General features: G+C 47.4%; 2 protein-coding genes across 11 annotated transcripts; both read right to left on the bottom strand.

Annotated features, from left to right (window-relative positions):
• Positions 1 to 2,194: 2,194 nt before the first annotated feature.
• On the bottom strand, positions 2,195 to 47,932 carry DNMT1 (DNA methyltransferase 1). Of its 6 annotated transcripts, none has more exons than XM_081288546.1 (40): positions 47,659 to 47,932; positions 39,267 to 39,303; positions 38,383 to 38,490; positions 37,972 to 38,188; positions 37,315 to 37,390; positions 35,692 to 35,764; positions 34,055 to 34,110; positions 33,637 to 33,718; positions 32,813 to 32,847; positions 31,784 to 31,871; positions 28,791 to 28,825; positions 28,356 to 28,434; positions 25,605 to 25,639; positions 25,251 to 25,296; positions 25,079 to 25,159; positions 24,892 to 25,001; positions 21,854 to 21,972; positions 21,485 to 21,577; positions 20,306 to 20,457; positions 19,892 to 20,079; positions 19,609 to 19,807; positions 16,900 to 16,997; positions 16,561 to 16,708; positions 15,512 to 15,627; positions 15,147 to 15,351; positions 14,935 to 15,074; positions 12,907 to 13,080; positions 10,452 to 10,673; positions 9,621 to 9,813; positions 8,752 to 8,836; positions 8,378 to 8,506; positions 7,949 to 8,231; positions 7,573 to 7,714; positions 6,501 to 6,667; positions 5,906 to 6,083; positions 5,237 to 5,432; positions 4,620 to 4,783; positions 4,305 to 4,421; positions 3,048 to 3,138; positions 2,195 to 2,545 (listed from the first exon to the last, which is right to left on the bottom strand). In XM_081288546.1, exons 1-40 carry the CDS (start codon positions 47,871 to 47,873, stop codon positions 2,511 to 2,513), a joined length of 5,007 nt encoding a protein of 1,668 aa, XP_081144672.1. In that variant the 5' UTR covers positions 47,874 to 47,932; the 3' UTR covers positions 2,195 to 2,510. The 6 variants fall into 6 exon arrangements, with proteins under 6 accessions (XP_081144672.1, XP_081144675.1, XP_081144674.1 ...); XM_081288549.1 differs by having other exon boundaries at positions 19,609 to 19,792; positions 47,659 to 47,931; XM_081288548.1 differs by having other exon boundaries at positions 4,620 to 4,786; positions 19,609 to 19,792; positions 47,659 to 47,927.
• Positions 47,933 to 62,760: 14,828 nt separating this feature from the next.
• On the bottom strand, positions 62,761 to 69,896 carry S1PR2 (sphingosine-1-phosphate receptor 2). Of its 5 annotated transcripts, none has more exons than XM_081287673.1 (3): positions 69,723 to 69,896; positions 68,864 to 68,987; positions 62,761 to 65,162 (listed from the first exon to the last, which is right to left on the bottom strand). In XM_081287673.1, exon 3 carries the CDS (start codon positions 65,118 to 65,120, stop codon positions 64,062 to 64,064), a length of 1,059 nt encoding a protein of 352 aa, XP_081143799.1. In that variant the 5' UTR covers positions 65,121 to 65,162; positions 68,864 to 68,987; positions 69,723 to 69,896; the 3' UTR covers positions 62,761 to 64,061. The 5 variants fall into 5 exon arrangements, with proteins under 5 accessions (XP_081143799.1, XP_081143797.1, XP_081143798.1 ...); XM_081287671.1 differs by having other exon boundaries at positions 68,831 to 68,987; XM_081287672.1 differs by having other exon boundaries at positions 68,864 to 69,554.
• Between the last annotated feature and the right edge of the window lie 693 nt (positions 69,897 to 70,589).

A 70,589-nucleotide genomic window follows, 5' to 3' on the forward strand; every position in this document is an offset into this window, starting at 1 on the left:
GTTCAGTAGCAGAGAGCTTGACTTGCACGTGTGAGGCACTGAGTATAAAATAAAATAAAGGTATTGTACCCATCCACCACTAAAAAATATTTTTAAAATAAAATAAAAAGAAAGAAAAGAAAGAATCACCATATGGTCCAACAATTCCATTCTGGTTTTTACACAAAAGGATCAAAACTGGGATCTTGGACACATTTATGTTCATGCCGCCACGATTCACATAGCAAAAAGGTGGAAGCAACTCAGGTGGCCATCAGTGATGAATGGATAACAAAAATGTGGTCCATTCATACAATGGGACATGGCTGCACTCAAAAGGGAATGATCCTAACCATACGAAGTGAAAGAAGACAGGCACAGAGGGACAGTGCTTACGACTCCATCTCCATGAGGTACCCTGAACAGTCAGATTCTTAGAGGAAGAAGGGTGGTTGTCAGGGCCGGGGGGAAGGGGAAAAGGGAGTTAATGTTTAGCCTCAACAACTTAGCAAAATCCAGTCTCAAAACTAAAAATTAAGGGCTGGGGATGTGGCTCAAGTGGTAGCGCGCTCGCCTGGCATGTGCGCAGCCCAGGTTCGATCCTCAGCACCACATACAAACAAAGAGGTTGTGTCCACCAAAAACTAAAAAATAAATATTAAAAAAAATAAAATTAAAAACTGGGTGAAGCTCAGTGGAAGAGCATCCCTGGGTTCAACCTCCAGTATCACAAAAATAAAAAGTAAAATAAAAAGGACTGGGGTACAGGTGAGCGGTAAATACCCAGGGGTTTAATCCCCAGTACTAGCAATAGAAGCAATTTAGTGAGTCCCTGTCTCAAAACAAGGACAGGGAATGTGGCTCAATGGTTAAGTACCTCTAGGTTCAATCCCTGGTACCTAAAAAAAAAAAAAAAAGGGAGGGAGGTGGTGCAGGAGTTGGGAATAGAGCTCAGTGGCAGAGAACTTGCTTAGCGCACACAAGGCCCTGGGTTTAATGCCCACCTCTGGGGAAATTTAAGTCAACTACAGTGGTGTGCACTTGTGGGACCACCTAAGGAGGATCACTGGAGCTCAGAGCTCCAGAGCAACATAGCAAGACCAAATTAAAAAAAAAAAGCCACTCTGACTATCCAGTTGGCAATATTAGAACAAAAGAAAAGGTGGGTTGAGGAGTCTGCACTGTTGGGGGAGGTGTTAAAGCCTTCCCAGAGGTAGTTAAGTCACCTGTGCTGAAGTAAAAATATTGAAACACTTATATCCAGTGACCCAGGAATCCTTTCTAGATATTTCCCTGGAGACGAGGGAAGAGAATGTACTAGAATGTCAAGTATGGTGAAGTTTTTAGGAGCAGAGAGGGGGAAAGCACGCAATTACTGAAGGAATTTAGTAAGCTTTGCATTCCATCATATTTAGTCCTTTAGTCTTATGATCAGGACATCTGACTCATTGAGAGAAAAGCTAGTTGAAGTGCCCCCATGTGGGCCACTTAGAGAAGTAGAGAGATGGTGGGGCCCTTGTTACAACACCCTAGTGGCTCTCAGTTACACGTAGGCAGTGGACACTTCTTGTCTATATTTAGAATCATTACACAGTGATTACTAAAGTTTTGTTCATCTTCGAATTCAGTAGGATTAAGTTAGCTGGGCTTCCTGAATTTTCAGCCAAACAGTTTTAAGCAAACAAGGTTTTTCTGGTTTTGTTTTTTGATACTGGGGATTTAACCCAGGGGCATTTTACCACTAAGCTACATCCTGCACCACCACCTTTGAGACAGCCTCAGCAATTTAGCGAGACCGAGTTCAAGCCTTCAATCCTCCTGCCTCGGCCTCCCAAGAACCAAGGGGCTTTTGTCTGGGGTAGGCAGATTAGGGTTTTGAGAGTGGCTCCAGGGTGACTTGTTGCTGCACTGTTCACTGCATGGGGTTTTGTGTCTTCATGGTCGCAAAGTGGCTGGGGATCAACAGGCATCAGTCTGCTCCAGACCGAAGAAGGGCAGAAGGGCCAAGGAGAAAGTCAGATCTCTTAGAAGCCTTTTATGAAAGTCACACTAGCAAGTTCCTTTTGCATCTCATTGGCCAGAAGTGAGCCACAGTCAACTCCACTCCCAGAACACTTGGAGACATGGTGTCACCTTCAGTGCTGAGGAGCCTTTTCCTGTCCAACCTGGGCCAAAAGGCAGCCAGAGCCCCGCATCAATCAGTCACTACCCCAGGTGATTTATAGGAGAGATTTATTTGAAGAAATATTACAACATATAAAAACTACATAGTCTTAATTTCCACTTGTACAGTGGTAATTTGATATAATGCATAATAAAAAACTTTTAAAATCCAGAATGCACAAAGAACTGCACAGTTTGATCACCAAGTCATTAGTTCAGCAAACCTCACAGAACAGCTTCATGTCAGCCAAGGCCACAAACACTGTGTACAACACATCTGAACTGACAGATTTAAACATGTTAAAAATACAACATCAGTGCATGTTGGGGATTCCTGGTGCCAGAAACAAGAGTGATGGAGGGTGAAGCTAGTCCTTAGCAGCCACCTCTTCCTTTGCTTTAGCTGAAGGGAAACAAAAGGAAGAATTACCTTGGGAACAGTGCCACACTAAGCCGTAGGCAAGCATAAGAATATACTTAGGGCTGAGGGTGCAGCTTCATGGTAGCGCACTTGCCCAGCATGCTTGAGGCCTGGGTTCCACCCCAGCCCCATATACACAAAAAACACATCAAGTTGGGAAGAATTAACACCACGGATGCTAATGGTGGATCCAATGAAGACCTGTCAGTTACAAAGGAAAATTTGGAGGTCATGCTCCCTAGAGTCTGCTCCACTGCTTGGGTTAGCCTAGGAGGGAGGGGCCTGGCAGTATGCCTACCATGTCAGCTCCTGTTCTAAGCCCTGCATGTGAGATCACCAGTCCTCAGAGCACCCTCTGCTGGGTGGACAGGGCTGGTGAATCTCATGAATCCTGGAGCAGAGCTGTATCCAGCTGCCCTCAGGAACAGCCAGAGGGAAGGCAGGCTCAGGAGGAAAGCCATCCACCAGCCCCAACCCCGCATACCTGAGGCACTCTCTCGAGCTTTGGCCAACATACAGAGCTTGATCTCCAAGCCAATGGCTTTAGCCAGGGGAGGTGGCACAGCGTTACCCACCTGCAGGAAGGAAGAAGGGTGCTGCTTGCTTGGCAGAGCTGGACCAATGCCCTGGAACAGCCTCTACTCGGAACAAGGCATGATGTGGGGAATGGGACCCTGAGGGCTGGGGCTGGCCTCCTGCCCATGTCCCACATGGGCCCCCAAGGCCTTTCTATCACAATGGCCCTTGGCCTTCCAGTTGGCCCATCCCCCCAACATGTTGTTTAAAAAAAAAAAAAAAACCTTTAAAGAATTCTGTTTTTTTTTTTTTTTTTTTTTTTTTTTTTTTTTTTTTTAGTACCAGGGATTGAACTCGGGGCACTCAACCATATCCCCAGCCCTACTTTGTATTTTATTTAGAGACAGGGTCTCACTGAGTTGCTTAGCACCTTGCTTTTGCTGAGGCTGGCTTTGAACTTGGGATCCTCCTGCTTCAGGCTCCCCAGCCCCAGGGATTACAGGCCTGTATCACTGAGCCCAGCCCTTTAAAGGGCTTTAGAAGACTCGAAGCTAGAGAAAGGGAAGCTGCCAAGACATGCTGTGCTCCAGAGCCTTTGCTTCTGGGAAGCAGATCTGGGGTAAAAGGTGGCTTTTGCTAGGATCCTAGGCCTTAATGGGAGACTTTGGTACTAGGGATTAAACCTAGGGGCGCTTTACTACTGAGCTACAGCCCTGCCCCACCCCCCCTTTTTTTCATTTTGAGACAGGGTCTCACTATATTGCTTAGATCCTTGAACTTGTGATCATCTCCCAAGTCACTGAGATTGCAGGTATGTCACCTCAGCTCTGCTGGATGAGTCACTACACTGATGGCAATATATCTAAAAGTCACACTACCACCCCAAGAATCCGGTCCATTTGAATCCTTAGTAACGGTAAGTTTGCCACTGTGTGTTTAACCTGTTCCGTTGGGGTCTCTGAACTTTCCTTTGGGCTGAATCTCGGCCTCAGAGCTACAGATCACATGCACTTAGCGACACAGCCCAATTCATAAGCTCTCAGTGCCAGCAACAGGGTGACTTGGTTCCATGGTCCCCCTGGGCACTGAGCGCTGAGAACATGTGGCTGACAAGCTCTGGTGCTCAGCCTGTCCTTCGAGGCTGTACAGGGCTCACTCTGGACAGAGGTTCCTTTCCATCTAGGTGGGGCTGCAGCAGTGATGTGCGACCAGCCTGTTCACTGACCTGTCGGTGCCTGTCCAGGATGTTGCCAAACAGCCGGTAGGTGTCGGGGAAGCCCTGGGAGCGGGCGCACTCCCGCACACTCACCACGCGGTGCTGCTCGGGGTGAAGCACACGTCCCTGGGGGCAGACAGGCAGGGTACACGGTGGGAAAGGGGGCAAGTCCAGGGCTGGCTCACCAATGGGGGAGGGGGTGTCCAGTCAGGGCCAGCACACCCACCTCCACCAGTACAGGGTGTGGGAGGCAGGCTAGATCCCGACATGCGCCCCACCCCTCCCAGTGCAAGGCCTGGCTGGATGTCCCTGCCCAGGACCCACCTGCTTGCCCATAGGCTCGGGGTTTGTGACGGTTGTGCTGAAGAAGCCATCCCACTCAAGCCGTCCGTACAGGCCAGCCCAGTGGTTGTGCCTGTTTCCCGTGTGGGGCAGGCACCAGGGGATGAGGGTGTTAAACTGTCTGGCGGAGGGGTCACAGGCTTTGCCTGCTGGAAGAGAAGACTGCAATAAGGACGCAGCGGCAGGAGGGGCAGGAGGGAGGCCCGAGGGGGCGCAGAGAAGCTTTGGGTACACGGCCAGCCCCCACTGTGCATAGCACTCACCCACTGAGCAGCTGGCAGTCCCACTTGGTGGGCAGAGCCACTTTAAAAAAAATTTTTAGTTGTAGATGGATACAATACCTTTATTTATTTATTTTTATGTGGTGGCCAGATCGAACCCAGTGCCTCACGCATGCTAGGCCAGCGCTCTGCCACCAAGCCCCAGCCCCAGAGCCACTTTGACTTAACACTCCTGGAAACTAATTTTTTGGGGATTCTGACTTGGCGAGGGCCTCCAGCTTAAGGAGGCAATGCCCAAGTATGGGCTTCTGGGGAAGACCAGCAGCAGTCCCTTCCCCAGCCCCTACTGCAGGGGAGCCATGATCTTTGGGTCCTAACCTTCCACACAGGAGCAGACTCCACGGAGGGCGCCGGAGCTGCTGCGGCCGTTCTTCTTGTCGTGGTAGGTGTAGCGCAGTTTCTTGGCCAGGGTGCCGTCACTGAGTTGCACCTCAATGTTGGGCAGATCGCGCCAGTCTGAGCCCGGGGCCAGAGGGATGTGACGCATACGGGCGGCCACCAATGCGCTCATGTCCTGAAAGTGCATAAGGAACCCTGGCTGTCACCTGGCATAAGGGGAACCTGAGTATACACTGGCTGGGCATCACTCTGGGCACTGGGAACACCAATGTGACTGGGAATCTTAGGGGCTCATGTCATGGGGAGGGGTCAAAAAGTTAACCTAACCCCAGCTCAGGGATGACCACATGACACTAGGGCCTTAAGAGATGTGGAATAGTGTTTGGGGAGGGCTAGGGAAAGAGTAAGTGAAGGGACAGGGGCAAGCATGACATTGAGTGGATGATACAAGCTTGGATTAGGGGCCAAGAGTGGAGAGGCAGTGGCTATGCATTGGCTGCGAGGACCCCAAGAGGAGGAGAGGGCCTAGGAATAGTCTGCGCTGCCTGGCGGGAGCTCAGCCCACAAGCTGGCTCCTGGAAAGCGACCGTCCGGGATGCGGGGGAGCCAGGCTGTGGCCGATGAGGCACCATCCTGAAAAGCCACTACCTTACAGATGTGGTCCCTAAGGATGGGCTGGTAGTGCGAGCCCCGAAGCTGCCTCTGGAACCAGGACTGAGGCTCCCCGTTATAGGAGATCTCCTGCGCCGAGGCCCCGTTCCGGATCTCAGGGAGGTCCGACATCGTGTCCCGCACTGTGATGGTTCGGAACGGACCCGAGCTCAACCTGCAGCAGAGCAGTCGATACTGTTGGGATCACACACCGCTGTTCCCTCATCATAGCTGCCACCCCTGGCTATTAGCACTGCCCTCTCCAGAGCAGACTGCCCAGCTCAAGTCATTGCTGTCTGGCGCAAGTGCAGCCTTCTTTAGCTGGTTGAAGCAGAGAACAGCTGTGGTGTGGCCTCTGCAAGGGGCTTTGCTTGTGACCGAAGCTAGGCATGTGGCTATCTGCTACACAAGGGGACAAACCTAAGACTGGAGGTGGCACAGAGCAGCCTCATGGCAGGCCGTCCATATACTACCATCTGCTCCTTGGCTCAGGCCTCTAGACAGACCCAGCAGCCAACCTCTCCAGGTGAAGCCCATAAGCTCATGACGGCTGCCAGCTCTGTGTGGCACAGGGGTGAGAGAGGCCCCCTACCTGGTGATGTTGCTGACAAACTTCTTATCATCCACCGCGACACTCAGCTGGCAGGCACGGGGTGCAAACACATGCAGGGGCTCTGGAAACAGGGGGAGTATCTCTCCAGGGGCCGCAGCCAGGATGATGGCTCGCCTCCGGGTCTGGGCCACACCATACTGACCAGCCTGTGAGTAGGGTCAGACATGCGTGTGGTCAGTGGGGCATCTGACCATGTGGACTCAGGACTGGGGCCCACAGCACCTAACTTTCAGAGGACATAGGACAAAACTCGCCTATAGGATTCCTAATTGACCCTGTGGGTTCCTTTCTAGTAAGAGGAACGTCCCACACAGTGGCCACTGGAGAGGATGAGAAGGAGCTGGTGACTTCAGCCAACTCTTTGGAAAACTGCACGGAACCTCAAGAATAGGTGAGCGCTTTGCCACTTACCTGATGGTGATGGTCACAGGGACAGACTGCTGACCAGGCTTCACTGTTCCCCCGGTGCTCACTTACTCACGGGGACTGGGGCCCAGTGTCCTTCCACTATGACAGCTGCTTCATGTTAAGTTACACTCTGAGCAGAGGTCCATGGAGCAGAGGATTTTCAGCTAAGCCCTGGCCCCTGACTATTCCTATCCCTGCTGACAGACCATTGGGAGCTTCCTGGAGTGTGACCCTCTGTCCCCTGAAGGTTCTGCACACACACGTATAGAAGGAAAAGCACATGCTAAGGGGAACTCAGCTGGTTCAGGGCTCTACTGTTCTCACATCTCCTTGAAGAAAGGGTGAAGCAGCATATTCCGGCACTCTATGCTGGCTCGCACCCTCCCTAGGCACTGAGAGGATGCAGCTCTCAAGAGGATACCAAAAGGTGGCCTTGCTAGGGGCTGGCCATTTTTATATCCAAGTCCTGAGAATGCCATCCAGGGGAGTGCAGGCACAGGTGTCCACCTCCCTAACCCTAGCCATCACTGCAGGGGACTATGCTGCCATCTGTGGCTTGGACAGTGAGCCTATGTACCCTCTTTTCAGACAGGAACAGTAACCGAGGGACCACTGCCCACCCGGCTTGTGTCCAGGAGCCCACCTGCAGCACGCCAAAGGTGCACTGGTAGCCCATGCAGACGAGGCAGCGGAGGGTGAGCTTCAGCACCATAGAGCGCTTGAAGGAGACGAAGTTCCTGACGTTCTCCAAAAGGAAGAACCGGGGCCGGTAGTAGTCACAGTAGCTGTGGGGAGCAGGAGAGACCACGGGAGTCACCCATACAGGGACTGGGGAGAGAGCCATCCTACCCGAAGCTGCTCGGGAGTCTTACTGAAGCTGTGCCTCTTAATGTGCTGGCTCCAGCACTGCCTAGGGATTTCCTGGGTGCACAGCCTAGCGTGGGGCACATCTGGCACTCCCATCCCGGTAATGTCTTTGTCCTCAGGGAGTAGGTGACAAAGACTTCCATCTCACTTACCTGAGGAAGGAGACCACTAAGGAGTTTTTGAACTTTGAGTAGGTACGAGAGTTGAAGCGGTTCATGCCACTAAAGCCTTGGCAGGGGGGCCCGCCACACAGCATCTCCACGTCGCCCTTCTGGGGCAGCCTCTGGCCACGGCTGTTGGTCTTCTCCCCGGCCATAACCAGCTTGAGCAAGACATTGCAGTCCTCCGTGAACACCGTGGAGCGGGGGTTGTTCAGCCGGAACGCCTGCGCCGCGGGATCCCACATTTCAATGGCCCACAGAGTCTCGGAGACGCCTGGTGCACACAAGGACAAAAGGCATGCTCTGAAGCCTCCCATAAGAGGCCAGAGCCGGTGGCGACCAGGGCCAGCAGGGCTTCAGGCTAAAGCTGCTGGATCCAGTCTTACTAGTTCAGAGAAAAAAAACAGCCAGAATCCTTACCTGCTTGGTGGAACCCTTCCGACAACCCCCCACAGCCAGAAAACACGTCCAGGGTCCGCAGCTTGGGCAGTTTTATTGCTGTCTCTGGTTCACTCGGCTCAGAGGCCTGAGACTTCGTCTTGCCTTTCCCTAGGGGGAACATGCCACAAATTAAAGCCAACTGACAGAGTCCTACCAGGCTCAACACTTCATCAAAGAGCCTCATTTTGAGTCGTTAACAGCACAGTGTGAGGGAAAGGCAGTGGTTCCGAGTCCGTAAGCGAAACCTACAGTTGGTGCAGCTTAGGGGCAGAGTGCGTGGCCAGCATGCACGAGGCACTGGGTTTCATTTTTAGTACTGAAGAGAGAAATAAACCCTGCAGATAATGACATACCTTTCCCCTTCCCTTTTCCTTTATTCCCCGGGCTACGGGCATGATTTGGAGGATCTTCAAAGCTTTTGGTCTTTGCATTATAGGCCTGAAAAGGAGAGAACCACAACAGTCAGAAGGAAATGACTTAATCCCTTCCCTGATAGGATACGTAAGTCAGTTTGGCACAGAGTCACTTAACGTCTCCCCTAAACAGACCCACAGCTAATTAGCCACCAGTATGAGCAGTCTGATTTTTATTTTAGAAACTTTAAAATATATACTTTATCTGGCCAGTGTTAAAACTTTGGCTATGAACATTTGGACTATTCACTCTGAACAGGGAACTGTTACACAAAGGGTCCACCTTCCAATTAGGCCAACAATGCAGGAACCTGGGGAAATGCTGACGTGTGCTGTTTTAAGATAACCCAACATGGAAAAGCCAAGCTTCAATGATGTAAAAGCAAGCAGCTTTATCAGGCTCCTGGATCCTGTCCATGACCACAACTGTCTGTAATGTAATGTGGGTCTGGCCTGGACACAGGCACCTGGCTGAAGGGACCAGGTGAGGGACAGCACTGTCTCTCCTGGGAAAGAGGCACCTTTTTCCAACCCACAAAGGCACTGGTTGGGCTACTGAAGGCCACCTATCAGGCTTGGCTCATAGACCAGTGTTACAGATAGTGCCGTGGAGAATAAAACTTTGTAAGTAACAACCAAAAGCTCCTGATGAATAGGACTCATGGCACCCAACTACCTGGTTTCTTTCAAAAGTCAAAACCCTACTGCCAGTACTTTTTACGTATAACCTCACAATCAACTGCCTTCCTGAACACACTGCTTTCTCCTAAGTCTGACTCTGATGCCCCTCCAGTGAGCCTGGCCACCACCTCCAAGAAGTAGAAGCGGTCAGGGCCGCCTTCTGAGTACTCCTGCAGGCACTCCGGCAGGTCCTCCCCGTACTCCACGGTGCAGCGGCCCTGCACGGCCTGGAAGTCCACTACGGCCTCCTCGTCACTCCAGTAGAGCAGGTTGATGTCCGCATGGTAGCTCGCCGAGGTGGACTTATGGGTGTTCTCGGGCCTGTGAGCAGAAGGTGCTTTGTGAGGGATTCTTTTGCTGCAAACTTACAATGAATCAGATGAAAATTCCTCATCTTAAACACCCGAGACCAGAAATGTTTTGGATTTTTTTTTTTTTAAGGTTTTGAAATAGTTTCCATATATAATGGAATCTTGGGACTGGTACCTAAGACTAAACAAATTCATTTGTCTCACTGGGCATGGAGCTGCATGCCTGTAATTTTAGCTTTCAGGAGGCTGAGGCAGGAGGATCTCAAGTTACAGCTAGCCTAAGCAATTTGGCCATGTTGTCTCAAAGGGAAGAGGATGCAGCTCAGTGCAACCCAGATGCCCTTAGGTTCAATCCCCAGGACAAGGGAAGAAACTTCGTCTCACCGCACCTTATACACAAAACCTGAGGATTTTTTTTTTGAGGGGTGTGTCGGGGGAGTCTTACTATGTTGCCCAAGCTGGCCTTGAACTTACAATCCTCCTGCCTCAGCCTCTCAAGTAGATGGGATTAAGGTGTGTGCCGGCATGCCCAGCTTCTACCTAATTCTAACATGGTTTGACTGTACTATGTTCAAGCACGACCTGGCTCCAGGTAGCATCTTCTAGAAGAGCCTGCAGCCTCTTGTAGAGGCAAAGACCTCCACTGACCTGTAGAACTTGTTCAGCCTGATCTTGATGTCTGACCCATTGGGCTTGCCATTGGTTTTCTTGGCACAGAAGATCTCTTTTATCCGGCCGATCCGGTAGGGCTCGGGGGCATCCAGGTTGCTGCCTTTGATGTAGTCAGAGTACTTTCGGTAGTGCTCTGGGTATAGATCCTCATCCACAGGCTCCTTCTTTGGGCGTTTCACAGGGCTGGACAGCTTGATGCTGCAGAGAATCAACAATCAGGGACAAATGAGTGTTTAAGCCAAGCAGTGATCAGTTTGGCAGGACTAAGCAGGAACCACCACCATTTCAGGTCCACAGCTTCTCGGCTACTGCAGTAAGGTGCCCTCGGGTCTGCATCAAGACAGACTCTCGTTCAGTTTTAACCACTACACAAAAATTGCTAACTCCCCTCCTGCCTCCCAGGCATGGGGTATTTTGTACTTCTTGGTAAGTGATAAGCTCCAATTAATGAGCACGAGCAGAAGTGACACAGGAGCACTCAGCTACTGTGGGCATGTCCAGCGTGCTTCTCAGGAAGAGACTAGCAACTTCAAGGAGATGGCTCTGACAGCCCAGGGACCGAGTGATCCAACAGCCAAGCCCCTTGGGACAAACATCCCCACCTCCTAAGAGCTCAGAGAAAGTGTTGTGGTGTGCCGATTTGTGGGTGGTCACTATGGCATGACCTATGCCATCCCAACTGAAACACGTGACCTAGGAGCAGTGTTGGAGGCCCAGGGAAGGCACAGGACCTGGTCAACTCCAGTTTGGTCCAACACCCATGGTAAAGCCAGCTACTATTGCTCTGGACAGCAGCTGCCTCGCCTTCCCCACTAGGTCCCTCTGTCTGCTGGGCTCCCAGGGAGCCTCAGTGCTGTGCTTGGCCTATCTGATGCGTCAGGAGCACCGTGCAGAAAGCACAACAGGGAGGCCACCCCTCCACCCCAGGACAACCAGTGCCTGAGGGGTGACACAGCCGAAAGACACCAAAGCTGGAGGCACCCTACTTCCTGTATCCCTTAGCTCAGTGACTGAACTAAGGCTGGGGAGCAGGTTCCCAGTAAAACTCTAGGGAAATGAAACTAGAAATCCAGGAATTGAACCAAGTTCAGAAAGTGTTGGTTTTAATTCCAATCATGCGACTCTTGAGACAAGGAAAGGATCACATGTGGGAATTACCTATGGCTTTGACTTCTTCCCTGGAGAGTCTCAACCCTCTCCTATAGAGGAGAGTTCTTCTGAAGCAAGGAACTCATGCACACCACACCAGTACCATAAACCAGGCCCTGGGCAAAGCCCCAACCTCAATCCCCAGAGACCTTGCAGGAGAGGTACACTCTGCCATCATGCAGTGGCAAACAAGAAGAGGCCTTAGGGCTGGTCAGAGCTGGAGAGGGACCCCAGGTGAGTGTAGCACTCTCAGCCTCTTACAAAGTCACAGCTTCACTCTGGTAATTCAGATGTTAAGGTCCCCCAGAGGCTTCTATGTCAAAGGCTTGGTCCCTGGGGGCACTCTTTAGAGATCCTTAGGTCACTGGGCTTGTGCCCTTGAAGGGAATTGTGAGACCCAGCTTCTTTCTCTTTTCCTTTTCTGCTTCCTGCCCGTGGAGAGAAGTTGGTTTCACCATGTGCTCCCTACCACTGATGGCCATCCAGCACCCTCAGAGGTCCAAAGCAATGGGCTCTCTGGGTCTTATACTAGAACCTCCACAGCTGAGGCAAAACACACCTTCTCTGTGTGAGTTACCGTACTTCATCACAGTTGTTGCCACCATATTAAAGTATATTCACAGACACGCTGCATCCTAATCTTGCTCTAAGGACAGTTTAGTAATGAACGACTTAAGTCATAGTGACAATGTTAAAATCTTCACATAACAGCTGCACCCCACTTTCTTGTAAGAATATTTGGCATAAAATCTGCAATGGGTGCTGGGATTGTAGCTCAGGGTAGAGCACTTGGCTAGCATGTGTGAGGCGCTTGGTATGATTCTCAGATCACGTATAAACAAATAGTATAAATAGTAAAGTGGCAACCAAGAAGAGGCCTCAGGGATAGTCAGAGCTGGAGAGGGACCCCAAGTGAGTGCATTTGTGATCTTCCTGCCTCAGCCTCCCGAGTAGATGGGATTATGGACATGCACCATCACACCTAGTCCAACATTATTCTTAAATAAGTCCTTAAAGAGCTGGAGACAGCCTTAAAAATAAACATTGACAACTAGAAGATATTAAAAATATCTGATGACTGTAGAGTGAAACACAGAGGTCACCTTGGGCATTTTATTACAGTAATGGAAACTCAACTAACTGCTCAGGGGAACTGAAACCCTTCTAATGGACAGCAGTGACCACAGATGCTAATAGGAGTAGTGGGGCAGTGTCTAATACTGAGGGATGGGGGGGGCAGCTATGAGGGATCCATGCCTGGCAAAGATGGGTACTCACTCACTTGAATGTGAAGGCCTCAGGAAGCAGGTACACGCCATCGCCCACCCTATACAGGATGCCATTCTTGGTAGCAGAGCTGTAGAGAATTTTGCTGTCCAGGTCGACAAGCTGCTCCAGAGCCCTGGGAATTTCTTTCTGCCTCATTTCGGCCAGTCGGGCACAGCTTGCACAGAACCTGCAGTGAAGGCAGAAATGTGGCCGTGGACTGACTGGCAGAGACTGTGCAGCCATCACCCCCAGTCTAATCCAGAGACTGGTAACCACGGGGGGAATCAAAGATGGGGACGTCTAAAGGAACTGCTTTCTCATACTTATGGTCACACTTTGAAGGTATTTATTTGGGATCAGATGCAGAGAGGCACCTTGAGAAAATGACAAGCCAATCCCACTTTTGGGCCATCAATACAGAAACTGGAATATAGTTAACACCACCTGAGTAAGCATGTAAAAGTGGCTCAGTGAGGTGCTCAAACCAGAGGTGCCTCATCCTGCTCTCCCCATAAAGGCTGAAAGGGTGAGAAAAATCCAACAATTTTTTTGATACTGGGCCTCACATGTTAGGCAAGTGCTCTATTACTAAGCTATGTTCTCAGCCCTTTCATTTTATTTGTTTCTTGAATTTGTGATCTTCCTGCCTCAGCATCCCGAGTAGATGGGATTATGGACATGCACCATCACACCTAGTCCAACATTAAGGACTTATTTAAGAATAAGGAGCTGGAGACAGCCTTAAAAATAAACATCAAGGGGCCAGGTGGGTGGTGTGTGTAATCCCTATGACTTGGGAGGCTGATGAAGGAGGATCTCAAGTTTGAGGCCAGTCTCAGCAACTTAGGGTCTCATTAAATTGCTTAGAGCCTCCTTATCAATAAGAAATAAAAGGGCTGGGGAATGGAGCTCAATGGTAGAACACCCCTGGGTTCAATGCCTAGTACAAAAAAAAAAAAAAAAAAAAACACCCACCCACCCCCAAAGGACTGGAGGTATAGCTGGGTGGCAGGGCACATGCTTCCCAAATGCAAAGCCCTGTGTTCCATCTCCAGCACCACATACAGAATTTGAAACAAGCCAAAAAGCCAGCAAACTGATGAGAACACAGAAAGCTCTAAGCGAGCTCTTCTTGCCTTTGCCCCATCACCTGTACTGCAGTATATGAATGGTCCAACTCCAGACGGTTCAGCTTTATCACATTCTGGTGAAACAATGTGTGTTCAGTAGAAACTGCATTTCAGATTTTTAACTTTGATCCCTCCCTGTGTTAGCCACAGGCAGCATGATCCTCTTGTGATCTAAGAGCCACGTGGTTCTCAGACAACATGACCACAATGGGAAATAACCAATATTTTACAGAGTGCTCTGTTGTGGCAATTCTGGATAGATATAAAAGCAAACTGCCCAAGATAGTCAACAGTTGAGGCACAGCAGCAGCTTTTTGTTCATGTGCGAGAAAAATTAGAAGAAAAGCCCAGGGCACTATTTTTTTTTTAAATACTCAGCCAAGTGTGGTGGCACACACCCTTAATCCTAGCAACTTGGGAGGCTGAGGCGAAATAGCCAAGTTTGAGGCCAGCCTCAGCAACTCGGCAAGACCCTGTCTCAACGTAAGTATGGAAATGTAGCTCAGTGGTTGAACACAGGGCGCTCTTATCTCCAGAAACAGGAAAAAAAAAATCCCTAGATAGCTACCCACTAGTTAGTATAAAATAGTATAAAAGATCTTGTTTACAGGAGAAAACACCCAAGTCACACAAGCTTTGTACCACACCGAGCAACGCACGAGTAGGAGGACACATAGGGCTCCTGGGAGGAAAACAAGGTAGCTAGCTGCAGGTCGCCATAAATGTCAAACCTTTCTGGTTGTCAGAAAGGTTTGGTCAGCAAGGAACCCAATGGAGAGGGAGCAAGCCCACCAGACAGGAGTACCTGGGATACTAGAGGGACTGGCATGAAGTAGGGGGGCAGATATTGTCCTCAAGTAGCAGGACAAGGCCATGGGGAGGGAACCACCAAACCCACTCCTAACACTCACTTGAACTTGTTGTCCTCTGTTGGCTGGGTCTTGGGAGGGGACTCAAATCTTGCATAGTCTTGATCGTACCAGAACTGGTAGAAATAGGTCTTTCCATCATCATGATCCCCTGGCAGCATGGACTCCGGATCCATACCTCCCTTTGGGGATAGGAATGTGTGTCAGCAACAATCTCCACAGAAAGAAAGGGGTGCAGGGGCAGGGGCACTCACCTCCATCGCCCAGTTTTCCGAGGGAGCTTTATGAATGACTTTGACTTTGCTGTGGATGTAGGAAAGCTGCATGTCCTCACACTCATCCACCAGGAACAGCTCCAGGGGGTCTGATGTGGCCCCAAGGACTGTGTCTGTCCCAGCACAAAACCAGTGAGCGTGGAACATCTGCCCATTGCCGTTGTCCTCCCACAGTGCCGTGACCCTGGAGTCAGAAGACGGGATATGGAGAAAGATCTGACCTACAATCAGAAGCTTGACGGAGTCCCCTGCAGGAAGGGGGGGGGCTTTGGGTTTTACTCTGGCTCAACAGGTACCTCCTACTTGTTTGTGAGTATGCTAAAGACAAGCAGAAGGATACACACCTTGCTAGATACAGAGGTTTTGAGGAGTCATCTGGAATGACAGAGACACAGTCCCCCACCTCCAGGGTTTCCGCGTCAATGCACACCTGACGATAGTAACTCTTCTTCCCATCAGTCTGGAACAAGATGAAGTTCAAATAAGGGTCATCTCCAGGGTCCTTGCTAGGCCTCACCTCTGTGTTCCTCTGGAAATCTTAGACTAAAACATGACTCGGGGCAGGGGATGTGGCTCAGTGACAGAGCACATGCTTAGCATGTGCAAGGCCCTTGGTTCAACCCCCAACACCCCTCAAAAAAAGTTAAAAACATAGGCTAGGGATACAGCTCAGTTGCAGTTGGTAGAGTGCTCACCAAACATGCAAAGGCCCTGAATTCAATCTCCTAATCCTAGTGGCTCACGAGGCTGTCAGGAGGATTTTGAGTTCAAAGGCAGCCTCAGCAACTTAGTGAGGCACTAAGTTACTCAGAGAGACCCTGTCTATAAATAAAGTACAAAAAAGGGCTGGGGATGTAATTCAGTGGTTAATGCTCCTGGGTTGAATCCCTAGTACAACAACAACAAAAAAACTAAAACATACTCAATCCCCAGCACCAACACCAAAAAAAAAAAAAAAAAAAAAAAGTTAAAAATACAACTCATGGGCTGGGGCTGTAGCTCAGTGGCCTTGCACATGTGAAGCACTGGGTTCAATCCTTAGCATCAAGTAAAAATAATAAAGGCATGCTGTCCATATACAACTAAAAAAAAAAAAACAAAACCCAAAACCGAACTCCTCAAAATTTCATTCAAAAATCACGAGCTTGGACTGGGGGTGCAGCTCATAGAACACTTGCCTAAAACACATGAAGCCCTGGGTTGAATTCCTAGCACCACGAGGTTGAAGGTGGAGGGTGGAGACAAAGCCCCTCTAGAGCTAGGCCACTCCAGCTCCTTATGGAGCACACAGGTTCTTGGCCCCAGGGTCCAGGCTACCACGAGGGAAATTATCAGACCACTTGCTCCTCAGGAGCCCGCGGTAAATCAAAGGAGAGTCTGATCTGAGGATTACCTTGACGGCCTCCCCAACCCAAGAGATCCGATCTTTGTTCTGTTTCTTTTTCTTCCCTTGATGCATTTTTTTGGGTGATGGCACCTCTGGGATGTCGTCGTCAACTTCTTCATCATCATCTGCCTCCTTCATTGCCATATTGGGACACCTGCAAAGTCACTTGTTGTAAGGACCTCTCTATGAGGACAGAGTCAAACCAACAGAGGCTGTTGTAGTCTGGGAGCAGGGACCAGTCTGGGATGACCCTAGACATAGGACACCTGCCTGCTCTACATGAGGCAGGCCCTTCTGCACAGCACACCTGCACCAGCTGCCATGAGAACAGGTGGCCCAACCTACCTCCTCTTTAGACAAGCTTGCTTGCTCCGTCCACTGCCACCAAATTTAACCATGTCCTTACAGGCTTTGCACTTTCCACACTCAGGCTGTTGGCAAACCTGAAAAATATCATTAAAAAGGCAAATGAAGAGCTGGGGCTGGAGCTCAGAGGCAGAGCGCTCTCCTGGCATGCGTGAGGCGCTGGGTTCGATCCTCAGCACCACATAAGTTATTGTGTCCACCTATAATTAAAAAAAAAAAGCAAATGAAGCCAGGTACCATGGCGCACACCTGTGATCCCAGAGGCTTGGGAGGCTGAGGCAGGAGGATTGTGAGTCCAAAGCCAGCCTCAACAACAGTGAGGTGCTAAGCAACTCAGTGAGACCCCATTTTTAATACATAAAAGGGCTGAGGGTGTGGCCTAGTGGTCAAGTACTCCACCACCCCCCACAAAAAAAAAAAAAAAAAAAAAAAAGGCAAATCAACTGGCCATAAGGAACCAATCATTTCTGGTGAGTTTGTTTTAAAAAACACATTTAACATTATAGGAGGAATGACAAAAGTCAAAAACAAGATAGCATTCCAGATTAGCAAGGATTATTAAGCAGCCAGACAGGTGGCATGGGAAAGGCACCACTCAGAAGACAAATTGGTAAAACCACCTTGGAGAACAATTTCTAGGTAAGTGCACACCACACTCTGGCCACTCCACCTCCAAGACGACACTCACAGGAGCCTTGCTCAAGGATGTCATTTGTAATACTGAGAAGCTGCCCATCATGAGGAATAAGTTGGGATGTTCATAAATGAACTGCAGTGGGCTCTCTACATCTGTGAGTTCCACATCATGGTCCAACCAGCCACAGATTAAAATATTTGGAAAAAAAAAAAACAACCACTACAGGGACCTTTTCTTGCCATTACTCCCTAAACAATATTAAAAAACATTTCCAGGTGGGCATAGCGGTACATGTCTGTAATCCCAACTGCTCAGGAGGCTGAGGCAGGAGGATGGCAAGTTCAAACCCAGCCTCAGTAACCTAGGGAGATGCCATCTCAAAAGGGCCAGGCACATATTAAACTTTTTTTAAAAAATATTTATTTATTTAGTTAGTTATTGGCAGACACAACATCTTTGTTGGTATGTGGTGCTGAGGATCGAACCCGGGCCGCACGCATGCCAGACGAGCGCGCTACCGCTTGAGCCACATCCCCAGCCCAGGAGAGGCTTGTTGAACAAGCCTGTGTACCATTCCCAGCAGTGCATTTCCATAGTGTTTACATGATATCTGGTACTATAAGTGACCTAGAGTTGATTTAAAGTCCCCACAAAGAGGGACTGGGTTTGTACCTCAGTGGTGCTTGCCTTGCACATGTTGAGGCACTGTGTTCAATCCTCAGCACCAAGCTAAAAAAAAAAGTATTGTGTCCATCTACAACTAAGTTAAAAATAAAGCGTAGAGAGGATATTTGGAGTCTACGTGCATATACTATGCCATCATATAGGAGACTAAAACATAAGGATTTGTGTTCAAGGGTGTCTTGGAACCAATACCCCACAGTTAGAGACAGCTGTATGCACACCTGTATCCCAGCAACTCTGCTTCTAAGAGAAGCTCACAAGAATTTTTGCTCCAGGATATTGCTGCAGCATTACAACATTAACGTCACGGAGGAGTCCGTTGAAAACAGTTATGATGAGTTAACTATCTCTCTGTTAACACATATCAGTTGCATACAACTGCAGTTATGTTACAAGACTTCACAAGTAATAATCATTGGAATCATGCATGCTAAATAAATAAAAACAAAACAAGAATGGTGAAGATGTGCAAACCCCTGCCAAGGGCTGCTGCTGAGGAAGACAGGCAGAGCTGCGAGCCAGCATGAAGCATAAGTGGCAGCTCTTTAAAGGCAGAGGTGCAGTAGCTGCCTCAAACATTCCAAAATATGTGCTCTCTGGGCCATAGAATTTGGGGGTTAATTTCTCTACAGTAAATACAGTTGTCTCTTGGTATCTGCAGAATCTGGGACTTGCCCCAAACAGACAAAAACAAAGATGCTCAAGTCCCTTATACAAAATGGGTATTTACTTGGAATAAATGTGCATCCTTCCACTTTAAATCATCTCTAGGTGTAGAATCCTTAACACAATGGAAGTGCTATGTACAGAATTGTCACCATAATCGCTTAGGGAAAAGCCTGTTTGCATTCAGCTCAGATGCAATCTTTCTGAATACTTTTGATCAGCGATTAGCTCACTACAAGATGTGGAACCCATGAATACAGAGACAACTACATATGTAAAAAAAAAAAAAAAAAAAAAGAAATTCAAAGAGGTCTCTTATGACCTCCAATTAAGTTGAATCAAGCACCTACTTTGGCAGGAAGTTTGAGACAGGTGGCTCCTGGGAATGGCCTCTCGTCTATGGGTGGTAGCTGCTACCTCAGTGACCACAGGGAGCCTATAGACTCGCATGAGGAAGTGCAGGAAGACCGAAGGCCCCCAGGAGGCCAGGCTCTCCAGTAAGTGACAGTGGCTTACTGTCATGCTTCAGACTGTTGTATGCAACATGCAGGTTCTCCCCCAGATCACTCTTTCCCCACAATTCTACTGTAGGGACCACATTTGAGCAGTAAGTCTTGAGGCACAAAGACAGGAGCTGCACAGGGATGTGGCTGGGACCTGGGCCAGCTCAGGGGGACCAGAATGCAGCTCAGGTGGATTACCTCGCAGACGCCACACCGCCGGCGTTTAAAGGTGTTCTCTTTGTCCTCCCTGTCATCCTTTTCAATCTGCTCTGCGAAGAAAGTGTCAAAGATCTGGTAGACTAGTTTGGTGGTGGTGGCTTTTGTGGGTCCTTTATCCTTCTCCTTGGCAGGATGCCTGATGGTCTGACGTCTTTCAGCTCGCCTAAGGGAGAAGCGTCTACCATTTTATGTGACCGGGACACTGGACACAGGAAACTGTCCCGGTCTCAGCTTCTCACTTCAATTCCCGCTACACCCTTACCTTTGTCCCAGGGTGACCCCTGCCAACTTGATGAGGTCTCTCATACAGGGGGTCAGGAAGATGGGCTGCTCGTCACTGTCCTTGGCGTCATCATAACTCTCTACCTGGCTCACCACAAACTGGGCGTGTCGAAGGAGAGAATCCTCTGTGAACCGATTCAAGTTGATTGTAGAAGGGGGAACCGTGGTCTTGAAAAAAGATAAGGTAGATGTTTCCAACTTTTTTTGTGGTGCAGGGGATGGAAGCCAGGTCCCTGCACACACTAGGTCAGCACTCTAGCCCCAGCCCTGGTATCCTCATAGAACCAACAGGCAGCTTCTGCTGATTCTGAAAGTGAATGTGAGTGTTCAAGCAACGACCACAGTGGGTGCGAACTGGACTGAACCCAGATGATGCAGACCACAACCCTCTTACCTCAATCTTGTTGATCAGGTCTTCATAGGTCGCATCAGGGTTGCCCTGGAGGAATTCCACTACTATCTTGCTGATGTAGATTTTCTCCTGCATCAGCCCAAATATTGGGGCATACTCTGGGCTGGGTTCCATCAGAATGTATTCGGCAAATGCTGGCAGGAACACATGATTTTGTTAAAAAACAAAATGGAATGATCAAATTGAGGTAATTATCAGCACCTCCATCTCAAACACTTATTATTTCTTTGCAAAGATGTTCTTTTTATTTCATTTGGTTTTCAAGAGATGGGAACCTCGCAATGTTGCCCAAGCTTGGTCTCACTGACCCTTCCTGCTTCAGTCTCCCATGCAGCTCAAACTGTGTGTGCCATCATACCTGGAATGTGTCATTTTAAAAAGCAGTTTAAACCTGATGGCACTTACACTGGGAAAAGGGCAGTAATACAGTTTAAAAGTCATTCCACATCCAAATAAAAAGTATAACACATCAGCTCATCCTAAAGAGGCTTGTCTGGGCTGGCTAGAGAATGAAGATGAGCTAAGCTGGTGTTCAGTGAGCTTTTTCCTGGTTTCTGGAGTGTGGTCTGGGTTTGAGTTGCCAGAGTAAGACTTGTAGTCAGGCACAGTGACAATGCCTGTAATCCCAGCAACCCGGAGGCCAAGGTCCTATGCAACTTAGCACGAACCTGTCTTAAAACAAAGGGCTAGGGATGTGACTCGGAGTAGAGCCCCTCTGGTTTCAGTCCCCACTATGAAAAAAAGAATAAGACCTGCCTTTAAAACTAGAGGGGCAAGCCAGATGCAGTGGTGCATGTCTGTAATCCCAGTGGTTTGTGAGGCTGAGGCAGGAGGATCAAGAGTTCAAAGCCAGCCTCAGCAACTTAGCAAGGCCCTAAGCAACTCAGTGAGACCCTGTCTCTAAATGAAATACAAAACAGGGCTGGAGATATGGCTCAGTGGTCGAGTGATCCTGGGTTCAATCTCCGGTTCCAAAAACCCCAAAAACTAGAGGGTCAGTTCCAAGACCAGAGGTAACATGACGCAGATAAGCAAGTCATGGTTGAGCAGGGCTCTCCAAACCTGCCAAGACTTTCTACTAGAGTCCAATCAACCCCCAGGAAGGGCAAGAGCCAAGGCCCCTTCAGATTCAGAACATCCTGAGATTGGTCCAACACTTACAGGTGCTGAAGCCGATGAGTGCCTTTTCACCTCCATCAAAGCCAGTGATCCACCATTCATTAATGGGGCCAAGATTCTTGCCATTAACACCACCTGTGAGAGGAAGAAGTTTTCCAATAGGAAACTAAATAAGCACGCTGACTCAGGACCCAAGAAAGCTATGTGAGGCTCTAAGGACCCAGCTCAGTTGATGTTTCTTATTAGCTGGGGGCACAGTCCTCATCAGGGTGACTTTGCTTTCACTGGGCAAGGCAGAGATCCAAACTCTAACTGTAAGGGGCAGCAGTTCAGTGGACTATTGCTTTGAAGTGTTTTGCATTTGGTTTTAAACCATCACACCCAAACACAACCCTGAATCATAACACCTACCTTCAAGAGACGGATTATCATCATAGATTGGTTTTGCTGTACCAGAAAAGAGAAGCTCCACGTTCTTCTCGATGAGGCCAGTATCAATCGGGCACAGGTGACCTCGCTTACAGTACACACTATGGGCAATAAAGGGAGGCTCAACAGATGACCAGGGAAGGCAGGTCATCATTTATGATTAGAATCGGGCATAAAGCAATGGACAAGCACTAGACTTGGTTATCTTTTCGGCTGCCAGAACTTAAGATTAGTACCATGTTCTATCACCTATGGCATCTATCCAATCCCCTGACCTATGTCAAAGTGACACTGACGTGAGACAGTGGGAAACTGGGTGTGGTGTGCATGCCTCTAATTCCAGCAACTCAAGAGGCTGAAGGAGGACAATTGCAAGTTTAAGTCCACCCTCAGCAACTTCATGAGGCTTGGCTCAAAATGAATAAAGGACTGGGGATGTAGCTCAGTGGTGAAGTTCCCTGGGTTCCATCCCTAGTACAAAAAAAAAAAAAAAAAAAAAAAAAAAAAAAAAAAAAAAAGACACAGTGGGAGAAACACTGGCTTCTAGAACAGACTACTTGCTCGCCACACTGCACAATGACCCATCTAGCTCTAAAACATTTCCATTACCCAAAATAAAACCTTGTACCCATTAAGCTGACACTATTCACTCAAATCCTTAGGAATTGCAATTTACTTTATTCCTATAGATTTACCTATTCAGGATGTTTTGTACTATATATAGTTAATTTGGGTTATATGAATCACTTCACCAAGAAAATTAAGCTGGGCATGATGGTCAGGCATGTAATCCCAGCCTCTTGGGAGACTGGGGCAGGAGGATCACAAGTACAAGGCCAGCCTCAGCAACTTAGAGACACCCTATCTCAAAATAATAGAAAATACTGGGGATATAGCTCAGCAGTATAGTACACCCAGGTTCAATTCCTGCTACCAAAAACAAATTCCACAACTTAAAGCAGGTTATAAAACAGATGAAAAGGAGAATGTGTCATGTAGGGAATGCCTTGTGCCTCTTGTTGGGGGTTCAATCTCAAGCATAAAATGGGCATCCACATTTCTGCTCAGACACCCCTTGACATTTAGGGGCAAGTTCTTCCATAAGTGAGGAATCAGAAGAGGACAAACTTCAAAACTTTATTTGCAGTGCTGGGACTTCAACAGAGCATCTGCCTGGCATGCTGGATCCTATACCACTGAGCTCCGCCTCGGCCTCTCCCAATATTTCTGCAGTCCTAGAGACTGGCCCCGCCTTGCGTATGCCAGGGCTCTACCACTGAGCTACGCCCCAGTCAGAACTTTTTAAGTAATAAAAAACTAAACACCCAGAATTGAGCCTGGCCCCATGACAGGCACCATGGACAGACTCCACAATCCTGCCCTCAGGAATTAAGATCCAGTGGAAAGACATGGACAGAATGTATCAAAGGAGGGCCACAGGAGGGAAAGATCAGTCCCCGGCCTGACAGGGTCTCTCTCCATAGAGGCAACATTGGAGAGGACTTCGTCTCCAGGCAGGGATAAAACCCAGACTCACAGGCTGGACCCTGCCTGTGACTTGTTTCCATCATATGCAGAGTGCCTGAACAACCCAGGCAGTCTGGTTCCAGGGAAGCATGTCCTCAGTACCACCCCCCCAACAAGAACAGGTTGACAGAAACCCCTGACTGCAGCAGACAGCAGTGGCATTCAAGCCTGCACTAGCCCCCACCCTAGCTCAGACGGACAGTTTGTCATCTGTCATCTGGGGCTCTTCCAGCTGAGGGACATGGGACCAATAAGCAGAAGCACACGAGGTGCGAGAGAAAAGGATGACAACAGTGCTGGAACTCACCGCATCAGGGGGTGCTGCTCATACTTGAGGTCAACATCATAAGGAGGCCCTCAGGCCTGACCCTATGCTGTATCTACCCCAGCAGGGTTCACTCAAGCCCACCAGAGATCTGGTACCCTACTTTTGGCCTGGCCCTGAGGCTTGCTGGAAGCCATACAGCCTCCTGACGTGGATCAGGATCACAGTGGTAGGGAAGGAGAAGGGGAGGAGGCACGTCAACCACAGAAGTCATGTGGAGTGAGGTTGCACATAAATGGATCTTGTCCAAGCCAGCAGGAGAATCCCAGCCTGGGAAGGGGTGTGGTTCCAGGAGCTATGTCCACCTGAGACTTCTAATGGGTACTCCTGAGGGGCTCCCCACCACCAGAAATAGTCTCCAAGGCCTGGGCCCCATAGCCATGTAGGCCATACCAGACTAACACCCTCCACAGCCAGCACAGGCCCACCCGAGCCCTTAGGCACGCCACCTCCACCCCAGCTCTCCCCAGAGTTCTCTTGTGACCAAGGAGCTTATTCAAGGTATCACCCTCTAAACAGAGGGTCTTTCTCCCACCTGTGTTCATCAGGCTTTGAAATTTGTCATAGTTGTTACAGTTTGAGAGAGCATCACTAATCCAAAATCCCAAAACACTGAGCATCAACACAACACAAGTGGAAATGTGCACCCCTGACCCTGTGTAAAGCAGATGCACTGAAATGCCTGCCATATAAAACATGTGAAACAAGTGAATGTCATGTTTAAGTTTGGGTCCCATCCAAGAAATCTCATGTACATGTAAATATTGTAAATAAATAAATAAAATAGAAATCTAACACTTCTGACCAAGTGTTTCAGATAGGGAATGTTCAACCTATACCCATCAGGTGTCACTTATATTGTCTCATGAAGGCTAGGACTTGATAGGACCTAGATCAGCATCCAGCACAGAGCTGACCTTCAAGATGGATACAGACTGCAGACTTAATATGTAGAGATGTTAAGAACCAAAATACAAAACTGATATACCTGGGCAAGGTCTACTATACCTCCACCAGCTTTGTGCTCTTACCCACAAATGGTTAGCAGCTTGAGAAACGTTGCAGGTTAGGTGTTAAGGACTTCTCCAGGATAGCAAGAACTTGAATGATTTCAGAGACATGACTTAATATAATGAAGCAAACACCCACATGCAAGCACATCAGTTACCTGAAGTACGTCAGTTTGTGTTGGGGAAGATCTTCGTAACTCCCAAAGCCAGATCCATTTTCATCAAAGATGGACAGTTTCTCATTTGTCAACATCTGGGGCTCTTCCAGCTGAGGGACATGGGACCAATAAGCAGAAGCACACAGGAGGTGTGAGAGAAAAGGGTGACAAAAGTGCTGGAACTTACCGCATCAGAGGGGTGCTGCTCATACTTGAGGTCAACATCATCCAGGAACTGCCCGCATTCGTTGCACTTGGGTGGCTGAACCTGTGGGAACAGAACAGAAATGGCCTCAGAGGCAGAGGGAGCAACCCTCACGGCACCACAGCACCTGCCTCATTCCCACGTGTATGTTTACCTTGGGGTTCAAAAGGTTTTTGTTCCGAGTCATTTTTTTCTCAGCTCTGGGAATAAAGCACAAAACTGATTGCACTTTAATCAATTCAGAATATATCAAAATCCACCCTGTCAGACTGAAGCCTAATCTACCCCCCAACCACAGACACCAGCTGCCACAGTAACTGACGAGGCACCAGGTCACAAGTGGTTCTTTACTGCCTAGAGGAATCATGCTCCAGGCTGCAGAACTGGAGTATCCTGGTCCCCAACCCAACTCAATGGCTAAGGTTGCTCCAGCAACTCAAAGCTACTTCCTTCTAGAAGAACTGTCTTAACATTATGATCTGCTTCACATAAACAAAAAAATTCTTACGGTTCTTTGGGTGTAGTTTTTCGTCTTTTTTCTTCCTAAATACAAGAGACAAAAGCAGAATAAGAGTAAGAAAGAATTCTACATCTGGATGGGGCTTCCGAGTTGAGAATTCCATATATAAGTATCAAAAAACATGCAATGGGGAAGAAAGTAATGAGAGGAACAGGAGATAAGACCCGACTCATCCCAGTGCCCAAATCTTACAAAAGTCTTATAACCAAAGATTTCCTCAGGAGTCCCAAGGAGCCAACTTAAAACAAATAAACCCTAGCTTTCTTGTACAAGTGGTATCTAGGAAAGTAGCTGAACTGTGTCCCCTCCAAATTCTAACGTTAACCCATTCAGCCTCAAGTTATTAATTCTGTGAATAATTCAGTAAAATTGACACAAGTATATTAAAATAGATTTAAAAGTCATAACCTAGACCTTATATACCCTGTATTTTTTTCCGTATGTGAAATAAGAGCATATGAATGTAATACTCTTTATCAGTCACCTATTACTCAAAATAGTAAAAAATAGTCCCTTAAAACATTTCAAAGTTAGCATAACTAGACTATTTGTTGCATAATTTAAATTTTCCTAGGTGTTCTACTTCTGGGACTATGGGACAAAACAAGTTAAAACCCAATAAGGTGCCAACTATATTCAGGTTTTTTTGGGGGGCAGCAGGGATTGAACTCAGGGGTACTCGATCTCTGAGCCACATCCCCAGCCTTATTTTGTTTAGACACAGGATTTCACCGAGTTGCTTAGAGCCTTACTATTGCTGAGGCTGGCTTTGAGCTCACAATCCTCCTGCCTTGGCCTTTGAGCTGCTGGGATTACAGGTGGGCACGACCATGCCTGGCCAGAGACATGGCTTTTAAGGAGGCAACTGAGGTTAAAGGTGAGTGATGTCCTTATAAAGGGAAAGGGACACCAGAGCCCGCTCTTTAGGTGCCAGTCCAGAGGAAATCCACATGAACACAGTGAGGTGGCAGCTGTATGAACCAGAGAAGCCTCACTAGAGACTATCCCTAATACCACCACCTTAACTTTTTACTTCTAGCCTCCAAACATGGAGCAAATATATGTCAGGTTTTTTTTCTTTAAACATTGATTTTTTTTAGTTATAGGTGCACACAATCTATTTTTATGTGGTGCTGAGGATCAAACCCAGTGCCTCATGCACGCTAGGCGAGTGCTCTACCTCTGAGCCACAGCCCCAGCCCAAAGTCAGTCATGTGAGCTGCACAATGTGTTATGGCAGCCTGAGCAAACTCATCGTAGGGAAATTTTTAGAGTGGGTTCAGGTAAGCCAGGTGTAGTAGCACACACCTTTGATCCCAGCAACTCAGGAAGCTGAGGCAAGAGAATCACAAGTTCAAGTACAGCCTGGGTAATAATGTAGCAAAAGAGCCTAAAGATAAAATTTTTGAAAGGGCCAGCTATGTAGCTAAGAGGTAGAACTCCTGCCTAGCATGTGCAAGGTTCTGGGTTTAATCCCCAGTGCTGCCAAAAATAAGGCAAGCAAAGGACTTAGATTACTGCCACTTTGCAACTTTTGGCAAAAATCACGGTTGCAATGACAGTTCGAAACAGTGAAGACAGGGCTGGGTTTGTGGCTCAGTGGTAGAACACTTGCCTAGCATGTGAGCACTGGGTTTGATCCTCAGCACCACATAAAAATAAAGGTCCATCAACAACTAAAACAAAACAACAACAAAAAAAAACAAGCACACCCACTGAGGATTTGGCAGGTAGCTCAGTGATAGAAGGCCCTGTGTTTGATCCTCAACAATAGGGGGGAAAAAAAAGGTGAAAAGGTGAAGGGTCTTTATAATGGATGGATCAGGCTGATGCCATCTGAGCCCAGGATCAATCTCATCCTTGAGACACCACTGTGCTTACCAAGGTGATACTGCAAGAAGCATATAGCACCACCTCCTAATAAGTTCTCTAAAATTAACAACCTGCATCTAGCCAAGCAGCCTGAAGGAGATAGGGTTGAAGATAAAAACTGGTAAAATTTAGAACCTAGGACACTACAGATAAGAAATTTGTTCAATTTCTTAGTTAAGAAATTTGCAGAGCAGGAAAACTAGAGGTTTAGGACAAATCTCAACCAAATACAATTCTGTATTGCATAACATCTTGACTGATGGACCCATGAGACCACCGTCTGTCACCTGCTGATGTCACATAGCCATCTTAGTTTGTGTATGTACACTCGTGTTCACACCATGACAAAATCATGTAAGGAATCATTTCCCAGAATATATCCCTGTCATTAAGCAATACATGATTGTACATTGTCTAGATCTTTGGGCCTATGATTCAAACTCTAAAAATAAGAGACAACCAGGGAAATGCGAACACAGACTAGATATATTACCTGATGTATGATAACACCCTATGATCATGTTTAAAATGAGTTCTTCCTTTGAGATTTCTCCTGTACTATGTCTAACTTATGCAACATCACATAGGACAAGGTTTGGGTAAACTTGCGTGGCCTTAGCTGCTATCTGCTGAAGACTGAGAATGAGTATGTAGAGATTTACTACCTTTGGTCTACTGGGTATGTTTGAATATTTTCATAATAAATGCAAGTTAAAAATTTTTTTGCATAGTGCTAGGAATTATATCCAGGACCTGGTACATGCTGGGTGAGTGCTTCACCCCCAATACCTAAATAAAATCCCATTTTTTAAACATTTAGTCAATGGACTTTATGAAATACCATGAGATTGAAAGCACGACCTTTACCTTTTCATCCTCATCTCTCTCAGAGATCTGTGGAGTTACTTGTTCAGGTTCTTTTTCCTCAGGTCTCCGTTTGGCAGCTCTGTTGGGTGGACAAATATCAAATATTAGCTCAGAAAAACTTGTCAACTTGTGCCAAATGACAAAATAAGGCCTCCCTATTGAAAAGCAAAATGTTCATGAGGCTCTGAAGCAGACTGCTAACTTGTCACCCTAAAACAAGGCCCACAGAAGCGGGCCCTGAAGGAAGTCCTGGAAGTTGAGACACAACTGTGCCAGATTCAGGAAAGGGCGGGCACAGGATGACTTGGCACCCAGCCCTGCGCATCGGCACTTTCCTTCCAAAACCAACCATTCCCCATGACTCCTGTATCATCCCAGGTTCTAGAACAGAGGTTTTAATAATTGGGATGACAAACAAGCATTTTAGTTACTTACAGGTCTTTGGATTGACTTCTAGACCTCCTTTCATCCTAACAAGGAAAGGGGAGAGAGAAATAAAGAAGGGAAAAATTAGAAAAATTAGTTTGAGACAGATAGCAAGATGAAATTCGATACCAGAAAACAGGCTAAAGCCTTCTGCACTACAGAGCCAGAGAACAGGAACAGCACGGGCAGGACTACAGGGTGAAGATGAAGCTTCAAATATTTACTCCCCCGTTTCCCCCAACCTACCAATAAGCAGGTATTAAAGAATCTTCTATAACACCCAACACATACCCCTGCAAACAAATTGCCTAGACCAGGGGTTGATGACCTGCTTCTGTTAAGGGCCAGGTATTTTCAGTTTTGTAAGCCATGGGGTTTGTGTCACGACTATCCTTCCTGCCACTGTACCACAAGAGCAGCCGCAGAAAGTATGAATAAAGAGATGTGGCTGCATTCTAAGAAAAGGTTACAAAAAACAGGCAGTGGGCTGGATCTGGCCTGCTAGCCACACCCTGCCAACTTCTGTCCTAGGAGAGTTGAGTGTAACGGGGAATTTGTGGACATTTTGCTGATGTTGTCCAGAAAGCCTAAAGTCCCACCAGTCCTCTGGTAAGTGGTTAAGACTTTTACAGACATTGGGATATAAGGAAAAAAAAAAAAAAAAGGAATGGAGTTTCAGAAAATAAAAGATTGAGAAAAAGCAGAAATTCCAGGCCAGTGCAATGGAACACTACTAATTCTGGCAACGCAGGAGGCAGAGGCAAGCGGATCACAAATTCAAGGCCAGCCTGGGCAACTTAGCAAGACCCTGTCTCAAAACAATAAAAAAGGCTGGGGATGTAGCTCATTGATAAACTGCCTTGGATTCAATCCCTACTGCTAACAAAAAAAAGCAGAATTTCCCAACTCTGTTATTAACTTACATGGACAATCTAGTATTTTGTGAGGCTGTGTATAATAAAATACCTTACTAGGGGGCTGGGGTTGTGGCTCAGTGGAGCAGCACTTGCCTACCAAGTGTGAGGCACTGGGTTCGATCCTCAGCACCACATAAAACATAAGATAAAGGTGTAGTGCCGGGCTGGGGATGTGGCTCAAGCGGTAGCGCGCTCGCCTGGTGTGCGTGCAGCCCGGGTTCGATTCTCAGCACCACATACAAACAAAGATGTTGTGTCTGCGAAAAACTAAAAATAAAAATTAAAAAAAAAAAAGGTGTAGTGTCCTTCTACAACTAAAAGTTTAAAAAGCCACATGTTTGATCCTGACATCCCTTTCTACCAAGGGACAAAAAGTCCAACTGAGGATAGAGTGTTTATACTTCTATTGTCTCTCCCTTCTGAAGGGATTTCAGGCAAACACTGATGGAAATGCAACCCATATCTGGACAGGAAAGGAGAGAGGCAGTGAGACATCACAGCCCACTGGCGGCCATACCTACCGGCTCATGTGCCACGGGACAAAAACAGGGAACCATTGCCAACCAGCTCATGACCCAGTAAGGCTGTGACTTTGGGCTTCACTCTAGATCTCAACAGGCAGAAAAACCACATGGGTAGCCCTGGGACTACCCAAGTTTGTGATTCCCTATTAGAGGAGCAGAGGCCTGCAGCCCCCAGCACACAGCCTGTCCCTCTTGCTTAAAGCTCAGGTAGAGGATAGTACTGTCAGCCTACACTTTCAGAGGTCAAGCCCCAAGAACTAGGGGCCCTCCTTATCATCTCATCCATCCAACCAGGGACGGAAGATGCTCAGGATTTTCCTATCCTTAACATGAACACACTGTTCTTGTCATTTCCTAAATACAGTGTAACAGCCAGTCGGGCACAGTCACATATGCCTGTAATCTCAGCAACTTGGGAGGCTGAGACAGGAGGATCGCAAGTTCAAAGCCAGCCTTAGCATCTTAGTGAGGCGCTAATCAACTCAGTGAGACCCCGTCTCTAAATTGGTCAAGTGTCCCGAGTTCAATCCTTGGTACAAAAAAAAGAGTACAGTATAACAACTATTTACATAGCATTTATGTTGTATTAGGCAGTATACATAATCTAGAAATGATTTAAAGCATACGGGAGGATGTGTGTAGTTTGCAAATATGTCATTTTGTGTAAAGGACTTGAGCAGACTTTGGTATCAGAGGGTCCTGGCACCAATCCTCAGAAAAAACTAGGGAACAACTATTTGTGTGTTTTTTGGGTTTTTTTTTGGTGTGTGTGTGTGTGTGTGTGTGTGTGTGTGTGTGTCTGATTCTAGGCATTGAACCCTAGGTCACTCCACCACCGAGATACATCCCCAGCACCCCCTCCCTTGTTTATTTTTATTTATTTATTTATTTATTTATTTATTTTTTACTTTGAGACAGGATCTCACCAAGTTGCCCAGGCTGGCCTAGAATCTGCAGTCCTCCTGCCTCAGCCTCTGTAGGGGCTAGGTTTCAGGCATGTGCCACCACACCCAGCTTGTTCTAGGTTTTAAAAATGCTTCTTTGGCTGAGTAGGAGGCAGGGAGGCTGGCTGGGGAGCAAGAAGAGAACTAGGCTCAGAAGGATTTAACAGGCAGGCTGGTAAAGGAGAACTTGCCAAACTGAGCTGAGCACAGATCAAGACTTTTGGGTGGAAAAGGCCTCAAGAGAAGCAGGTTGCACACCAGTCTCAGTCTAGAAACACAGGCTCTCCAACATGGTGCAGAGACAGAACAGCAATGCTCACTATGTATCAGTGCAGACATGTGACACTGATCCGACAGATTAAGTTGCCCAGAGTCATCCCACAGTATGTGGGGCTGGGTTTGAATCCCAGAGCCATGCCCTGTACTGTTTCCACCAACCAAACAGGAACATGAGAATAGATAATAAAGATTTTGCCTTGGGCTGGGGTTGTGGCTCAGTGGTAGAACACTCGCCTAGCACTTGCGAGGCCCTGGGTTCAATCCTCAGCATCACATAAATAAAGGTATTGTGCCCATCTACCACAAAAAATATTATTTAAAAAAGAAAAAAATTTTGCCTTTACTCGCTTATCTCCTTCCGCTTCATTGTGAGTCCCTGGTCTGGCTTCTCCATCCAGCTCCTCCTCCAGTTTCGGTATAGGTGTTCTGTCACATAAAACGAAAGATGCGTCAGTCAGCTGGGGAGCTAGGGCTACTTCAGGCAGCCCCACGGAAGGCTTACAGTGGTCTCCTTCCTAGATTCAGGGCACAAGCCACCTCTTATCTGCACTGCAGGAAATCCAAAAGGCACCAGTTACTTTGGAACTTAAGATCTTCAGAAATACTGCTTGCTTCATGAGTTTTTTGGTATTAGGAACTGAGCCCAGAGCCTCCACCACAGAGCTCCAGCCCAGCCCTGCACAGAATATTGATCAGAGATGGCAGTGAACAACAGACAGGGGGCCTCCACTACCTGGACCCCATGGGAGCTCTGCCTGTGGTGGAAGAAGGTGGGCATCTAGCCTTTGGAGCTAGGCTGAGTATGGTCTGCACCAGCAACTATAGTAAACTGGCTATGTGAGGGATCAGAGTCTCTCTCCACCAGAGACCTGCACTTGGATAGGGTACTCAACCTACCTCTGGGCTCAGGTCCTTCATATGGGACATCAGAAACTTGAGAAAGTGCTACACTTCTCACTGTGCCATCATGCTCTACCCCTGTCATGAGAGTGTGCCCAGGTTGGCCTATTCATGGGGCAGCTGGGTCAGCCCCATCAGTCCCGGTAAACCTCAGCCACCTAACAACTGTTGAGCTGGATGAGTGCTGTTTTAAGTAGCTGAGCTTCCGGGAGGGTTGTCACCAAGCACTATCAGAGCAAGATAATCAACACAGCCTCTGAGGCCTCTGGCACCACATGACAGCCTGCTTAGGACCACCCTGAGGGCAGGCCAGGGTCAGAAAACATCCCAGGTGACTTTAGCCTTCCCTGCAGTGATCTGAACTTCACAGGCTGGAGTCCTGCACCAGCATCCAGTACTCTAGTCATCGCACTGAAACCCTCACGTTAACAGGTGTCAAAGCACAAAGGCAAGTTAACTATACTTACGGTTCTTTGGTTTGACTTCTGAGTCTCCTCTCTTCCTAAGGGGGAATAAAAAGAGTAATTTTTCCATGTGGTCCTGATCTTTATGTTCTATGGAAACAGCCTACCTAAACTGGTCCTATCATCTATTTGGTAGGAGTAAAAACTATCTGCCTTTAAGACAATTTTTCTTGCCCCTTCTTTTTGACAGGGCAAATGGCAGGACAATAAGGAAATTTTTACAGACTAGATCCTGTAACACTGTAGTTTAAGCCAAGAGTCCCAGCTACTTGGGAGGCTGAGATAGGAGGATCATTTGAGCTCAGGAGTTTGAGACCAGCTGAGTCAACAAAGAAACACCATCTCAAAAGAAAATTAAGAATTTTTTTTCTTTTTGGTAGTACTATAGATGAATCCAGAGCCTCACCCATGCTAGGAAGGCAGCAGCCTCTGAGTTACATCTCTAGTCCAAGAAGGCAACTTTGTATCAGGATGATGCTATAGAATGTAAGGACCTCCCATGTTTAAAACGTCTTCACAAAGACTGAAGGCAGGCAAGTAAGGGGACAGACAAGCTCTGTGACCAAGTAACCAAGGTCCAGCTGGCCCCCTAGGTCTGCCACTGAGGTCTTACGATCACAACTTATGACATACCTTCCTTATGGACAGTTGGGGAGTGTTGAGTGTCTTGACCAAATTAAGGCTATTAGATTATTCATGACACTCACTGTGTACCCGTACATTGCCCATTCCCTGCCCTCATGCCTGGAACCAGGGGGGACTTGAGATCACAGTAGAATTAAAAAAAAAAAAAAAAAAAAAAAAAAAAGGAGGTAACAAGGTATTACTCCTTCTCTCTCTTCCTCTTCAGTGTCAGCATGTGTTCCTGGTGTCGCTGTTTCCGGTTCTGTTGCACTAGGTTCAGCAACTCTGTTAAGCAAAATAAAATACAGCAACTGGGACTTATACAGGTTCATTTCTCTGAAGTTATTTCATAAAATCTCTGAGCCCCAAGGGGTAATATTCATTTTACATGTATTATTTGGTATTACCTTTAAATCCAGCTCTGATGAGGAAAACTGGTATTTTTCTTAATTTATTCTTTTCAATGGAGAATTTTACCTCAAATGGTTACTTATCTGACCCAAAATTTAGCATCCTTAACAGATCTATGGTTGCTAGGGAAACTCACTATAAACTCCACTTTTCAAACTTTCTGGGAGGTGAAACAACACAAACAAAGAAAGGTATAATAATTATTCTTACGATTCAGTGGCTGTAACTCTACGTCTCTTCTCTTCCTGTAAACGTCTCTTCTCTTCCTATGTGGAGGGAAGGAGGGAGAACAAAAAGACAAGAATATGGGATTCAAAGGAATATCAACACCAAAATCATGAGTCAAATTATCAAATAAACACATGTGATGTAGTTAAAAGCAGGGTGGAGCCGGGTGGCTCAGTGGTGGAGTGCTTGCCTAGCACGCGCTGGGTTCCATTCCTAAGGGTGCAAAACAAAAGATAAAAACAGGTGGGAAAAGAGGGATGTCTAGGTTTAGGGGCTATCTGGGAAACTGCCAGTCTTATTTCAATGCCCCATAGCTCCCCAAACCAAGTCAAGGCCAGGAGTTAGGCCAATACATGTCTGATTCCTAGAGACTGCCTAGGGATGCTATAGGAGTCAGATTCTATCAGGTCAGCAATTCTTCAGTACTGGGATAAAACAAAGTGGAAGTTTGGGATTCATATCAGGAAGCAACTGTGACTGCCCAGCTAGGACAGTAGTTCCTTTCTCAGGTGGATGCATTAGTGTACTGTTTCCCTAAGGTCATGAGGTTTTCCATCTCTAGGTTAACTGTTCATTTAACTTAAAAAGGGATAAAAATATAGTGATGAGGAGGCTGGGAATGTAGTAATGGCATAGTGTTTGCTAGCATGAAGCCCTAGGTTCCATCTTCAGCATCAAAGAAAAGTTACAATAAAAACAAAACTGAACGCTATTTGACAACTAAAGGGTTTGGAGTATATGCCAGCAGTACAGCACTTGCCATGTGTGCAGACTCTGGGTTGAATCCCATAAACCCCCAAATTTATATATTATATATATATATATATATATATTATATGCGCCTGTGATAAAGCTGCATGTAATGATACATGTGTTCATACAAGTATGAAAACTGATACCATCTGAATAGTCTGTACCCTGTACCAATGTTAATTTCCTGAGGGTTTGTTGCCATTTGTACCTAACAGTCTGAGATGTTATCATTGGTGAAAAGTGGAACATAGGGTATATGGAACATCCGTGTACTATCACAAGGAACATTTATATATGAAACATCTGATTAGGAGTACACATAAAATTCTGGGGATGGGATGTAATTCAATGGTAAAGTACTTGCCTAGCATGTGTGAGGCCCTCAGTTCAACCAACAAAGTTAAGTTCTTGCCTCCAGATGCTTTTAGACTCAAACTGCAACATCAATTCTTCCTGGGTCCTCCAGCCTACCAGCCTATCCTACAGACACCAGCCTGTCCTTTCAGTTTCCACCATCATTTTTGTGTGTGTGTGTGTAGATGGACACAATCTTTAATTTATTTTTATGTGGTGCCGAGTTTCAAACCGATTCACTCATGCAAGGCAATCACTCTACCACCGAGCCACAACCCTGGTCCCAGCTTCCAACCATCTTTGAGCCAAAGAATCACATAGCTTTCTGACATTTTATATGTCTATATATCATATGTATCAACACACACACACACACACACACACACACACACACACACACACAGAGTTGTTGCTTCTCTGGAGAACCCCAGCTTGACAGTATGAACCACATGCTAGGTTATCTAAGCATATATCGATTCTGAACTCTAATTTTTGTGTGATGCCTGTGTTACCTGGTCTTTGTCTTCCTCAGAGTCATCTGAATTTGTTCTTTCAGGTTCTTCCTCAGGTTTCCGTTTAGCAGGGCTGTCACACAGAATCAGGCAACTGTTAGTTCAGAGAGACCCTTGCCCTCCAGTGGGCCCAGAATAACTTGTGGCCCTCCTTCCCAAAAGGACTCGGCCTAATGCAGGACCTAGATGCCTTCTTTCCTCCCAGGAGAGACCCTTATTGGCAGGATGTTGAAAGAGGCTTAAATTTAATATTTCTTTGACAGATTGAGGATAATTCCATTTTGCATGTCCTAAGAAATCATGCCATCTAAATACTGAACAATGGCTGCTAATGTCACAAAGAGAAGAGACATCACACACCTGATACACAGTACCATCTATAAAGAAATCAGCCTCGAGGCTGGGGCTGTAGCTCAGTGGTAGAGCTGGGTTCGATCCTCAGCACCACATAAATAAAAATAAGTATACTGTGTCCATCTAAAACAAAATATTTTAAAAAAAACAAAACCAGCCTCAAAGAATAAAAAGTAGCTGGGCACGGCAATATACACCATAATCCCAGCAACTTAGGAAGCTGAGACAGAAGGATTCCAAGTTCAAGGTCAGCCTCAGCAACTTAGTGAGACCCCCATCTCAAAATAAAAAGGGCTGGGGTGGATCTTAGTGGTAAAACATCCCTGGTTTAAGTCTTCAGTTAAAAAAAAAAAAAAAAGTTATGCTAGGTATATAGCTCAGCAGTAGCATACTTGCCTAGCATCCCTACAGGCCCTGAGCTTAATCCTCAGCAGAGGGGAAAAAAAAAATTGTAAAAGGCATGAAACAGTATATTGTTTTTATGTTGGATGACATGTTTGGGATTTGTTTCAAAGTGATACAGTTAGGTTATGAAACAATAGCCATTTGTAACTGGATGAATGAGTATTCAGGGGTTCACTGTACTATACTCTAATTTTGTGTATATTGAAGTTTTCTGTAAAAACAAAAGTAGATGAATTCTTCAGAAATGTTGTTCATGCCAGGTGTGGTGGCACATGCCTGTAATCCCAGCAGCTCAGGAATATGAGGCAGGAGGATCACAAGTTCAAATCCAGCCTCAGCAGTGGCAAGGTGCTAAGCAACTCAGTGAGACCCCGTCTCTAAATAAAATACAAAAACGGTTGGGGATGTGGCTCAGTGGTCGAGTGCCCCCGAGTTCAATCCCCAGTATCCGCCCTCCCCCCCCCCGAAAAAAGCTGTTACTGGGGCTAGGGTTTTTGTTTTGTTTTTTTTGTGGCTCAGTGGTAGAGTCCTTGCCTAGCATGTGTGAGGCACTGGGTTTGATTCTCAGCACCACATAAATAAAAAGTGCATCGATAACTAAAAAATATCTTTAAAAATGCTGTTTATGAATGTCAACAAAAACTGCAAGATGAAAACCTATGCAGGGGGTGTAGCTCAGGAGGAGAGCACTTGCCTAGCATATACCAGGCCCTGGATTCCATCTCAGCACAGTGCAAAAAAACGGGGGGGAAAAAATCTATGCAACATAAAAGTTGGCACTGATATATTATAAACTATTCCATTCATGTTTTACCAAAAGCCGTGCACCAAGAAAAAGTAGCAATCCATTCATTATATACTGACCCTTTTGTAAAATGAGATGTGATGGTGGTCTGCCTGGTCGTTCTCCTCGTAACCATGGGACTAGATGAAGCTTCAGCTGTTTGAGGAAAAAAAAAACAAGAAAAAGCCACTATGAAAAGATAAGTCCACACATGGCCCTAGCTATTGCAGAAAGTCAGGTATTGAGGCTTAAGTATCCTGAGGTTTTAGATTCTAGTCAATAACCAGCGGGAGAACTGCAAATTCAAGGCTAGCCTCAGTAACTTAGAGACCACTTCAAAATAAAAAAAAGGACTGGGGATGCAGCTCCATGTAAAAGGCATCTAGGTTTAATCCCTAGTGCCAAGAATAATTCAAAATATGTTTTTCAGTGAGTATGGACATTATAAAGTTGAAAAAGCCCGGAACCACTGGAAATCGGGAAACATCTACCCAAGTCTAAGTTAGGAAGTACACACACACACACACACACACACACACACACACACAAAAGACAGAAGTATTGGGGAGTAGCTCAGTGGTAGAGAGTGCACTTAGCATGTAGGAGGCCCTGGGTTCCACCCCCAACACAAAAAAAGAAAACAAGAAGATGCTGCCCAGGGGTGCATGAGTCAAAGTCTGTGCCCTCGTGTGTATCATAACCTCCTCCAAGGTTGGAAATGAGCCAAGGGTTCTTACCCTTAGTCTCGCTATCAGACTTGCTTCTTCTGGGTCCACGAGGTTTGGAACCGGATTTGGGGGTGTTTGGTTCTGACATTTTCACTCTCCTGTCTGCACGGCTTGCTTGGCTCCCGTTTTCTAGATGGCCATTCGTTTCTCGACTGACAGTGTGAGCTCCGTTCTCCAAGGACAAATCTTTATTTAAAAGGGATTTGACTTTAGCCAGGTAGCCCTCCTACAGCAGGAAAGGATAATTTAAGTAGCAGTGAATGTAAATAAATGGCAATAAGAACAAGGGAACAAATACATGTGTTTCCTTTACAATCATCAGGCAACAAGGAGCGGGGGTTTCTCCGACTCCTTGGTGACACACAAGTTACAGGGAGGAGATGTTTCTTCTGGTAGCCAAGAGGCTGGGAACTGACTTACCTCAGATAATTCTTCTTTATGTAATTTGGTTTCCAAATCACATAACTGATTCTTTATTTCTGTTTGCAGAAATTCATGCAAGAGATTCAATTTCTCCTTCACACACTCCTAAGGGAAGAATATATGTTCATCAGTCCCCAAACTCCCAAGATATTAACTAATGGGCTAATACACAAGTAACCGAACCACCTGGTCACATCACAATGACTGAACGGCAGGCAGCACTGTCTCAGCCAACACACTAAAAAAAAAAAAAATGGTCAGTTCTCCATATTCACAGGTTCTGCATCTAAGTATTCAACCATCCTCAGATGGAAAATATTCTTAAAAGAATTTCATCTGGGTTTGATGGAGTGGCACATGCCTGAAATCCCAGCAAGTCAGGATGCTAAGGCAGGACGACTGCAAGTATGAGATCAGCCTCAGCAACTGAACAAGACCCTGTCTCAAAAAAAAAAAAAGGGGGTGGTAGAAGGAAAGGAGAGGGAAAGTGCTAGGGAGTGTTGTTAGCGGCCAAATATTGTTATATTGTGTGCATGTACGAATATGTAACAAATCCCACCATTCTGTAAAACTAATGTACCAATAAAAAATGTGTAAAGAAAAAAAAAGTGAACTGGAGATATTAGTGATAAAGCTCCCCGGGTTCAATCTCTAGTACCAACTCCCCCCCCCCCCCCGCAAAAAAAAAAAGATTTTCTTGTCTTTATTCCCTAAACAATACAGCACAACAACTATGTACATAGCAGAGCATTAACATGACATTTGTCATCTCTAGATGACTTAAAGTCATTTGAGCCCAGGAATTCAACAGTCTGGGCAAGCTAGTAAGACTATCTAAAACACAAGAAACAAAACAAAAAACCCCGCACTCTGGAGATTACCTTTTCCGTTAAGCTGTCTCTTTCCAAGTCTTTGAGCCTGGTGGAATAAAATAAGGGAGAATGAAACACTCATGTAAAAACTTCATTTAGCTGTAAGAATATCACAATTTTAATGAATTTTGGAATTAAGCTTAAAATGATAGAACACAAATAAGGTGGCTTTCCCCCGTCCCCCACAATGTGTAGTGTGTGCTTCCACGATGCCTACACAAGAAGTCATTTGTGAACTGAGCAAAGCTGCCCTTTTGAGGTTGGTTTTCTGGAGATGAGGACAACACGGGAACTCCAGAACAGAACAGATGTTATTTAAAAAGGTATCAGGCCAGGCATGAGACCAGCCTCAGCAACTTAGCAAGGCTCTAGGAATGGAGTAACACCCTGTCTCAACAAAGGCTGGGGATGTGGCGCAGTGGCAGAGTGCCTCTGGGTTCAATCCCCAGTGTGCACACACAGTCTCGGCAGCCAGGTTCCTTCTGTAAATTAGAAGACAGCTGGTCTGATCTTTCTCCAGAGCCCTTAAGAGTGTGCCAGAGTGGCCAGTGCTACAATGAGTAGACTAGGGTCACACTAAGGAATAGGCAGCGAATGTTCCATAGGCCAGAGAAGGTGGAACATTCTCATTGAGGAGCTAAATTGGAGGTCAAGGCATCTGAGCAGCGGAGTGCCCCACCCTGCCCACGGGAACTAGAGACCAAGTTAGGAGAGCGGGCTGGCTCCCCAAAAAGCTCATCCTTCAGAATACATGCACCTCATCCGTATTTATTCCCGTTGTTCAGAAGAGCAGAACTGTCAAGTTTTGGTGGAAAATCTGATTATTGAAGACAGTGGCTTGCCATTGCATTGGAGAAACTGAAGGAATGAAGACACCAAGGAGAGCGAGATGAGTGGAAAGGCTGTTGTCCCCAGCCAATGCTGACTGCAGAGAGTGAGGTAAGAACAGGTCTAACCAGTTGGGTGGGTGACTGTCCATGGAGGGCACCCTGTGGCGGCACCAGGCCTCTGCCATCTCTGGATTCTCCCACCCAGCGCCACAAAGACTAGGTGCTCAGTTATCACTAGCCAAGGGGCAGAAATAGCTCTCCCTGGCTGGCCTCCGCAGAGGCCTAGAACAACAGCAAAGCCAGGAATTCCAGTGATGCGTTTGGCCTGACCACTGCCACACACTGGCTGCTGTGGGAGCAGTGCACTCACTTTCTTCAAGTGACACTCATGTCTGTAGGCACCAACTGTATACCAGGCCCCAATTCCAGGCTGGGTGGCTGGATGGGTGCCACCAAGCAGGGACTTTCTGACTTGCTGGGTGGTCAGGAAAAAGACGCTTGGCTCACTGTGGGCACAGTGGTGATATACACTGTATGTTATATGGACTGTAACTTGGGCTTGGGAACCTTTGGAATAAAGACCTTCAGGAGCAAGGGCTGGGGTGTGGCTCAGTGATAGAGCACTTGCCTAGCATGCACAAGGCCCTGGGCTCCACCCCCAGCACTGCAGGAAGAAGTGGGAGAATTCCAGAAACACGTGAAGCCCCTTGCAGGCAAAAATGTCTCCCTATTCCCATAGTAACTGTCCAGTGAGAGCCCGCGATAAGGACAGCTGTAGAAGTGGGCATCACCAGCCAGAGGCACACACGCTACTGCAGCAGCATTACTTTTGCCTTCTCGGTCACTTGGTTTCTTGTTTTGTTTGGGGCAGTGCTAGGGATCAAATCCAGGGACTCATGCATGCGAAGTAGTACTCTACCACTAAGCTTCACTCCCGGCTCTGGTCACTGTTTTCAAAGTGGCAGGACACAGCTTCTACCCTGACTAGCTGAACAGTGCCTGAATCCCAAGGTTATCCCAGGTATTAGGGACATGGCTCAAGTGACTGTACAGCCCACCAAGGTGCCCTTTTCAGCCATCTCTTGCACCTGGGCATTAAACAGACCTGCAGGTCTGAATTCTTTCAATCTTGCTATACACTGGGATATTTAGCCTGGCAAAGAGCAACACATCTTCACAGGGCGAGATGTTTTAAGGCATCTGAAGACTGCATTTATCCTTCCTGTCCCCAAAGTGAACCACAGCAGGATCCCAGGAGCTGGTGGGAAGGAAGCTGGCCGCTGGGTTCGGCTTTCCTCCCTGCCACCAGGCCTTTGCTTGAGTTGGTCCCTCCCCTAGTGACATTTATGCCATCCCATGCCCACTTGACAGTTATAACTAGGAGGATTAGAAATGGAGCAAGACTTAGCAGAGGACTCAACTCTATATAACCTTAGCTCTCTGCCCACCTGAGATCTCATGATTCATTCCCAATTGTATTCATCAGAGATCAGTCATAAGAAATATAGAAACAATATGAAGTAAGGCAATACCCCACAGTCAACATCTGAGCACTTTCCCAGAGAAAGGGCAGTCAGGCCACCAAGGAGGGACTCAGGGCAACCAAGAGCTCTTTATGACCTGGGCAGAGGAAGCTGCCCAAGCTGGAGCACCAAGGTACTGAATGTCACTCAGGAGACACCCAAGAAACAGACAAGCATACCAGGTCAGAAAGGCAAGACCAGAGAGTGAAGGCTGGTGACAGCCTGAAGGAGGTCAGGGATGTCAGGCTAAAAATCATGAGTTCTGTTCCCCAGTCAACAAACCAGAGGAATCACAAGGGAGGGAGAAACCATGATACCAGAGTCATGCTTTAGAAAAATTGATCTGGCAGAGGCACACTATAACCAGGTACAGGTGGTAAATGCCTATAATCCCAGCTACTCAAGGGAGTGAGACAGGAGGATCACAAGTTTGATGACAGTCTAGGGAACTTAGGGAGGCCCTGTCTCAATAAAAAGGGTGGGGATGTAGCGAGTGGTAGAATACCTCTGGGTTTGATCACTAGCACCCAAAAACCTGGACAAGGCAAAATTACAAAATGTTAAATTACTCTAACATCTAAGCCAGATATGTTGGTGAGAAACATGGGTTAGGCAATAGGAGTGGGCTATGTAAGAGAAGTTCTAAGACTCAGACCTGCTTAAGAACACCACAGGGGCTGGGGATGTGGCTCAAGCGGTAGCGCGCTCGCCTGGCATGCGTGCGGCCCGGGTTCGATCCTCAGCACCACATACCAACAAAGATGTTGTGTCTGCCGAGAACTAAAAAATAAATATTAAAAATTCTCTCTCTCTCTCTCCTCTCTCACTCTCTCTTTAAAAAAAAAAAAAAAAAAAAAAAAAAAAAAGAACACCACAGGCAGGAGGGAACTAGCCAATGGTATTTGCAGAAGGCAAACAGTAAATACCCCAAAGATATTCATACCCCAACCTATGGAATCCATGAATATTCTTTTATGTGGCAAAAAGGACCCTGCAGATGTGATTGTTCAACAGCCCTTGAGATGAAGAGATTATCCTGCATGATCTGTGGGCCTGATCTAATCTCTAATCTAGCCCTTAGCAGCACAGAACCTTCCAGCTGCATTTCAAAAGAAATGTGACTATGGAAGAAGGGTCAGAGAGATGTGAGGATGCAACCTGCAGTTGCTGGCTTTAAAGATAAAGGAGACCATGAGCCAAAAGATGAGACAGCCTTTCAAAGGCTGGGAACAGCCTTCAGCTCAGACAACAAGAAAATGGAGTCCTACAACTGCAAGGAACTGAATTCAGCCAACGCCCGGGACAGCAGGAAACATTCTCCCCCAGAGCTTCCAAAAAGGAATGCAGCCTGCGGACACCGTGATTTTTCATCCAGTGAGACCGGTTTCAGGTCTGCACAACCTATGATAATAAACATTTGATGTTTAAACCACTGAGTCTGTCAATTTGTTATGGCAGCAACTAAAAACTACCAAATTCTAAACTTCTTGGTGGAGAGAAAGGAGAGTACACAGGCTATAACTTTTAGTAGTGAACAGCGGCTATGTATTTGTTGTTGCCTGCAGTGTGAAAGACCAGATACAGGACCTCAGATGCTAGGCGAGCCCTCTACCACAGCTCCAGCCCAGCCCCGCAGCAGCTAAGGAGACGATTATTCAGCAACTAGAAATTAGAACTGGCACTTGAGATAGGCATTAAAATTGGCATCTCCAGCTGGTACCCCAACTGCTAAAAGTAGTTGTAGGACTGGAACGGAAGAAAGAAAATGGAAGTCGGGGAAGAGAGGGTCCCTGGTGGTATATACCTCAAGAAATCCAAAGTTAAGAATTGAGAAGCAAGATATTGAGAGATAAAGGAAGACAAAGCCACCACATCTCTTAAGAGAAAAGGATCTCCAGGAGTGGTGGTGCACATCTGTAATCCCAGCAACCTGGGAGGCTGAGGCAAGAGGATCACAAGTTCGAGACCAGCCTCAGCAATTTAGCAAGTCCCTAAGAACGTAGGGAGAGCTTGACTCAAGATTTAAAAAAAGACTGGGGATGTGGCTCAGTGACTAAGCTCCCTGGGTTCAATGCCTAGGGGGAAAAAAAAAAAAAAAGGTCTTTAAGAATAGGACTGGAACTGAGTGTGGTGGCACTTGCCTATAAACCCAGCAACTTTAGAGGCTGGGGCAGGAAGATAAAGTTTGAGGCCACCCTGGACAACTCAGCAAGACCTTCTCAAAATTTAAAAAAGGCTGCAGAGGCCAGGCACAGTGGTGCATGCCTGTAATCCCAGTGGCTCAGGAGGCCGAGATGGAGGATCGTGGGTTCAAAGCCAGCCTCAGCGAGACCCTGTCTCTAAATAAAATAGAAAAGAGGACTGGGGATGTGGCTCAGTGTCCCGAGTTCAATCCCTAGTACCAAAAAATAAAGTTAAAAAAAAAAAAATAAGAAGGGCTGAAGATATAGCTCAGTAGTAGTAACCTGCCACTCAGGTGTAAAGCCATGGGTTTAATCCCCAGCAAAGCAAAAAGAAAAATAAAATAGAACTAGACACCTGGCACAAAAGCTAAAGAAGCAAAAGAGAACAAGCCCAGGGCTGGAAATGTAGCTCAGTGATATAGCACTTGCCTAGCTAACATGTGGGCCCTGGATTCCACCCCCAGCACCACTTAAAAAAAAAAAAAAGCCCAGATGATTCCAGAAGAAGCCAGCCAACAAATAAGGTTGGAATAAGTAAACCTATCCCTGTATCCCTCATCTCCTGCAGACTACATGGCCACACTAACATCTGCCAGGGTATCAGATCTGTATATACAATATAAATTATGCTTCCCTGATAGAAGTGAAATACAAGGTTGAACACTCGATAACAAGCGATAACGACCTCCAGGCAGGCGCTTCAACACACCTATACCTTGTACTAAATCTGTAACACCATAAAGGGGCAGCCCCATCCCCATTTTATAGATGGGGCACCAGCACCAAGAGGTTAGATGGCTTTGCCACAAAGATGGTACAGGATTTGAACCCCTGTAGTTTGCATCCCTAAAATCCTACTGTAGGGAAGAACTACAAAAGATAAGTCATTTTTGCTCTATTCAACATCTGCTTAGTAGCTGCCATGAAATTAAGAGGTAAGGTTCAAAACCCAGTTTAATCTAATCACAGAATGACTAGCAGATAAGAAAGCTGTAGTAATTACAAAGCCTAATCAGCAGGGCTGGGTGTGTAGCTCAATGGCACAGTGCTTATTCAGCATGCATGAGGCAGAGCTCAATCCCCAGCATGGGCAAAAAAAGAAAAAAAAAAATGATAATCAGCCATGCAGAGGCTGCTGCTAGAATCGTAAATCTAGGCTTCCTTACAGGGAAGATCTGACTGCAAACTCTTAAAGAGTCTCATGTGTATGTACACCAAGCTGCAGATACAATGAACAAGGCAAACATGGTCTAACGCTACGTGAAATAATGCAACTCAAGTAGCAAAGGCAACAAGCAGAGTAAACCGAGATCAACACCCTTCTAGGCCAGGGGTGCATATCAGAAGTAGAGCTCTGTCCTAGCACGCCGCGCAAGGCCCTGGGTTCAATCTCTAGACAACAAGGTAATGGTTATTTTTAAAATGAATTCAAGGCTACTTATTGCAGGGAAGCCAGACTATCTTTAAGGGGAAGGGTTAAGAACGAATGGATAAGGCTGTGGGGTGCAGATCAGTGGTAGAGCACATGCTTAATAAGTGAGGGACCCTTGGGTACGATGGTGGGGGAGGGGATGGACAGAAATCAACTTGGGGAAGGGGTTGGTGGCATCCAGCCTCACACTGGTTGCTCTGTATGGACCTGAGAGTCACCAGGGAACCTGAGAGAAGGCATGTGCGGTTTATGAGAAGAGCACAAGATGAGGTGGGGAGGTCAATGGAATTCTGGCCAAGTGTGCAAGGAAGCGTATGGAGCAGGGAAACTACTGGCTCCAACCGGTCTTTTAACAGGATCACAGTTTCTACTTTGTAGAAGACACAACTGAAAGCTAGGAATATAGATCAGTGGTAGAGCACTTACCTAGCAAGCAAAAGGCCCCGAGTTCCACCCATAGAACCAAACCAAAAAAAATTAAAAATAAATAAAAAAAAAAGCAAACCAAAAAAACACCAGAAGACAAAGGGGAGATCACACTTATGGAGCAAATGATGGCAGCGTCAACTGGGTAAGAACAACCAGGCTGAAGAAAATGTGGCTTGCCCTGAAAGATGACTATTTTTGGTACTTGAGACTGTAACAAGAAGGGGGGGTGCAAACTTCTCAACTGTTAATATCAGGAAGCCAGGTACTCCGATTACTCCATCTGAAATCAAGTTCTATTTTGTGGGTAGGGGGCATGTGGGGGATACAGACTCAATAAGATGTAAACTTTCTAACTGTGGGTTCAGAAGTATTGTGAAAGGCTGGGGTTGTGGCTCAGTGGTAGGGCACTTGCCTGGATTCTCAGCACTGCATATAAATAAATAAAATAAAGTCCACCAACAACTAAAATATATATTTTTAAAAAGTGTGAAGCCAGGCACAGTGGTGCACACCTGTAATCCCAGCAACCCAGTAGGCTGAGCTACAGGATTCTGAATTCAAAGCCAGCCTCAGCAATTTAGCCAGACCCTTTCTCTAAAATTAAAAAAATTTTGAAATGGGGGCGGGGGGCACTGAGGATGTGGCTCAGTGGTTAAGTGCCCCTGGCTTCAATCCCTAGTACCAAAAAATAAGGTGAATCAGGCTGGGTGTGGGAGCCCATGCCTGTAATCCCAGCAATTTGGGACGTTGAGGCAGGAGGATCTCAAGTTTCAGATCAGTCTCAAGCAACTGGGAGGCTCTAAGTAACTTAGCCAGACCCTGTCTCAAAATAAAGGGCTGGGAAGTGGCTCAATGGGAAAATACCTCTGGCCTCAATCCCCCATACCAAAATAAAAAAAAAGTGTTAAAGGGAAGTAGTTGTGCATCAAATAGCCCCCTTCCTACTTCATTCTCCAAAATCCAAATCAAAACTCGCCTGGCACCATCACAGGGTACAAGCCGGTGGAAATAAAAGATGGTGAAATTAATTTCACAAATCTAGATGAAATGTCCAGATCCAGCCAGGGTTCCCGTGACTAATGCACACCTCCTTTGGAACAAGTTTTTCAGGAATGAATGGATGTCCTTCAGCAAGAGGCCAGGCCATCTTCCCGCCAATCCCTGTGCACAGAAGCCCTACGAGGGCAAGCACTGCTGGGGGGGGGGGGGGTCCCCTCCATCAGCCGTCATCCCTCACTTATTCCTAGGTGCACACTGGACACTGACCAGTCCTCGCTGTGAAGGCTTCCTTGAGGCCCAAGGCTTAGGGCGCAGATTTACTATCAGAGAGACCACCTTGCATGCTGCCCAGGCCTGACATGCACTCTAAGCGCTCCTTCTGAAACACAAGTTCCCCCGCGGGGCAAGGACCTTGTAGTCCCAGGTGAGGGACGGAGCCCGGGTGGAAGACCGAGCTCGCGAGCCTGAGCTGGCAGCGCCCGGGTAACGTCCATCTCTGGAAGCCTCCATCAGGATGCACAGCTCAGGGAGAGGAGGAAGCATCAAAGGGGATGCCCAAGGGTCCCCAAGCACCCGAGGGGAGCCAGCTGGGCACCGGAAGTGGAGGCCGGAGTACCAGGACTGAGGGGTGTCTGGAGGCCCTGGGCTGCCCACTTCCTGAGCGACTAGGCTGGCGGCGAGAGCGCGGCCCATAGCTGCTCGGGTAGGGGAGCCGCCTAGACGAACCCAAAGCTTGTTCTATTTGGGGATCAGAAAAAAAAACTCAAGTTTTTAGTCACCAGGGAGTTTAGAGGGACCTTGGCCCATTTTGGCGCCAAACAGCAAGGGGAGCGCGCAACCGGAAGTGCCACCCTGCCCGCGCCAACAGCGGCGCGCCGCCTCATCCCTACGCATGCGTGCCCGGCTGTCAGCAGCGGCTTCGGGCCACCAGGAGGGAAAGCGACCCCCCACCCTAATGCTTTGCCTCGCCCCCTCCCTGGGCCGACTGTCCCCCACAATACGTACCGCCTGCGGACATCGTCAGGCAGGGAGATGGCCGGGATGGCCAGCGCGGGCACCCGGGCCGGGGCGGTGCGGGCCGGCATCTCCGAGACTGCAGCAGACGCGGCAGCAAAGCAGACAGCCCCAGCTTTTCGCGCGGAAACTGACGGGGAGGGGCGGCGAGCAGAGGCAGCGCGTACCACCCTTGCTCGGGCACGGGGGAAGGAAGGACGTACCATGTGCGGGCAGACAGAGCGGAGCGGGCTGTGCTCCGAGGCTGCGCATGCGTGAGGCGGGCATGCACCCCCCACACACACAGAGCAGTGGGTTCGTCCAAGCTCCTCTAACAGTTGCAGTCTAGGGGGCGCAGTGCCCGAGACATTCATTCATTCTTGCGGGCCTGAGGGCATGCGGGCATGCGGGCATGCGGGCTTGAGGGCAGTGGAGCCTCCAGCAGTTTGGGGGAGTTAAAAGCCCGCATTTGAGCTCTTGAGTTACAGCCTCCAGTTCCAATCCAACCTCCATTTGTTCACAGTGTGACCTTGGGCTGAACACTTGGACTCAGCCTCAGTGTTCTCTTTATAGATCGGGCTAATAGCACTTATTCCAGAAAATCTTGAGGATACCCAGAATTTGTAGCCAACACCAAGGATCTCACACTGTAGGGAGGCGAGGGACCACCTCCACGGCCTATTTGATACAGCACCAAATCATAAGAAAAAGATGGGCTGTTGAATATCTGGTTCTGGGAAAACTTTTACAAAAGAAAGAAGTTAGGGCTGGGGCTATAGCTCATGGTAGAGTGCTTGCCTCCATGCACAAGGCCCTGGGTTCAATCCCCAGCACCACAAAAAAAAAAAAGAAAGAAAGAAAAAAGTTAGATCCCAGCCTCTCAAAATGGATTAAAGAACTAAATGTAAGACCTGAAACCATAGACTATGTAAGAAAACATGGAACTAGAGAGGAAACCATGGGGGAAAGCTTCATGATATTGAATTTGACAATACTTGAATATAACAAAATCTAAAATACACAAATGAGTCTACATCAAACTTGAAAACATCTGCACAGCAAATGAATCAACCAACAGTGGAACAGAAACAAGCAACTGAAATGGGAGAAAAGTGGTTCAGCCACTATAGAAAACAGTAAGAAATTTCCTCAAAGTTAAAAATAGAATTATGTGATCCCACAGTCCCACTTCTGCCTGACACCATCACAGGGTACAAGCCCATGGATTGTGTGTTTTAGCTTCCAGGCATGTATTCACAGAATTAAAAAACAGGATCTTGTGGTATTTGCACAACCATCTTCATTGAAGCACTACTCAGTAGCTAAGAGGTGAAATCAAAATGTCCATCTACAGATGAGTGGGTAAAGAAAATGTGTCATATAGGGGCTGGGGGTATAGATCAGTTGGTAGAGTGCTCGTCTTGCAAGCCCAAGGCCCTGGGTTCAATCCCCAGCACAAAAAAAAAAAAAAAAAAAAAAAAAAAAAGAAAAGAAAAAGAAAATGTGGCACATACACAGTGAAATATTATTCAGCCTTAAAAAATAAATCCCATCTCAGGCTGGGATTGTGGCTCAAAGGAAAAGTGCTCATCTAGCATGTGTGAGGCACCGAGTTCAATCCTCAGCACCACATAAAAATTAAAGTATTGTGTCCACCTACAACTAAAGAATATTTAAAAAAAAAAAAGTATTCCCATCTCATGCTTCAACATGACTGAACCTGGAGAACACGTGAAATAAGACAGTCATGAAAAGATACAGGATTCCATTTCTGTGAGGTATCTAAAGTCAAATCTTAGAAACAGAAAGCAGAATGGCAGCTACCAAGGATGAAAAGGAGTGGAAAAAGGGGAATTGTTCACTGCATGTAGAGTTTCAGTTTCATGAAATGAAAAGTTTCCAGAAATCTGTTGCACAATATGCATATACTTAACACTACTGAACTGTACCCTTAAAAATGGTGAAGGTGGTAGCTAAGGTACAACACTGAGCCTGTAGTCCCAGCATTAGGGAGACTGAAGCAGAGGATCACTTGAGCTCAGGGCCAGCCTGAAGCAAGATCCTAAAGTCTCTAAAGAAAAGGTAAATTTTGGAGTTGGGATGTACCTCTTTGATAGAGCACTTGCCTAGCATGTGTAAGGCCCTGGATTCAATCCCTAGAAACACACAATCTTTTTTTTTTTTTTTTTGGTGGCTTTTTATTGCAATAAAAAAAGAAGAAACTAGGGATGGGGATATAGCTCAGTGGAAGAGCACTTACCTAGTAACAGCCAAGCAATGGGTTCAATCCCCAGTACCACAAAAACTTAGGCCAGGTACAGTGGTGCACATCTATAATCACAAGAGGAGGCCAAGGCAGAAGGATTTTAAATTTGAGGCTAGCCAAAGCAACTTAATGAGGCTATGTCCCAAAATAAAAAGAGCTGGGGATGTAGTTCAGTAATAAAGCATCCCTGTTTCAATCCCTAGTACCAAAAACATTAAGATTTTTTTTTAAAGAGAGAATTCTTCAATACTTATTTTTCAGTTTTCGGCGGATGCAACATTTTTTTTTGTTTGTATGTGGTGCTGAGGATCGAACCCGGGCCGCACGCATGCCAGGCGAGCGGGCGTTCGCGCTACCGCTTGAGCCACATCCCCAGCACTTAAGATTTTTTTAATGTGGTATTTTATCTATGACAAAGTACTAGTATGGCATGTTAACTTGGACATTTTTATATATTTTTTTTTATATTTTTGTACCAAAGTATTTGTATCCCAAAATGTCCAACCTTGCTATGCATCAATCACATAAGGCAGGTTGCTGGAACACTGAAAAATCTTTGGTTAAAGTAATTTTAATGTTTTATGTTAATTTTAGAATTGATAAATATAAATCTTTTATTGTGCTACTGGGGATTAAACCCAGAGGCACCAAGCCACATCCGAAGCCCTTATTTATTTTGAGACAGGGTCTTGCTAAATTATTGAGAGTGTCACTGGGTTGCTGAGGCTGGCCTCAAACTTGCAATACTCCTGCCTCAGCCCAGGTAGCTGGGATTACAGGCATGCACTACTATGCCTGGCCCAAAATAAATACATATTAATTTAACATCTAGTAGAACTTATAAATGGTCCTAAATAGCTCTTTAGAGTTATTTAATTTGGTGCTTAACAACCCTAAAGAGAAGCACAGGTTTATTTTCCCTCCCCTGAAATGCTTGGGACCAGAAGTATCTTGGATTTCAAAGATTTTTTTTTTTTTTATTAGTTATTGGCGGACACAACATCTTTGTTTGTATGTGGTGCTGGAGGATCGAACCCGGGCCGCACGCATGCCAGGCGAGCACGCTACTGCTTGAGCCACATCCCCAGCCCCTCAAAGATTTTTTTTTAAGTTGGGGATATTTGCATATATACAACAATATCTTAGGGAGGGGATGCAAGTCTAAACATGAAATTATGTTTCATATATAAGTCTCATACACATCCTGAATATAATTTTTTAATATTTATTTTTTTAGCTTTTCTCCTAATGTTGATGTACCTTTAGTTTATTCATTTATTTATATGCAGTGCTGAGGATCAAACCCAGGGCCTCACACATGCTAGGCAAGTGCTCTACCTAGGCAAGTACTCTACCTAGGCAAGTGCTCTACCACTGAGCCATAACCCCAGCCCCTATTTTTTAATATTTATTTTTTAGAAGTAGCTGGACACAATACCTTTAATTCATTATTTATATGTGGTGCTGAGGATCAAACCCAGGGCCTTGCACATGCTATGTGAGCAATCTACCACTGAGCCACAACCCCAATCCCTAGAATAAAAAAAAAAAAAAAAACTTGTACAAAATTATAAACAATTGGGGGCAAGAAAGTTTCATGGCATAGAATTTTCCATTAGTGACAACATATTCATACTCAAAGTTTTGGATTTTGGAATCAGGTTTAGGGATTTTTACTTATGTGTACTTGCCGGGAATTAAGTAGAAGCCTCACACACAGCCTCCTAGATTTTGGGTTTAATGATTAGGGTTTTATGATTATGTATTAAGACTGCATTTCCTATGGCCTAGGAGATTAGTTACATGGAACTCCGACTCCAAAGCTACTTTGTTTATAAAAGATCATAGGTTCAATCAGCAACCAGATGTCTTTAGTCCAGAGCCCGAATACAAAATGGTGACCCCAGTGTTGGCCACTTGGCCATCCCACAGATGGCCAAAAGAGACAGGACTGGGAAACTTGACAAAGTCAGAAACAGGGTAACAGTCACAAGAAAGTTTCAACAGAGTGCAACTCGGGCTCATAGAACTGTCAGCACCTAGCACGTGGGCCTCATATACCTTGGGGAAAGAGGCGCTCCAGGGCAAAAGGAGACTCAATACAAGGGAGAGGAGCTGGGCTTTTGTTTTTCTAGAGCTGGGGAATCAGACCCAGGGCCTTGCACTGCTAGGCAAGTGCTCTACCACTGGGCTACATCCCCGGCCACAGCAGCTGTATTTACTGGGGACTTCCACACAGGCAGATTCTTTATAATACTTGTGTCAACCTTGCTAGGAAGGAATGAGTCTGGTCATTTTATGGATGGGGCCAAGGCTCAGACAAAGTTTGCCTATAGGCTTCCCACAAGTTGAACACAACCTCTTGGTTGTTCTTTGGAACTACAATCCAAATTTTTCTACAACTCAAATTCTATCTGCTGCAGAGAGTTCTTTCCCCTCCACACTGTAGCTAAGAAAAAAAAAATTATTCCATCTTCAGCACCCAGCCTAGATTCATCGGATTCTACTCCACCTTGTTGATCACCAACTTAACTGACCCATTTTTACCCTTTCAGGCTCATGTGCCCCAGGGCCTTTGTTTTTACTGTAATTTCTGTGCAGACCATTCTTCTGGAAAATTTGCACAGCTCACAGTTTGCTTGTGCTTAGAGGCTTTCTCCAGACCTCCTGTAAGCAATAGTTTGCCCTCTACTCACGCCATCTTATTACACCGTTTCTTCATAATAAAAAAATATGACCATGGTAAATACTATCTATCCCAACTAGAGCAGAGGTTGGAAACCTTTCTGTAAAAGACCAGATAATATTTTTGGTTTTGTGAGTCACACATTCCCTGATCAAATTGCTCAAGTCTGCTGTGATAGTCCAAGAACAGCCTTAGCAACTTAGCAAGGCCCAATCTCAACATTTTAAAAAAAGGCAAATAGCTCAGGAATAAAGTACTCCTGGGTTCAATCCGGTTCAATCCCCAGTATGGGGTGGGTGGGGGCCACAAAGATGGTGGGCCAGATTTGGCTCTCAGGCGTCATGTGTGGAATCCTACATAGACTACATTCTCCGAAGAAATGCAGTTATCAGTTGAATTAATATATACGACATGGAAGGTACCCGAAAGAGACAAGACTATACGGGAGTGTAATGAAGCAGTTTTCTGTCCTACAACGTTGTAACTTCCATTTCACAAGGGGAAACTGAGGCCCAAACTGGACCAGGCTGCAAATCTACTCCATCTCCAGGCCCTACCTTGTTGGCTCTCTCCATCATTTGGCCGGTAGAAATGCCACACAAAGCCATGGGGGTGGTGGGAGAAGATATTGAGGGATTTCCAGAATCCCCTGGAATGAGTAGTTGGACCAACAGAGAGATCCCCCACCCACAGCCTAGAAGACAGGCCTCCTTTGAGAGAAGCTACTGAAACCACCAGAAAAAAAACAGGACCAGCTTGTGGGTATTCTGTCTGCCTCATCTCTACAACTCTGAAGTCCTGTTCACAAACCACAGCACCCACAAAAGGCTTCCCAGGCCCAAGCCCCTGCTTCCCAGTCATATTCCAGCTCCACCTGAAGGGCTACGCTCCGCAGAGGCCCAGATATCAGCCTGGCCAGGGGCCAGGCTGCCCAAATTTGGCAAGGCTGGTGGAGGAATAGCCACGTGTCCCAAGCCCCAATCAGAAGGCCAAAGCTGAGTCACCGCAGATGCCAGGGAAATTGTCACAGCAACTGAGCGCATGCTCAGCACCAGGCACCCACAGAGGCCCTTAGCGGCAGCTGTAGCACTCGATGACTCAACAGGGACACTTCACCAGTCTCAACCCCATGGTCCTCAAAAACTCTCCAGACTTGAGTGACTTGCCCAAGCCAGGAATCAAATCCAGGAAAACCCATGGCCTTTGGAGTGTGCTGGACACAGCTGCCTCCTCCTTGTGAGGCCCCTTGAGCAAACTGATTGATGACTGTTGGGGGATCACAGCAGGCCAGCTGCCAGCCCCTGCAAGCTTTGCCTCACAGAACCCTCGAGTCACTTAACCTATCTGCCCCTCCTGGCTCAAAGCTCCCTCAGCTATCTCCTAGATGCCAGCCCAGGCTGCCCTCTGCCCCCTCGCCAAGTGTTCAGGAGAAACTTATTAGAAGCCAAATCTGATTAGGACACTTCCTTCCTACCTCACTGAGCACACCTGAAAGACTTCCCAGTCCTCGGGGAAAAGCAACCCTTCGCAGGCTCCGCTAGCAAAGCCTGACAAAGCGCCAATCTATCACACATGGAGCGCCTTCAAATTAGTAAGAGACAATCCCTTTTTTATTAAGTGAACAAAAGCATCTGAACAGGCACTTTACAAAAGAGGATATCCAAGTGGACAAGGCTCATCTGGAAAGCTGCTCAAGTTCATTAGTCATCAGGGAAATGTAAAATAAAACCTCAATACCATATATCTTACACACACACACCCCAGGACGGCTGAAATGAAAGTGTTAGCCAGAGAGAGAACAGAACTCTTTGATGCTGTTGGGGCGAGTCCAAAAATGGTACAGCCACTTTGGAAACTGGTTTGGGAACACCTGCTGAGGCTAGATGTATTCTTGCCCCAGGACCCAGCAATCCAATGACAAGAACAAAATTGTTGAGTTTATTCTCAATAGCCCCAAACTGAAGAATGCATAAGCCACAAGAGACAGATAGAGAATACTAAACCTAGGGGAGTCAGAAGCTTTTTCTATAAAGGGTCACATAGGGAATTTTTTTTAGGATTTGTGGGCTCTACAGTCTGCCACAACTACCAACTCTGCCCTTGTGGCCTCAAAGCAGTCACGGACAATACATAAGTGAGTCAGCATTGTGGTGAGCCGGTAAGACCATGTAGAGCCACCAAAAATCAATTTCCACACCATTCTTGAGTGTCACAAAAGGTTATTTTTCTTTCTTTCTTTTTTTTTTTACCTCAAAACCTTTAAAAATGGAAAAGACACCCATAGTCTGCATGAAAACTGGCTGTGGTTACATTCGGCCCACTAGCCTTACGGGTAGATTTTGCCAAATCCTGCCACAAAGTTTCAAGAACCAGGACCTGCCAATCCCATTTAGAACTACAATCGCATCTCAAACGTGGTGGTGCATCAGAGAAGCCAGCCGGGACATACCTACTGATGGTTCCGGTTATAGGAGGCACCAGCTCTTCTCTCCACAGTTCCCACCCACTCCTCCCACTCTGGCCATGGCTTTCTCCCCTCCAGGCCACTTACACCGTGTCTCCCTCCTTTAGCTCTGCTCAGGCCTCCCTGGCCAGCCTGGGTTCCACAGCCTCTGCCCTTCACAGCCCTGGAGAAGAACAGTGGTCAGAGCCGAGAGGTGCCTACCTTCTGGAGAATAATGTGAAAACACAGCGTCCGCTCTCGAACCGCAAAGAAAGTCTCCCTCTCCCGGCGACGGGGGTAGAAATAAGGGCTGGGCCTGCCCACACCAATAAACCAGACAAGTTTCACCTGAGGAGCTTCCGTCCCCAAAATGACCATCAATTAACCACAATTGATTCTCCAAAGGCAACTGCCAAGTTATTAAAACTACCTGGCAAAGAGAGGGAGTTAAGCTCTCCAGTCAGAGTATTGGGGATGTTTCTAGAAGTTTCCCAGTCTCAGACTAAGGAGCCACAACTCATCTGAGCAAATAGAGGGAATGAGAAAGGCACACATGGGGCTGGGGTCGTGGCTCAGCGGTAGAGCGCTCGCCTAGCACTTGTGAGGCCCTGGGTTCGATCCTCAGCACCAATAAAAATAAATAAAATAAAGGTATTGTGTCAATTACAACTAAAAAAAGAAGAAGAAGAAGAAAAGAAAGGCACACACAATTCCTTTAGCCCAGGATTCCACAATCTGGGCACTGTGGAATAAATAAAATAGAAAAATAAATAGTAAAGGGAAAGGAGACCTATATGTTAAACAATATTTCAGAGTTTCCTTAACAACACCTTCCCTTAATTAAGGGGCTGAATTATCCTTTGTCACATAGGCTGTGTCCTATGCATGTAAGACAATGAGCCACATCCCTGATCCCTGCTCACAAAGTGCCATAGCAGCACCCTCCTTGCTGACCTGCCTCCAGCCAGGCAGAACCACCAAACGCCTCCATAAATGGTCAGATGTCTCCTGTCGGGGGAGAATCACTCTGAGTGACAACCACTGATTTAACCATGTAGAAATGACATTATAGGGCTGGGGATGTGGCTCAAGCGGTAGCGCGCTTGCCTAGTAGCGTGCGGCCTGGGTTCGATCCTCAACACCACATACAAACAAAGATGTTGTGTCCACCGAAAACTAAAGAATAAATATTAAAAAAATAAAATTAAATTTAAAAAAAAGAAATGACATTATATAAAGCACCCGAGCCTTGTCCTAACCTTTTGCCTTCTGGACACCTCTTGGATGCCTAGGCCTAAAATCAGCCCCAAAACAGCCTTTGGGAAAATTATAAGTCATGGATGGTTCACATCAGGAACAGGGCAATGTAACCAGGAGGAGTCCTGGGCCCTGGAATCAGACTCTTCAGGCCCTGGTAGAGCCCAGGAACCTGTATTTTTTTTTTTCACAAGCTGCCTGCTTGTGGACGACATTTTAAAATCATGTTGGGAAGTTTCATTACAAGGAGGTTATTGTGTGTGTCAGTATTCTGTCCCTTTTTATTGCTGAATGTTATTCCACTGTAGGGATGTACTGTAACTTGTTTATCCATTCACCAATTGATGGACATTTGGGTTGTTTCCACTTTCAGGCCATTAAAAATGCTGCTATGAATGTTCATATACAGTCTCTGGAAGACATGTGTTCTCATTTCTCTTGGGGAGGTGGATACCTGGAGTCAGGTTGCTGGGTCTTGTGTGAGTTTGTTTGCCTTTGTACAAAGCTGCTAAACCAACTTCCAAAGTGGCTATACCATTTTGCATTGGAGGTGAGGATTATTAACATGCCCATTTTTACAGATGATGAAACCAGGTGAGAGTTGTCAGGTGCCCTGCCCAAAGTCTACTTGAGCTGTCAAGGGTTGCATTTGAGATTCAAATCTAGTTTTTCTAACTTCATGGTAGGCAGTGTTAACACACCACAATGGCCACTAAAAATGAATCACATCTGACCAGTATCATTTCCCTCTCCTGTAGAGGCAACTATTCCAGGATAAGACATTTAGGGAAAGGTAATAGATGTTGGTGGTCTGAATTCGAGGAAAGTATGTCAGTTTTGTAGACAAATGGGGAAAATGACCAGGATATGAGGTTAGGGAGATGCGTTAGAAACCCTTTGAAGACTGCTAACAAAACGATGTGTTGCCCATAGATAAACCATTAGGGAATTCGAGGAATTGACAAAGGGAGGACCAGTTGACGGCATCTGAAACCACAGATCAGTCTTAGTTATCAGTAAAAAGGAGAGATAACCCGACTTTGGCCTTCGGATAGACATTTTCTCCACCATTTATAAAGAACTGAAGCCCCAGACTCCCAAAATATTTGCGCATCTTGAGTCTGATTTAGGGCAAAGGAGCACATTAAATAACATCAATCAATGTTATTGTGGGAAGCTCTCCAAGGAAAATCACCTGGTTTCTTCAACAAATGATTTACAAAAAGTAAGTAAATAGGAAAGGAAAATAAAATATATATGTTAAACAATATTTCAGGGGCTAAGGTTGTGGCTCAGTGATAGAGCACTTGCTTTGCATGTGTGAGACACTGGGTTCGATTCTCAGCCCTACATATAAATAAATGAATAAAATAAAGGTCCATCAACAACTAAAAAAATTCAAAATACAATATTTCAGAGATTCCTTGCAACACCTTTCTTTAATTAAATTCCATAAATAAATCTTTTTTTTTTTGTTCCTCAAAATCATATTTTATTAGTTGTGTAACGTTCCACCAAGTGACACACAGAATTTATTAACCTTTTTGATAAGAGTATTCAAGTTTACATTGTTTGGGTGTTTTTGATACCGAAAGGAGTATTAACTTCTGCAAACAAGTTCTGGAAATGAAATTGCTGAGGCAGTGGTAAATACAGGCATAAATAAATCTTATTTGGATTCTAATTCAAATGCATTATATGCTAAAGAATAAAACCAGCTGAGCATGGGGGTGCATGCCTTAATCCCAGCGGCTCTGGAGGCTGAGGCCTAAGGATCACAAATTCAAAGCCAGCCTCAGCAAGGCGCTAAGCAACTCAGTGAGACCCCATCTCTAAATAAAATACAAAATTGGGCTTGGGATGTGGCTCAGTGGTCAAGTGCCCCTGAGTTCAATCCTCAGAAATACCCCCCCATATAAAACTGATAAATGGGGAACTTTATTATTTTGGTACCCACAGCCCTTTTAATTATTTTTTTTTTAAAGATAGGGCCTCCCTAAGTTGTTGAGGCTGGCCTTGAACTTGTGATTCTCCTGCTTCAGCCTTCTGAGTCACTAGGATTACAGGTGTTCGCCACTGCACTTGGCTTCTTTTCTTTTAATATTTTTAGTTGTAGATGGACACAGTACATTTTACTTATTTATTTATTTTTATGTCCTGCTGAGAATTGAACCCAGTGCCTCACGTGCTAGGTGAGTGCTCTATCGCTGAACCACAACCCCAGCCCTGCACCTAACTTCTAATTGATACTTTTAATAAGTATGATGATGGTATTGTGGTTAAGTTTTTTTTTTAATATTTTTCTTTAGTTGTAGATGGACACAATGATTTTATTTTATTTATTTATTTTTATGTGGTGTTAAGGATCGAACCCAGGGCCTCACACATGCTAGGCGAGCGCTCTACCACTGAGCCACAAACCCAAACCTGTGGTTAAGTTTTTTAAGTATTGCTATCTTTTAAAGATAAAAAAGAAGAGTATTTACAAATGAAAAGATTTGACCTCTCAGATTTGCTTCAGAATATCCGGTGAGTAATAACTGATTCAAGCAAAACTAGATGGAAGTGAAAGCCTAATGAATAAGAACATAGTTAACAGTTTCCAAGTATCTTCCCATAAGATACTTAATAATTGTAAAAAGGAAAATAGTAAATTTAAAGCAGAGAAATCTGGAGGATATTGCTTTAGCCAAGTGATCAAACAAAAATTTTTTTTTCCTGATGCTGAGGATTGCAAGTGATCAATATTAACATTACCACTGATGGGACTAATCAGCATCGGTAATGATACCTATCAGCAGGTTCCTCCTGATAGGATGCAGGGAGAGGATACAGCCTCACTTCTTCTGAGGTCTTCCTGCCAGACATTCATAGTCTTTATCTAGAGGTAAGGAAATATCAGAAGAAGGGCATTATCCTGACTTCTATTTCTCAAAAATGTCAAGATCATGAAAGACACGATCAAAAAGTGTCCCAGTTGAAAGAGACTAAGAGACAACTGAGTGCAATGAGTGATCTAGGATTTTTTTCTGCTGTTCAGGTCAATAATGAGACAACTGGGGAAACCTGATTAAGGTTTGCTGATTTCCTGCTTTTGAGGCTTTTTGAGGTTATGTAAAAGAATGCTTTGTTCTTAGGAAACTTGGTGAAGTATTTAGATAGATGGATGGATGGATACATGAACAGATAGACAATGGGAGCCTAAGCTACTAGTAAGTGGCCATCCCTGGACCTATTTCCTCTGAAGCTCTTTCACATGAGAGAAATCAATTTCTTTCTCATTTAAGTCACTAATATTTTGTTTATCATTTGCAACTGAGTCTCATCTTCACATCATTGTTAAAAGAAATATATGGAAGTTACCATGTCGTTCATAATAGTGGTACGCCCTGTGGGTTTTTGTTATGATGCTGAAAGAGTCTAGAATTGTGATTTCTAATACTGTAACCAATGACCATGCATGGGTATTAAAATTTAGAATTCAGTCTCTGCTTTATGTTAACCACATTTCAAGTGTCCATAGATCTGCCGGGTATGGGTGACACACACCTGTAATCCTAGTGACTCAAAAAGCTGAGATAGGAAAGTCTGAGTTCAGCCTCAGCAATATAGCGAGACCCTCAGCAACTTATTCAGACCCTGTCACAAAATAAAAAATAAAAAGGTGGCTACAATCACAGCAGCTCAGGAGGCTGAGGCAGGAGGATGGCAGGTTCAAAGCCAGCCTCAGCAAAAGCGAGGTATACCAAGCAATTTAGTGAGACCTTGTCTCTAAATAAACAAATACAAAATAGGACTAGGAATATGGCTCTGTGGTCAAGTGCCCCTGAGTTCAATCCCTGGTACCCCCCCCAAAAAAAAAATTAAAAGGGCTGGGGATGTAGCTCAGTGGCAAAGCACTCCGGTACCAACAACAGAAAAAATGTACCCATGGATGTGGATTATGTTCATGTTCTGGATTATGGGGTCTAGAATGTTTCTCAGAGTATGGTTTAAGAATCACTTTTGTTCCCCTCATAGTGCTGTGGTTGGAACTCAGGGCCTTATGCATGTTAGACAAGTGCTCTACCACAGAGCTACAAGCCCCAGTCTAAGATGAGTTGCAATAATGACAATAATAATCAAAACTTTTTTTTTTCCTGACCAGACATTTTTCAATTATCAGGGTTGCTTGGTGAAAAATGCACATTCCTGGCATCAGGTAAGACCTATTAGATCTAAATTTCTGCCTGTGGAGCCTGAGGATCTGCATTTTAACAAGTTCTTTCAGGAGATTCTAATGTTCCCTGATAGCTACCAGCCTCCCTAGCAAAAAAGAAAATGGAAATCATCTTGCATTTCCTGCAACTTGGTCCGTTTCATTCTAGGCTCCAAAGTTTGGGAGCTATCAGTAAATCAGATCTTGAGACCAGAATATTGAGAAGGACCAGATGTGATCCCAGTGGAGGGGTCTCACTTCACTCCTCACTTTGACCTCTCTGTGCCCCAGTTTCTTTACCTGTCTAAGAGCAGGCACTAATACTACTCTTAAGGGCTATTTTGAGGATTTCATGAGTTTGCAGATGTCAAGTACTCCCAACACCTCCTAGCACTGACGGTTTTCCTATTATGATTAGCCTTATCTCCAAAGGGCTATCCAACCAATGTGGGGTATGACTCTGGGTTTGCCACCTAAAATATCACCTGTGGCCAGGCATGATGGTACACACCTGTAATCCCAGTGACTCTAGAGACTGAGGCAGGTGCATTTTAACAAGTTCAAGGTGCATTTTAACAAGTTCAAGGTGCATTTTAAGAAGTTCAAGGCCAGCTTAGGCAATTTAGTGAGACCCTGCCTCAAGATAAAATAGAAAGGGTGGGAATGTAGCTCAGAGATGGAGCACCCCTGGATTTGATCTCCAGTACCAAAAAAAAACTGTACCCCCAAAGTGACACTTTATTGTATTTTCTTCATAGCTAATACTTATGTTTTTTCAATGTTGAGGATTGAATCTAGCTCCCCATAAGCTAAGCATGCTCTCTGCCACTGGGCTAGCCTACCCTAGCCTCCACTCATCCTACATACACTAATGAGGCTGGCTGGGGTTGTGGCTCAGTGGCAGAGTGCTCGCCTGGCATATGTGAGGCACTGGGTTTGATCCTCCTCACCACATAAAAATAAATAAATAAAATAAAGGTATTGTGTCCATCTACAACTAAAAAAGAAAAGGGGAAAAAAAAACACTAAATGAGCACATACTCCAGGCAGAGAGGATGGGAAGTACAAAGGTCTTAGAGTCAGAACATGCCAAGTACTTTTTGTTTTGTATTTTGTGGTGCTAGGAATCAAACCAAGGGCTTCATGCATGCTAAGCAAATGCTCTACCGCTGAGCTATACCCCAGTCCCCTAAGTACTATTTAAGATGCTAGAGACACACTGGTGAATAACACAGTCCTGTCTTTAAGGTGCTCACATTTTAATGGGACAGACACATAATTGATATAATTTACTGCCAGGTGGTAAGCAGATAAGGGGCTAAAGAGGGAATGAGATGTGCGGAGAAGGACTCTCTGAGGAGGTGGCATTTGACCCAGGACTAAAGGAGGAGCTGGAGGAAGCATAGATATTTGGAGAAAACTCACTGACTCTGGGCTGGCTTCTGGCACTTTGCAACCCCACCACCTCCTCCCCTGAGTCCTAGCTAGGGTTCAGGTTTCTAAATAAAGAGGGGAATTCCTATGGGGGTTGCTTCTGTCTGTTGTCCTGGGCAGCTGGTATCACTGGGTGAGGCTTTAGCTTGGGGGCCTGGAATCCCCCATCAAAACTCTAGACCTAAAAAAAAAAAAAAAAAAAAAAAACAACAACAACAAAAAAAACTCTAGACCTGTCTTCAAAAGGGCTGCTGGGCTCCCTGCCTCCAGACAATGGAGAAGAGCCCAGTTAGGGGCCTCTCAACCCCCACAGCTGCAAGACCATTTGGGTTTCTTCTGGTCCTGGGAAAGGCTTGTAGCCTCCCCTTCCATATCAAAGAGCAGGTTTCAGCGCCTTTCTCCAGCCCAGTGTTGAAGCCAGAATCAGCCCCCTTGGTTCAAATCCAGCCAGGAATTCCCTGATGAGTGCTGTGTGACCCTCAGTTTGCTTAACCTCTCTGAATCCACATGTCCTTAAGATCTTGACACCTCCCTCACAGGAAGGCAAACGTACTTGGGATGGAGGAGGGGCTCCTGTCACCAGCCAGGCTGTCTCTTAGAAAAAAAGCAAGGAGGCCCCAGCCTTCATGAATCATTGGGAGTGGCAGGACAGTGTTTTCTCAGAAGCCACTGCTCTCACAGCTTGGCGGGGTTGGGGGGGGGGGGCAGTAAGAAAGAAAAGGGAAGGTTGGCAAAGGAAAGGATGGGCAGCCACCCTTCCCTGACTCAATTGGCCCAACCAAGGGGTGCTAATGAGGGAATGGTCACCAAAGACACAACTGCACCAGAAAGAAAAATTGAACCGTTTATTGGCCCAGATCTGGGTGTCTGGCATGGGGGGGGCATCTGGGGAGCTATATAAAGGGAGACAAGCCCCCAACTGGCTCCTTGCCTCCCAAAGCCCCACTCCCCCAGCCTTTGCATTCACAAAGACATTAATTTGAGGTTTTCCTCCTGTAGAGAGATAAGCCAGCAATTCCAAAGAGGTCCTGGGCAGGACCAGAACCCTCTTTGGCAGTTTCAACATGGACATGAACATTAAGACAGAACAGCATCCATTCTGGGGGAAACAGGGCAGGGATGAGGTCACAGACACCACACACTTGCACACAGACACACATAAATATAGTTCGTACCGCAACAGCTCTTCCATCTATCCACAGGAATTAGCAAAGTCCTTCTGGGGCAGGGGAGGGGAGAATGTCCCCAGGAAATGGCCTGCGCCACCCCACCCCCATGCTCCATTCAAGACATCTTGCAAGGAGGCACAGCGGGCTCAAGGCTGCCCTGCCTTTGGGGCCCTGGGCCCTGGGCTGGGGAGGACTTGTGAAGGTGGGAAGAGCTTGGGGGAGTGGTTTTGGGGATAGGAGTGGGGGAAATGGGCAAACGTCTAACCCAGAATTTTCTCAAGTTCTACCCTGTCCCACAGGGAGGCCCAGAGCCCTCCTCAGCCCCCCAAACCGGTTTTTCCAGCCCTCAGTGATTCTTCTGTGCCCCAAATAGTGCAATTGGCCAATGAGGTCTGAGAGTGAGGAATGGGGCTCGGGCCCCCTCCCCGCCCCATCTCTAACCCCGTGGTTTCCTTTCTGGGCATGTGAAAGGAAAGAGAAGACGGAGTCAAAGTGGCAGCTGATGAAATTTAGGGAAGCTGTGGAGTTGGGTCTGGGAGGGTTGGGGCTGAGATTTCCAACCAACTGGAGACAGTGGTTCCAAAGAAGGGCCTGAGGTTGTCTGGAAAAGGTGGCAAGAGAGATAAATTCAGAGACAAGAGCTGGGTGCAGGTTGGGGGGTCAGAAAGGAAAATGTTGAATCCTTTGTACTGGATGGTAAACTGCTCCCACTCTGAGCTCCCTCCTGCTGTCATCCTAGTCCTTTTTCAGGTCCCCATGGTTACTGTACTAGCCTCCAGCATCCCACTGAAGTACTACTGATTAGTCAGTGTCCCCACTGGCCACCCCAGCTATGAACTCTCAATATCTCCCAGATCTCTGGGATTGGGATGAGCCTTGCTGGGCAGCCCCCTGTCTCTGTCCAAGGTCACCTAGCACCTCTCTGCAGCCCTCAGAGGCCTGGTTGTTGATCCACCTTCCCTTCAGACCACTGTGTTGCCCTCTAGAAACGTGGGTGATGTGGGCATGTGCGTGCCCCTCTCCAGAGAGCTGGAGCTGCGAAGGGGCAGGAGGCGATGGCCCGGGGTCCCATCCCGCCTTCCCGCCACCCCTGCCGCTGGCCGCCAGCAGTGTAGGGGCCGCAGCACCTCCCTCCTCAGGTCCCGGCTGCGCCACGTGTAGATGACAGGGTTGAGCAGTGAATTGAGGGTGGCGAAGGCGAAGAAGTAATGGGCCTTGTAAAGGATGGGGCAGGAGCGGACAGGACAGGCATAGTCCAGGAGGAGGATGCTGAAGGCTGGCAGCCAGCACACGATGAAGACGCCCAACACGATGGTGACCGTCTTGAGCAGGGCCAGCGTCTGGGGGCCTGCCACGTCCGCGTGGCTCGAGCGGACCACGCAGTAGATGCGGACATAGAGGGCAACGATGGCCGACAAGATGACAGAAAAGATGGTCACCACACACAGCACGTACTGCTTGGCGTAGAGCGGCAGGACGGTGGAGCAGGCCTCCAGGTGGCCCAGGCAGTTCCAGCCCAGGATGGGCAGGCCCCCGAGAACCAGCGAGATGAGCCACGAGGCCCCGATGAGCAGCAGCATGCGACAGCTCTTGTCACTGCCGTAGAGCTTGACTTTGGCAATGGCTACGTGCCGCTCAATGGCGATGGCCAGGAGGCTGAAGACGGAGGCTGACAGTGTGATAAAGGCTGAGCCCTCCCGGGCAAACCACTGCACAGGGGTCAGCCCCAGCGTGACAGGGCCCGAGAGCAAGGTGTTGGCCACGAAGGCCACCCCTGCCAGGAGATCTGAGGCGGCCAAGTTGCCCAGGAATAGGTACATGGCGGAGTGGAACTTGCTGTTCCGGGCCACCGCGATGAGCACCAGCAGATTCTCCACCACGATGGCGCAGCACAGGATGATGATAAAGGCCGAGGCCACCTGGCGGGAGGGCGTCTCCTGTGTGTCCAGCGTCTCCTTGGTGTAATTGTAGTGTTCCCGGACCTTGCTGGAATTGAGGTACTCTGAGTATAAGCCACCCATGGTGGGGCTCAGTGACTGGCCGGGGCCATGGGTCTGTCACAACTGCAGAGAAGAGAGACAGAAAGACACACAGACAACAGGTCAGTGCCGTGGCTGATGCCTGGCTCTGACCCTGGACGGTCCTCACTGAGTAGACACAGGAAGTCGGAATATCATCATCCCCACTTTTCAGATAGGACACCCAGTTGGGCTGATTCACTCTCCCAAAGTCTCCAAGCTGGCAAGTGGCAGGGCCAGAGAGAGGGTGGCCCCACAGCCTCCGTCACCCTGCAGACCTGGGTCAGTGAGATTCATGCCACTGATAGTACCATCCCTTGCTTATTACCACCCACTGCCCTGATTTCAGGCTGAGTCTAAGCCTCGAAGCCATGGGTGCTCCTGAAATAAGGACTTGGGAGACACCAGGGCGGCCCTGAGGTTCAAGCAGCCCAGAGGTCACACTATCTTAAGGGCACAGACCCTGGGGACAATGCAGAGTGAGTTTGTTCTCACTCCAACTCTGACATGCCAGGCAAGTCACTCAGCCTCTTAGCCTCAATGTTCTCATCTATGCACTGGGTAGAAGAAAACCCCCTTCCAAGGGATGTTAGGAAAATCCTTTTAAAGATTGCATGGAGGGGTGGCTTGGCGGTAGAGTGCTTACTGAGCATGTGTAAGGCCTTGGGCTCAATCACTAGCATCACCAAAAAGTAAATAAATAAAATAAAGGATTATGAAGCTTAGTGTGGTGACACCTATCTGTGGTTCTAGCTTGAATAACATGGTGAGACCCTGTTTTGTTTTGTTTTGTTTTGTTTTTTAAGAAAGCACACAACTCACTTAGCACATAGTAAGCACTCAACAAGTGTTAGCTAATGTTCTTAGCGTCCCTCTTCCTGGCACACACAAAGGACTCTGGGCTGGGTACACTCCACCCAATCTTCTGGAAGAGGATGCTGACTAAATCAACCAAGATGTTCCCAACAGCCTGTTCTCATCAGCACCATCTAGCTTTGCCCTGGGACAGAGGGTCCCAGGGGGTTGGGTAGGGCGCTGGCAGCCCCCCTCCCTGGCCAGGATAAAATCCAGATGTGTAAGGCCCCTGGAACAAATAGGGTGGAGTCCTAGTCACATCCGGTGTGGGAAAGTCTGGGTGGGGGGAGCTGAAATGGAGGGTCACCAGAGACCAGTCTGGGAGGTCTTGGCTGGGAAGACGGGCAGCTGTGCTAAGTCATGTGAGTGGTGAGGGGGCGTGCAGCCCCGCAGGGAAGGCATTTGTTTCCATGAAAGCCTGAGTCACCCACCCCCCTTTCAAGGAAAACTGAGCCATGGGGGAAGGGGCGGGAAGAGGCTTGTTAGAAAGGGAGGATGAGAGGCACACACCGTGGCCAGCGTCTCAAAGGAGCCTGGCCAGTGTCTGCCTCTCACGAGGGAAGCGGGGAGGAAGCGCCAACCCTTGGCTAAGTGAAGGGGAGAAGAGCTAAGAACCCTCCCCAGTCCATGGAAACACTCCTGCCAAGGGCCAAGTGTAAGCCAGAAGCACGGTTCCAGAAAAGGCTGGTTAGGCCGGTTCTTGGTGAGCCTAGGAGTGATAGGGGCTTCCGGGGTCGCCCAGTCATCTCACTTCCAGGATGCCCCCTGGGAGGGGCGTCCTGGCCTTGGGCCCTACAGAGGCAGCTGCTTCTCCCAGAGCGGAGGGGCATCCGTCCTAGTTTGGGAACAGAGAAGAGCTTGTGCGTGTCCTCGGAGACAGCAGCCCCGCCCAGATCGCCACACAGAGGCCCCTTGTTCCCCTGCCGGACAGGGCCCCGGGCGCCCTGATGCCCTCTGCCCGCAGCAGCAGCAGCTCCCAGGCTGGCTTGGCCTGGGCAGCGGCCTCACCGGACTGGCCGTCGAGCCAGAAACATCCCGTGCACTGATTGGCTCATTTTCAATCCCAGGGCACTGAGCGATTTGCCTATTGGCCTGAAATTTCCATCTTCGGCCTCTGATTGGCCCGGTTGGGGGCGCTCTCCGGTTAATCCTACTATCTGCGTTCACAAGCAAGTGGAGCTCAGCTCTTTCAGAGGACAGTCTTAAAGCTGTGTAGCTGTCCCTGAGGATTACTTTGAACCGTGGCCTGACCGCTGGGTCACCCCATCAGACGCCCCCCAGGCAGCCCTGGCCTGTTGGGTCCCTCCTGGGGTTCATAATTTAGAATCAAGGTCCCCTGGAAAGCCTGGGACGCTCACTCGGTGATGGGCAAGAAGCCCAGGGTTTTTCCCCCTGCCGCTGCCCCCTTCGCAGCCTTCATAGGGGCCACCACCCCTCTCCAGTGTGGAGGAGAAAGATTTACTGCCATTTCCTGGAGAAATAAGAAACGTGTTCAGCCCACATGCCCCAGGGACTGATCAGAAAGTCTGTCTTCTTCTCTAGAGAGGAAGACTGTGGGCGCTGCACTCTCACTTTCTGCAGACCCAGGAAGCTTAAGGCATCCGCAGAGAGGGCAGCTCTCCTGGTTAGAGGTAAACTGAGGACCATGCTGTATCCTAGATTCATTGTTCCTGCTGGCCTTCCCTGCTTCTCCCTGTACCGGACTCCAAGGCCTAGAGCCTGTCTCCTGTTAACCTTCACCAGGGCAGTCCTGACTCCCCCTCGGAGACTCAGGAAGAGGCCTCCGGGGAGATGCAATGTTCAGGCCTGAAATGGAACAAGAGGGACAAGTGACAGGGTTGGAAGGGAAGGGAAAAGAGATAGACCCAGACACGACTGTTTGGCTGGAGATTAGGAAGGGGGAAGGTAGTAGGAAGGCTCAGTGGCTTCCAGGCTCTCTCTTCTCCATCCCCTCACAGTTCCAGAGAGGTAGACCCTGTGGTCATAATTCCTGCTGGTCCCCAGAGATCCCATGCCCCTTGCCAAGAGCAGCTTTATCTCTTTTGCTTGCCTTCTGGCTGTCAGGCCCCCCTTCACTGTTATTCTCTTCCAAGCAGCCAGGGGGAGCTTTTTAATTTATAACTTCATGCCCCTCCTCAGCTCCACATTCTCCCATGGCTCCCCATGGCTCCTGCCCACCCAGCCTCCTCCCATTCTCCCCCAGAGACACTCCATTGTGACCATACTGGCTTCCTATGAGCAATCTCTACCTCAAAGCTTTTGCTGCTGTTCTTTCCGGCAGACATCCTCCCCTCAAATCTTTGAATGACTGCCTCCTCCTCTTTCAGGTTTCTATGTAAAGGTCACTCTCTCACTGGGGCCTCCCCAGACCACCAGTCTACAGCAGCAGCCTTCCACAATCCCTGTCTATCACAGCACTTGCTGCTATCAGAAATTATCTGGGTTTTTGTCTGGCTTCTAGAGTGCCACGTGAGTTGCTGGAAACTAAGGACCAACTTCATTCTCAGTCCTTCCAATGATGTCTGGCACAAATCAAGCACTCAGAAAACCAGCGGAGTGGGCAAATGAATGAACGAAGGAACCAACCTAGCAACCAAGGGGCTTCTGAGGGTGGACCACAGCTCCTAAGCGCCGCCCAGACCAAAAAACAAAGGGAGCTGGAGATGCCTAGGTCCCCTAGCAGCCCTCCCAACACAACGCGCAGCGCGTCTCCGTGGAGACCGTAGCAGGACCCGCCCCCGCCCCGTGCCGCACTCTCTGCCTCCTTATCTGGCCGAGGAATGTGCGGTATCCACTCGCTCGCGCTGGGGCGGCGCCTTCTCCCTCCCGAGACCGCCCCACGCGGGGTACCCTCACACCTCCCAGAGCGGGTGGGTGATTTCACCAGTGACCTCGCCTCGAAGTTCCCGGAGGTCGGGGGAGCAGGGAGATCCCAGCTGCAGGAGATGCACCAGTGCCGCTCCCGCGTCGCGACACGCGGGGGACCGTGGGCTCTCTGAGTGGCGCCTGGAGTGTCTGACAAGGGCAGAGACGGGGGAGGGGGTGGAAATCCCCGGGTGAGTCAACTCGTGCCTGAGAAGGGGGCGAGATTCCAACGCTCTGCAGAGCCCGGGACTCCGCGGAGTCCACGCCACGCGTGCCTCCATCTACGCCTCATCACTTGGCTAGAGGGGAAAGAGGAGGTGCCCCAGCCACGCAGTCACTCTTCCTTTCCTTCCAGAACGAAGCCACGCCCCCGCGGGGGGCTAAGAGAAAACGAACAACTCAGGGAAACCGAGGCAGGAAACTAGACGCCCAAGCGGTGGGCATCTGTCCTCCGGTGGGGCCCCGCCCCCTAACTTGGAGGCTTTGCACCCACAGCACCTTTAGCCCTGACTCAGTCCGAGACAGCCAGGAGGGGTGCTGTGCCCCCCCCACCATGAGCACTCCCCCAAACCCTGATCCCTAGGTTCACTGTCCAGCCTCCCAAAGTCCCCAGTCGAAAGCGCTAGGATTCCGCCTTCTGTTTCGGCGCCAACTTCCTGCGCCGGGAAAGGCGGGGAGAGAAGTCTGGGGGTTCGCAGCCGCGTCAGTGGGGATCGCCTGGAATCGTGGAGAGGGTGCACGGTGACCATCCCCTCTGTGCAGCAGAAACACGGGCGGCGCGTGCGTGCCTTAGTGCGCCCCGGACCCCTGGCTGGGCCCCCCACCTCTGATCCCGCGACCTCAGGGGACAGGGGCCTGCCCTTTCTATCTCTCTCTAGCGCTCACCTGGTCAAGCCGGCCCGGGTCCCTGCCCTGACCCGAGGGGCTTTGGCGTCTGCGTCCCCAGGGCGGCCGTGGCTGGGGTTGGGGCTGCTCACAGGGCTCAGCTGCGTCCAGCGGCTGGGGACCCGGGGCAGAGGGGGGCGGGGAGAGCCGCCGCCTCGGCCCCCCCTCTTGCCCCGCCTTCCTCTCCTCCCCTTTCCGGCGGCGACTGCAATGAATTCCAGATGTGGCCGGCCAGCCCGGGCTAGCGCGGGGGCCGACAGGGGCGGTGCGCAGAGCCCCTTTGTCCGCCCCCCCACACTTCTCGCCCTGCCCCTCCCAGCCCCCACCCGTGAGAACCGGCCGGTGCGTGGCTTCACGCAGCCCCGTGACGTCATGGCTCTCCTAGCCAGGTGGCCTCAACCTGAAGCAACTGTCTTCAAATCTAGATGTCCTCCTGGCTTATGCCTGAGACTCTAGAATAGGAGGATCTCCTTTATTTACTCTACAAGAAGCCGTGGAGCACCTACTGTGTGTCAACACAGCAAACAGGCATTAAGCGCCTGTTTGTCTTTAAAACAAATTCCTACTCTGTGCCACACCCTACCCCAAAGATAGGATTGTTCTCTGCCTTGGTAAGACCCCAGAACTCAGGTGCTGCCCTTTTTCCCCTAGGAAATTGAACACACTTCTATCCTGTCCTACTTCTGTAGATCCTGCCCTGCTCTTGCTGAAGTCAACCAGCAGATCCACGTCATACTTGCTGCTTTTGAAGTGGGACTAAAGTTTCCTAATTTCTCCTTTTATCCCATCTTCCAGTTTATCTTGGGCCTAACTGCGAAAATGAAGATCACCTTCATTTACTGATATTTTTGTGTGTGTGAGTGTGTG

Source organism: Spermophilus citellus, assembly GCF_964194105.1.
Source record: "Spermophilus citellus genome assembly, chromosome: 3".
NCBI lineage: Eukaryota > Metazoa > Chordata > Mammalia > Rodentia > Sciuridae > Spermophilus > Spermophilus citellus.

Bases quoted from the DNA above. Each gene is read 5' to 3' on its own strand.
- DNMT1 (XM_081288545.1), bottom strand. From the start codon at position 47,873: ATGGTACGTCCTTCCTTCCCCCGTGCCCGAGCAAGGGTGGTACGCGCT. The intron at 32,848-33,636 runs GTAATACCTTGT...ATTCCCCCTTAG, and splicing joins AAGAGGAAGAGAGAGAAGGA to GAAGAGAGGAGACTCAGAAG. The intron at 20,458-21,484 runs GTAAGTGTTGGA...TGTTCCTGCCAG, and splicing joins ACTCATCGGCTTCAGCACCT to CATTTGCCGAATACATTCTG.
- S1PR2 (XM_081287673.1), bottom strand. From the start codon at position 65,120: ATGGGTGGCTTATACTCAGAGTACCTCAATTCCAGCAAGGTCCGGGAA.